General features: G+C 27.0%; 2 protein-coding genes and 1 long non-coding RNA gene across 3 annotated transcripts; 1 reads left to right on the top strand and 2 right to left on the bottom strand.

Moving 5' to 3' along the window:
* The first annotated feature begins 6,347 nt into the window (after positions 1-6,347).
* LOC119679329 (glutathione-specific gamma-glutamylcyclotransferase 1-like) lies at positions 6,348-28,727 on the top strand. Its single transcript, XM_038091617.1, has 5 exons — positions 6,348-6,475; positions 24,251-24,968; positions 25,971-26,006; positions 27,148-27,226; positions 27,363-28,727. The coding sequence occupies exons 2-5, from the start codon at positions 24,699-24,701 to the stop codon at positions 27,797-27,799; spliced, it is 822 nt and encodes a 273-aa protein (XP_037947545.1). The 5' UTR covers positions 6,348-6,475; positions 24,251-24,698; the 3' UTR covers positions 27,800-28,727.
* A 254-nt stretch (positions 28,728-28,981) lies between these two features.
* On the bottom strand, positions 28,982-31,515 carry LOC119683766 (26S proteasome non-ATPase regulatory subunit 13-like). The gene is made up of 7 exons (XM_038097625.1): positions 31,292-31,515; positions 31,112-31,225; positions 30,899-31,034; positions 30,533-30,835; positions 30,378-30,469; positions 29,938-30,202; positions 28,982-29,192 (listed from the first exon to the last, which is right to left on the bottom strand). Exons 1-7 carry the CDS (start codon positions 31,399-31,401, stop codon positions 29,064-29,066), a joined length of 1,149 nt encoding a protein of 382 aa, XP_037953553.1. The 5' UTR covers positions 31,402-31,515; the 3' UTR covers positions 28,982-29,063.
* Positions 31,516-69,042: 37,527 nt separating this feature from the next.
* On the bottom strand, positions 69,043-70,214 carry LOC119685695. Its single transcript, XR_005252820.1, has 3 exons — positions 69,834-70,214; positions 69,412-69,734; positions 69,043-69,352 (listed from the first exon to the last, which is right to left on the bottom strand). It is a non-coding gene; the product is annotated as an uncharacterized LOC119685695 (long non-coding RNA).
* Between the last annotated feature and the right edge of the window lie 738 nt (positions 70,215-70,952).

Here is a 70,952-nt window from a genome sequence, read left to right on the forward strand (position 1 = left end):
AATATTCCGTACCACATGTTACAACGACGGCAGCTCGCGACACTTTCGGTTGACAAAATTTATAAAAACTGTCATATGTCTTCCATTAGACGATCCAACTGTTTCAGTGGTTCTTTTTGAGTGGAGAAGCACTTGAGTATAAGTGTCTTCTTCGAGTGGTATCTATTTTTAAAACGCTTTATTATTAGGCGTTCTAAATGTGGCCACGCCCTCCGTTTAGCATTTTTAATATAAATAATTTTAATATATTGAATAGTTTTGAGTAGAATTTGTGTGGCATGTTTGGCGCAATTTGTGAATGAAATCCGCATCAAATGTGGACTTATCTGGAATAACCGTAATTAAGTCCATTCAAATTATTTGTGTTCATAAATTATGTACACAACATCAGTTGAAAAAATAAATGATTATCCAATTTAGAATTTATTTTCTTATAATATATTTTTTTACTTAAAGGAAAACTTGTTGCTGGTAGCGCACCTCACAACCCCACATTCTGTACGTTTTCCCGGCTTCGGTTTTTCACATATTTATTTCACTATTCAAAAACAATAAATGCGTGTTGCTCTCGTGTGTGACGTGATCGATCTCCTTAGAATTTTCTTCTCGTTTGTTTGTGTAATAATTTTTACTTTGGATAAATTAAGAAAGCAAAAATTTCGATAATGTGACACTTCTAATGGAACCAAGCGAGGTGGCTAAATGCTTGCTTCTTCCAACGTTGCCTGCCACTGCTAACGTCTACCGTCTACCGTGACCCAGCAACTTAGATTCTTAGATTCTTAGATTCTTTTTATAAAATATTTTAGAAAAAATTAACGTAAAAATACAAAAAAAACTGAAAGTGTCTCAAAATAATTTGTTTATTTATTGCTACGTAAACAAAAAATATATCGTCGAAATCGCCTCTAAATCTTTTTGAATTGAAATCTAAATCTTTTGTCTTCTGTGTGATATGAGCTTTCCTTTCCCCATAAATTTTAAATGTCGGTGATAAATGTTTTGTTATGATTCCAACTTCTTTGTGTTTTCCTTATTTTTCGCCTATTTTTTCGCTTATTTCTTATTTCTTATTTCAAGGTGGTTCTCTTACACTTACAAGTGCCTTCCGAATTTGTTGTCATTTAGGTTATAGTCCAGATATAATAATAATAAGATATGCACATAACGATTCTATTTCAAAATAGTTTTTATTGCTTTTTAACGAGCTTTTCTCGAATTTTATTTCATAGAAATTGGATTTAAATAAGAAGAAAGCATTCCTTTGGTTTTTGAAAACTGCTTAATGACATATTTGACTAGAATGGTTTTCAACATAAAACCTCCAATATTAGAAAGAATTTTTTTGAAATTATAGTTTTATTACTATATTACACATAGTTTACTAATTATAAATGGATTCTTAAATCGTTTACAAAGAATTTACGTCATTTAATTTCTACAAAATCTTCCCAATATTAAAGAAGGACAATATTTATTCATAAAATTCGGTTTCTCCAGAACATTTAAATATAACTTTGATATAAATGTATGTAAAAAATTTTCTCTTTCTTTAAAATACGTACATTTATTTATAAATAAAATATATACAATGATGATTTTGTTTATATTAAATAAGATCTTGATGAGTACTGCCGGCTAAGATTCTAATTGCTTTTAATTCTTTAATTGCTTTGTTTCTGTAATTATTTTTGTTTCTAATTCTAATTTTCTTGTAATTGCTTTTCTCGTCTTTAGATATAAATTCATAATAAACAAAAAAATAAATTTTATATTACGAATGGTAGTTTATAAACTGAGTCTATAAGAATATTATAATAGACTTGCGATGATTCAATCTTATATAATAACATTGACAAAGTAAGCCATTCAATGAAGATCGATCGATTGCTCTTAAACTATTTAAAATATAATACCAAAAATGAAAGCAATTGTAATCGATAATCATTATTACAACCTAATAGAAATACAATTCGCATTATCTTCGAGTTGTCAAAAAAGTTTAGAGCTACCATCTATGTAGCCTTTCTAGATTTTAAAAAAGCCTTTGACAGTTCAAGCCGACTATACATTTAAGCACCACTCTCCAAAAGGAGAAGGAAATAACTGTACAATAATACTAGGTATCGTGTGATTCACAAAAACCAGCTCTCTGACTCGACATCAAAATAGATGTGCTACAAGGGTGCATTTTCTCACCATTGCCTTTCTTTCTCGCACTAGATAATATCCTCAGCAGAACTTTAAAATATACCAGGAGTATCCAATGAGCACTTCTTCAAAATCTAGAATTCGCTAACGATGTCCCGCTGTTAAGCCACAAACTTGATGAATTACAGCAGATGATTTCTGCCAGAGGAATAGTGGTAAAGAAATTAAATGTGTAAACTCTTTCACCTACCTGGGAAGCGTTGTAACAAATAAGAGCGGAGCTGATGAAGATATTGATGTTTGAATCAACAAAGTGAAAGCTGCTTAACAATATATGGCGATCCAGTGAACTCAGTAGGCAGACCAAACTGAGAATCTTTAACACAAATGTGAAATCTGTCTTGTACTACAGCTGCAAAACTTAGAAGCTCTTCAGACATATAGAGAGAAAGATGCAAGTGTTTGTCAACAAACTTTATCATTTCTCTGTAACTAGTAAAAATGATTTAAATTCTGATTCTACATTTAAGTCGAGAGATATATCTGCGAATTTAATATGCAAATAAGTCAACCGTCCTTAAAACGGAGAACAGAAGACTGGACAAGTAAAACCAAAACGCATCATAGTAGCTGAAAAGTCGATGTTCATGGCTCAGTACCTATAATAATCAAATTAAAATCAGAAAATCTATCAGGAGCTAACAGTTTTGTAAAAGAATATTTAATTAATTTATAGTCAATAACATAGTTATATCCTAATCCTATATTCTTATATCTTATCCTAATTTCTTTTCCATAACAACTCTAATTGCCGCCCGAGATTGATTCAATTCTGAACGAATTGAAATTTTAAAGCCAAATTTATGAGAGATGTTGATAGTTCTACCGAAGTGCCTAAAAAAATGATTTTGAAAACCAGAAATCACGTTTTTATAGTATGTAGTGCATATCACACTTACAACTGACCTAATTGCACTTACAGAAGCAACCGCTCTAAATTTAATTGTTTACCTTCGGATGCTATACTATAATGTTCCATAAATCATATTTATACAAAAAAAACAACGCCTAATTCTAAATAATATTTTATGCACTAAATATACTTTAATAGTTGATGATATGTCTATATGCCTTTACTCTATTCTGTTTGTGGGCATCGTTATGTCTTACTTACCGGTAATTAAATGCGGAAAATTTATGAACTGCTGGTGTTATTTATGGAATGATGGATCTAATGTCCTTGTATCTTCCAGTGACCACTGATGGATGATCACAAGTGTTCTCGTATATGAATCTATAATTGTAAATTTAAAACTATGCTGACTGAACACAATTATTCTGTTCTTGATCTTCTAACTATTGGGTTAGTAGCAGACAGCAAAGAAAATAGTATATATCACTGTCAGCAGATATGAAGAAGTGTCGTTGTAATTTTTTAATTGTATTATTTTTCAACATATATTCTTACTATTCATTTAATGGAGGAATTACTGTACCTGAAAGACGCATGAAAGCATACATGTATTATGGCATATGATAAATATTGGCCTAAAAATATGCTTTACTGGTAAATAGGTTGAACAGTACTATAAATTATAACAAATTAGAAGATAATTTCACTCTAAAATAGTTTAAAATTTGTATACAATTCAAGTAACAACTATTAAGTATGTTAAGTAAATATAATTATTAAAAATCCTTCAGTTCTATTTATTTATATATATATATTAGGAACGATATGTTTTTGTTGTTAATACAACTAATAAGACATTGTCGGTATATAAGTAAAATATATATAGCTATCATATGTTACTCATAATATATTTTTTTAATTTTTTATTTTAATGATTCGTACATTTTAACTCATGAATCAGAATTTTCTAATAAAAAAATGTCTATCCACTAAGAGAGTAAAATAATTGTGAATTTCTGTGCGCTTTCTTTGTTTTTCTTTTTACAATTCTCTCCCAAACAATTCACGTAGTAAAACTTCATTCATAAAATCTGCAACAACTTGTAATTCAAACAAATATTGCGTCAGACTTTTTTTATGTTATATGTACATCTAGATACATTTCTCTTTATAATGCCAAAATTTGCAGATGCTTCTGTTGCATAAAATGTTAAATACATATTTTTAACATGAAGATGTTTACTCTGCAAAGAAAATTAACATAAGCATTAATAACATGAAAGCTACACTACAATATTATGAGTAAGTTATACAATAGATCATTTTATTATATTATTAAACTATTTTTGTAATTATAAAATTTTATTAATATTTTTTCGGTTATATTAAAAAAAAATAAAATTAAAATTTGAAGATATTTCACATGAAACTTTTTACAAAAAAGTTAAAAGCAAAATATAAAATCAGAATAATATTTTTATTCCTAAATTGATTTAACAAATATATTTAAGAAGTACGATTTCTATTACATTTTTATTCATATTTATTATCTTAAGCTTAAGTTTTTCTATACAATTTAATCTCTAAAAAACAGTTGAGTTTAACAATAGATATTAATCTATTCTAATAATTTTTTTTATAAATAATTTTTTTTTAATTTAATTTTATCTCATTTAAAGATCTATTATATATTTAAGTAATAAAATTAAATTAATAAATACAAAATACAATATAGTTTTTTAATAGTGAAATCTTTATTCGTAAAAATTGATTGATTAAATTGTATTTTTCATGAACTTTATTTTAATTAGTAAAAAACAGTATTAAAACTACTAATACAAGTATTACTTAAAACTTGTATCATCTAAATAAGTTCAAATTATTACATTTGATGTGTTTATAAATAACATATATATATTATACTCATGATAACACCAATATATATTTACTATGCTTTAAAACATTATTTCAAAAATATTGCAATGTAATATAATAAAAAATTTCCACATAAAAACTTATTTTATCAATATGAATGTAATGGAGATTCCCAACAAACTAACACTTCATAATTTCCCATCATTATATTTATTATTCACAATAGGCAACAAAGCGATTCTACAAAACTTAAAATGAAAGCCGGCCTATTTAAATATTCATTACAAAGTTCTAAAAAAAATCATCAACAATACAAACGAAAAGAAATATGACGAAAAGAAACTAAAAATGTTCGAACAGTAATGAAGAAACAACAATAAAAATTTAATTAATTTATTAAAATTTTTTTATATTTTTTTTATAATTGATATAAAATATATTTTTTATAATTGAGTCTCTGATTGTCCAGAACATTAATTATATGTTGCATTTCAAGCATTAGTCTACGTTTGTAATTTGAATGTTTACTTTTTAAACTAACGAAAACCCAATACCATGTCAATACAAAAAATTATTATTAGTTTTTCTAATTTTAAAGAATATTATTGATATTGAAGTTCCAATAATTACTTTAAAAATATATGCCAAAATTAATAATAACATTCATTAGAAAACTTTTATTATGTTATAATTATTTTATACCACAACATGCCTACTTAAAATGTACCATCAACTAACATTTATTCGCTCTATGCATAACTGTAAAATAGAGAAAGCTACTGTTAATAACAGTGAGCTAACATAATCCACATGTAAACAGCAACTTGTTTACTTCGCCAAAAATGTACACAAATTAAGTACAGCTAGAGAAACATATATTTTTTAATCACGAAAAACGTGTGTTAACAGTTTGAATTCATCTGTACAAAGGAGAAGAGCAGCAGAGTGGGAAAAAGCATTTAAAAAAAAAAAGAAAATCTTAATAAATTGTCAAGCAAATTTATTAAACTTTGAATAATTAAAAGATGAGCAACAGTACGGAGAGCTGCCTTAAACAACATTTTTTTAGCACATATTTCATAGTGAATATTTTTTATTATATAGAAAATAAGACAGCCGCAGATACACGCAGTTGCCGTTGAAGCACTGTTGGCTATAAAAGTGCTGCGCGGTGCGCAAAAAATCGTCTTTGGCAGCGTATCTTCGCGCTCTTCTGTTTCTGTTATTGTTTTCGCATGGTCACAAAAAGGGAAAAAGTTCAATAAATAAAATAGTAACAAAAATGCCTTAATATATAATCAAATAATAAAAAATGAAATAAAAAACAAATTCTTTAACGTAAACAAAAATATTGACAAATCGGAAACAAATTTATGTGAAACATCAAAACAATTTTAAGAAAATTACATTGATAACAAAAATCACAAAGTTTTCAAGGAACAAAAAAAGAAAGTGGAATACTTCAAAAAAAAAAATAAATAAAAATTCTGAAAAAATTTATGAAGACAAAAATATTTTTTTTTAAATATCAAGAAGGTAAATATAAAATATTTTTATTTTTTTTTTATTTATACCTAATTAAAAAAAGAAATATTTTATGTGTTAACAGTACGTAAATATCTTGCAAAGATACTTTTTAATTTTTTTAAAATATTTAAGTTTATTTTTTTATTTTATGTTAACATTTGTTATTGTGTTTCTGTCATACAATTGACAGACGATTGAAGTGTTTTACATTATTCAGAATACATATATGTACATCGCATTCATAACATTCCTCTGTAGAGTTGATTGTCTACATTCCGGAATGCTGTTTACTAGCAAATCAACTGCACTCTTATTCAAGAGCATCCACCATAAAAATGGATTACAACCTAATTTTACCTTGCTTTAGTATATAGCGTGCACATTGATAGTGTCAAATTCAAGGTCACCATGTCATACATAAGTCTATTATACAATGTATGTCTGATAAAATATAATTTGATATGGTCTTACTCATTAAAAACATATACATATAAAATATTTTACACAATTTTTTATATGTATATTTGTATGATTTCATCTAAAACTCATTTATTAACATAAAAAAAATCAATAATAAATATATAAAATCTTTTAGAGACACACCAAAAAATATTTGATTGCAAAATACTCTTACATGTAAATATCCTTGAACTTCATACACAACATGAGATACATTATTTTTTTATTGTTTTATAATTATGACATAATTATGACTACGCTTAATAAGACAATTTTTTTTTATTAAAAATTATAAGGTTTTGTACATGTTTCATATAAAAAATTGATACCTTAAATTTACACTCACCTTTAAAAAAAATTAAAATATTTTATCTACTTTAGTCTTTTATAATTTAGTGAACCTAAAATATTTAATTTATAAAAAAAATCTTATTAACATTTGTAAGCAAATTAGTTCATCATAAATGTCGTATAAATTGCCCCCCACTAAATTAAAATCATATCAATTACACTAACTACAAGAGCGGTTAATGCTGGCTTTAAGAACGGCCGAAACTACATACCGGAGCTACTCGTTTGTCGACTCAAGTACGACGACCAAGTGGCGTTCATCACACCCGGCACTACGCAAGCAGATCCTTGCGGGTTACGACAAAAACAGCGATTAATACTCAACTTAGCTTAAATATGTTTTGTAAAGAAGTAAAGTTCAAGCTGCTAACAGCACACCAAATTTTTAACATATTAAAAAGATCAGATAGAATTTATTCTATTAGACATTATTAAGCTCTTTTCTTAGCTAATAACCCAATTTTGAACCAGGCTACAGAACCCGTAGTTATTATTGCTTCAATTGTTAGGCATTTAAATTTAAAAGTACTACAGGTTTTGCTCTTCAAAAAAATTAAAATATTTATAATATTAAATATTTTCGATCATATCAGAAAATCATTGTAAATATTGGTTTTTAATATATATTAAAATTTTTGTTAAGTAATAAAAAATAATGTTAAGTACTTACATATTGCATAAAAAGGTTATTTTCTGATATAAAAAAAACTATTAGTTCGTTAGATATATAATTAGATTAGATATGGTAATAAATCAAAACAAATCAACTGTGATAATTAAACAGGACTAATTAGAAAATAGAGATTGCATGGCCAATTAGTGCAGATAAATTAAAAAAATATATATACATATACCTACATCTGTATATATATTTATATATATATAATATATTGTTCCACTTTTATAAAGCACCATTTGACATTTCATACTTTGAAGCGCATTTAAAAATTGCACCTTCTCGAAGACCTATCTTTAAACATTTGACTATATAAATATTTCCATTAATAAATCAGTTGGCAAAACAAATTTTAAGAAAAATTTTAAAACATAAATATTATTATTATTTTTTTTATTTAATAAAAGAATTTGTAAATATAAATATTAAAATAAATGCCAAACACTTTAAGTAGGTGATAAATATTCAAATAGAAAATTTATTTAAAATAGCAAATGAACTCATAAAAGAGTTTTGAGGCTACCGGTTTGTTTAATGGACTCAGACACTTTCGATTTGTTTTGACTTCATTATTATAGTTTTTTTATTTTATTTATTTATTTCTGTTTTTGTTGGCATTTAAATATTCTATTTTCGACCGGTTATTTATGTTAATATAAGTTAAAAATATGTGTTATATAAATTCTTGTCTAATATATTTGTATTATATTTAGTACATAGGCATACAAACACACCCCTCTTTTAGAACTCGTGTATGAATAAATAACCTAAACTATTTTCATAACATTAAATCTGTAATATTGTTTGGTTTGTTAATCTTTGAAATTAATTAATATTTAGAAATTCTGTTAAATTAAAAATTTTTTTAGTAAATAGAGATCTAATGGAATCAAATTATACTTATATCTAGTTTTGCCACTTTTTACCAGTTCATATGTTAAGACAATTAATTAAATTTTGAAATAAATTATATTATTTTATTAAGTGTTTTTAAAAAATTAATATTATGTAGTAATATTTGTATAATACTCACTTTTAGTTATCAATATATTTATTATTATTATTTTATGGTTATTAGGAGAGATAAATGTACATCACAATCTATTAGGTCGATTGCAATTTGGATATTAGATCTATCTCTGGCTAAAGTCTGAACTTTGTCAAATAAAAGCTAGGTGATAATATTTAGCTTTTATATTATTTAATAAATAAATAATATGTCTTCGATCTATATATCTAATAGGATCTATTGTACTGGTTATCCCTGGCTACTATATACTAGACGCATTAAAACAAATTAAGGCTATTGATAAATTTAATAGTGTTTATTGGTTCGATATTCCGATCCCCAACCGGTTTAATGATAATAAATATATATGACAATGTTTTAAAAATATTATATTAAAAAATTATATTAAATTATCCATGGGTTTTTTCTAAGAAATATATAGTTTGTGTAATAGTATTTATTTAAAATACTATATGATGATCATTATTGAATGTCCTAGTAATTTATAATAAAACTTTTTTAAAATAATATTAAATTATTAAAATATTAATATTATTTAATATTTATATTAAAATATTAATATTATTTAATTTAATACTAAATAATTAAGGTTTTATATATTTGTGAAAATTTTTGGAATGAGTTAAATAATTTATGGAAAATTAAAAATTGGAAATGATTGGTTTATACGCTTATAGTTAAAGACCCTGTAAAAGTTTATGATATAAAACTCTACAGGTTTATACATTTCTTTTTATGCTCCTACTTTTATATCTTGTTTTTTTCTTGTGTCTTTAATGTACAACTTTTTTTAAAAAATATATTTTTAAAACTTTACCACAAAACATTCTTTTAAAATTTAAATAAAATTTTTTTATAATATAAATGTTTAAGCAAACATGTATTTTAGTTAATATATTTTTTTTCAAATAACCATTTTATCACCGCCTTACGTTGGACTTTGGATCTACTTGTACAAAGTGGAAGACCCGGTGAACATTTATTTTTTAAGTTCTTAAACGATTTCAAGGCTTTGCAAATTCTTTAAGTGGGCTTTTTTTATCGAATTTTTTCTTCTACCTTCAATATATCTAGTTTAATAAAAATATCTAAGAACTTTCTTCAAAATGTTTATAGGGAATTATAATAATTTTTTTTTTTTTGTAATTTTTGTTTTTGTTTTGCTCACATTTCATAACATAAAATTTGGTTTGCGTAAATTCGAGCAATATTTTTACTTTTTCTTCTTGTATATAAACAATAAAAATTTCAAAAAAAAAAACAATTAATTTAAAAATATTAACACTCACAGCAAATTATATGCGAAAATATACATACATATATATATTTATTTTATGCATTATTATGTATGCCAAGCAAATCATTTTCGGCTAAATGTTTTTGATAAATATGTTCGAGTATGTCTGGGGCACGTGTCCCAGACGTGTTTGCCAAAAACCAAAATAAAATTACTATATACACACATTTCTAAACAAAATAAAAATAAAATAAAATTCGCACAGAAAGCAAAAATTAAATAAAAATATTGGTTCAAGCAGTTATTTAGAGCACGCTACGTATCTACTCGTAATTGTGCAATAATCTATAATCTAATATAATATATAATCTATACTATAATCTTATGTATGAAATATTTCAGATTAAAATTTTATCAGAAATTTAACCTATAAATTAAACAAAACAAATATAGACACGTACTGGCAGTGCTTCCTCAACAGCTGTTCAAACTATTTTCGAAATTACAATCGTTATCTATCAACGCCTATTATGAGAAATATTACAATATTGACGCACCCAAAAGTTGTTGCCATGGAGTATCTACACACAAGTTCACTAGAAAAATAACTGATGAAATTAGTAATTAATTATTTGAAGCCATTATTTGAAGTCAAAAATTCCCTTCAGCAATTAACTAATGTTTTGAGTCACCTAAAAGAAAACATGTTATGAGTATTTTTCTGGTAAAATATTTCGTGTATAATTATCTCTAACTGTTTTTCGTATATAATTATAATCATTTAAAATCTTTTCGAATACATCAATTCTTTTTAGTTCAAAGTAAAATTTTTTTTATTTTTATTTATATTTTCTATTTTATTTTTTTATCATAAACTGTTTGATAAGTATTACAAATGCTGGGGGAAATAGTTCACTACCTCTATGTAGGTATTAGTTTTTTATTTAAAATTTAGATTTAAATTTAATTTAAATAAACAATAAAAAAGAAAATCTGAAGCATTAAATAAAATATTACAGGGTTTATATCATTTTGATAAAACGTCAATCACTAGAATTTTTATTGATTTGCTTCAAATTATCCATTACTCCTAAAATTTTGTTTAAAATTCTGATTCAATTCACTCCCACAAATATTATAAATAAATATTTTTTATTAATTCTATATTCATAATGCAGTAAATGGCATATCAGTAGTTAAATTCATGGATCAAAATACAGACGGGCCTCAAAATCGCATCATAGATCTATAATACCACATCCATGTAGCTTTGCCAATATTACCATCGTTTCTTTTGGGATTAAATTATTTCATAATAAAATATAATTTTAGGAACTAATAATGAAGCTTTTAAAATTACTATTCATTCTTTAAATTAAACAAATGATTAATGTAATTTGAAAATTTCTTGGCCATTCTCCACAGATAGAGAAGTTTTTAGCTTTATCTTTATTGTGACCGAATGTTTTACACTGAAATTTTATTTCATAGTCTCCAAGTCGTTGTTCGTTTGCTTTTACCGCCTAACTATCTATCTTTTACAACCCTAAATATTGTAAATATTGGTCTAGCAGTTATATTATCTAAATTTTTTCCAGGAAATCCAAATGTGTCTTATTTTCCGCAGAATTGTATATAAGCAGAATTGCATATTTAAGTAAAATTTTTTATATTAAAATTATATAAATATAGTATACAATTATATATAATCTTCAAGTTTTCTATTATATTACTAAGTTAGAGGTCTCTATGTTAATATAAATAGAATAATTACAAATATGCAAATACATTACATTCAGTGGATTTTATTATTTACTAAGCCCAATTTTCAGACCAATAGAATTTTTTCAAACATGTATCTTAAATATATACTATTATACAATAATATACGTTATCATAAAAATATTTATTCAAAACTATTAATTGGTTATAAATTTAATATTTGAAATCAGACATTAATTTCTTATTAGTAATATATAATTAAAACTATAATTTCCTATAAAAATATGTCCTTTACTATTTAAAAAAAACTAAGGAAGTAGTACATATCACTTGTAGGCGTCATAATGTCTGCAATAGATTTGAGAAAACGAAGAACAACGAAAGAAAGAGATAGCACGAGTTTAAAGAATATCAAAATAATAAATATCTTAATATTTTCATTAATCAATTAAATTAAAAATTAAGTACAATTTATAATCAGAATTTATATTCTTACATACATGTTGTAAAATATATTAAAAGCTCTTAAAAATCAGCTAACTTTATATAAATAAAAATAAAATTAATCTAGACAAATATACAAAATAATAACAATGAATAAATTGTTATTACTCGGTACTACAGCCTGAACGTATAATAATATATACATAAGAAGTATATGTAAACAATAAAGAAAATCAAATAAAAGTTTATATAAAAATGTGTAGACTATTTTTTTTGACTCTTATCATGATTATACACCCCGTATTTTTTTTAAAATTACTTAAAGATAATTATAAACAAAAATAAAAAAACAAAACACGTACAGTTTGTACGTTTGAATAAAGAAAAAAGTTTTTCTAGTCTGAGACGGTCAAGTTCCTCCATTCTTATCAGCAAATTAATGCAAATTCTTTTTTATTCAAGTATAAATCCATAAAATAAAAATACAAGTTCTATTGGCACCGGTAATGACGTAGTTGATAGGTAATATATATAAGTAGTTGTAGATGTGAATATACATTGAGTTTAAAAAAAAACAAATAAATTAAAAGTGAAATAAATTTAAAAATAAATTTAAAAATTAGCACAGTTAAATGGTACGCATAAAGAGCAGGTATTAAAGAAACATATATATAATATCTACATCTTTATAATATTATATATATATGTCTATATATGTTAAATAATATAATGGTAGTAGTGTAATTAAGTAACCAATTTTTAGATTTTTGATAATAAAAAATATCTCAAAAAATCAGTATAATTATGCGATTGATATCAACTTTAATAGTGTTTTTTTACATAAAACCTGTGACGGTCAAGTTCCTTTTTTTTTTTAAAAAAATTAATGCAAATTCTTTTTTATTCAAATATAAATCCCTAAAATACGAGTTCTATTGACATCGGTAATGACGTAGTTGATAGATAATATATATAAGTAGTTGTAGATGTGAATATACATTGTGTTTAAAAAAAAAACAAATAAATTAAAAGTGAAATAAATTTAAAAATTAGCACAGTTAATTGGAACACGTAAAGAGGAGGTATTAAGGAAACATATATTGGCTAGAACATAGATTGTTTATATACATAAAAATAATATAATAGTTGTAGTGTAATTAAGTAACTATTTTTAAGATTTTGGATACTCAAAAATATCTCAAAAAAATCAGTATAATTATGCGATTGACATCAACCCAAGTTCCTTCTTTCTTTTAAGAAAAATTAATGCAAATTCTTTTTTATTCAAATATAAATCCCTAAAATACGAGTTCTATTGCCACCAGTAATGACGTAGTTGATAGATAATATATATAAGTAGTTGTAGATGTAAATATACATCATATTTTAAAAAATAAAAACTAATAAATTAAAAGGAAAAAAAATTTAAAAATAAATTTAAAAATCACCACAGTTAATTGGTACACGTGGAGAGCAGGTATTAAGGAAACATATACATAATATATACATCTTTGTAAGATTGTCTATATATACCATATATAAATAACATAATAGTTGTAGTGTAATTAATTATAGTATAATTTTTTATTCAAATATAAATCCATAAAATCAAAATACGAGTTCTATTGGCGCCGGTAATGACGTAGTTGATAGATAATATATATAAGTAGTTGTAGATGTGAATATACATTGTATTTTAAAAAATAAAAACTAAAATAATAAAATTAAAAATAAATTTAAAAATTAGCACAGTTAATTAGTTCGCGTGAAGAGCAGGTATTGAAGAAACATAAATATAAATCTACATATACGTTTCTTTGTAAGATAGTATATATATACCTATATATTAAAATAATATGGTAGTGGTGTAATTAAGTAACTAATTTTAAAATTTTGTATAACTAAAATATCTCAAAGAAATCAACATAATTATGCGATTATCAACTTTAATGGCGTGTTTTACATAAAAACAAATTATTTATTTATTATTTACTATTAAAACTTAATAGTTTTTCAATGAGTTATATTGCAATATTTAATATGAATTAAAGTTAATTTATTCATTAAATTTTTTTTTTAAAAAATTATTAGTTAAAAATTTGTCTTTGAAAACATCTATTAGCTTAGTTGTTCGTATATAATTTTTGGACTGGTAGTGTCAGGAATTAAATCCTTTCTAATCTAAACCATAGACTCGCTTATTACATACAAAGCGAACGTTAAATTAACGTTATTTAAATTAAGAGTATTGACAATTTATATTGCGTAGTCAGTAACAAACCTAACAGTTACTGTGTTATTAATCAGAACTAACGCATAAACCAAAGCTATATAAATTAACTTGATCATTATATATAATATAATTTTCTCTAAGTTTGCTAAGAAGATCATGGATAAGATTAAAGCATTAATTAATCATAGTATAGTGGTGTTTTGAAAACTAATTCATTTGATCTCTAGCTGCCAATAAATATGGATATACTTAATATATTTCTAAAGTTTATTTTCATTTTTATTTAAATCTATGGAAATAAATAATTTATTTTATCGGACAAATAAAAATATACGCTAGAGATAACTCAATAAATATCAGAAACGTAACAGTCAGTAACTGATTTTGAATAAATAAACTTTGCTGATATATATAATCACTGTATATTACGCACTTTCTCACATTGTCACCAAATTGCTTTTATTTTTCTTTTTTATTTAAGATTGTTGATAGTACTTATAGAACAGACAGTAGTATCTATTAGACTTAGTACTGAAAAAAAATAACAGTTAAATGACCTCATTCACTTATCTATAACACTTTGCTTCCGATTTAATATCAGTTAATGTTGTTTACAAAAATATTTTTTCAAATTTAAAATAGCTAAATTTAAATCTATTTTTGCTAAATTAATTTAATAATTTGTTTTAATTCTTTAAAAGTCATTTTAAATACTTGAAACCTATTAAGATATAGAAGTACTCACATGAAAAAATTTATAGGAATATTTACATATAGTTAGAGATAAAAATCAGGGCTACGAAACCAGCAACCTTTAGATTGCATTTGATGTTTGTAAATATAATGTATGGGCTTATGCGATCTTATGATATATATTTAATGTTTTTTAGTTCGCATTGTAAATATCTTTTAAATAAAATAGTCAATATTTCCTTTAAAAAAAAACTGAAGGGTCTCCTTTGAAATTTTAAAAAATTTTTGGAAGATAATTTTACTATAACAACCAGTTTACTTCATAAAGCTTAAGTGAACCTAACTTACTTTAAATGTATTGCTTTAATTATAATGACAACCTTTAATTTATCGTTTTCCTACTCCTTTGCAACCTACTACTTTTCCACTAATGAGAAGGTGACAACTTTAATGTTGAATGCCTTCCTCTGAGGCATTTATTGAAAAATTCCCCACCTCTGCATATTAAATTTGAAATAAATTTATTTTTACGTAAAAATTTGCGATATCGTTTAATTTAGAAAATAAGTGCAAAGGTTAGGGTTTTTCATTAATAAATAAATTCTTCATGAAACTGATATTTTCAATTTTTAAACATATTTAAAACAAAAATTGCCCAACGTGTCTTGAATAAAGTTATAATAAAAAAATTTAAGTAAATTGTTTTAAAATATATAGATTGAATACTACTACATAAGAGGAGCGGATATCCATAGAGTTCTGAGATTCGATTCAGTCGAAAAATACATAAAAGATCGTGCACTGAAACTGTTCAACATAATTGAAAGTCACAATAACCTAATACTCAACAATCTAAAAACAATAAAAATAAAATCTGATAAACACAGGCAGATACAAAAGCATTAGATTCATTATTTCATAAAAGCTCCGTATTCAGTTATTCTTAGTGTGACTTAAAAATGTCCACAGGTAAAATAGAGTCAAGGTGATGAATCACCAACAAAAAATTAATATCTCTACATCACTTATTTTAATACACAACCAACATTAAAATATAAACATTTTTGATAGGTAATAATTGTTTAATCCATGTTGAAACAAATATAGTCTTATCAAATAACATCATATATGATATATATGATGTTATATGATAATTTAAATATTATTAATTAGTAAATTAAATAGAAAACATGAAAAACTATATACGTTATCATTTCAAATATTATTTTAAATAAAAGTGGTAATTCCTCAATTACAAATATGGATCACCAATAGTGATAAGTTCATTCAAGATGACAATGCAATTTCTCTGTTTGACCCGAGTTCATCAATTTTACATCATTTTTTCTATATACAAAAATAATTCTATTCTTATCATATAATCCTCCTTTCAACAAATATACAATAGTTTCATACGATTTATAAAGAATTAATGAATTAATATAGAAGTAATTCAATTAGTGAACATTCCCTATAGAGTACAATTGCACACGCCACTATTAAACTATTTAACTAAAACGAGCAAACAATTTAATATTTATAATAAAAAAAACTACAAGAATATCTACAATATATACTCTACTCACAATGTAGGTGATAATTTGGATCGCGCATGACATAAGAGCGTGACCGTCTGATTTATTGTTAATGTGTGAAGACTATATATTAAAGTGACGTACAGTCAGTCGATATACACTACTGCAAGTAGTGATTATGCTACGGTTCATGTAGGTAGTTACAGATATTTGCACATCTAAATACTTTTTTATCGACAAAGAGTTGGTGATATTAACCACCTTATTAAGTACCTTATTACTTGACTTAATAGACATACATAGTTCACATATAATACTAGAGATCTTTAAAGTACTTAAAAGTGGTTAATTTGATGCGTTTCTTACCATTTATATATGTAGATTCTGTGCATACGATACGGTTCTAATGTGTTTTTGTGAACAACACCAAAACTTTTGAATACAGAGGTCAGTCTTTTGTCTATTGCTCATAGACGAATTTGTCTATTAATTGTATTAATATTGACGCAAGTTTTAAAAAAATGTGTAAACCAAACTGTTTCGAAATTGTACTTTCCGGTACTTGTATTTAGTTATTTAATATGCAGTGAAAGCTTTCTTAAGCAGACATCAATGGAACCAGCAATTCTGTCCAGTTAAGACAACGTACTTTGTATGAAAACTGACAATTAAAGAATAGTATCTACCAGTTAGTATTTACCAGTTAAAAGGTGTACGTTTGTAATAGCGTTTGTGTGACAAAGCTTACACTGTAATAATAAAGCTTCCTTTTATGTTATATATATTTATATATATATATTTATATATAATATAATATAAATATAATATATATTATATATTTATATATATTTTTCTCTCTTACATTACATACAAGTATGTTTTTTATTTTTTATTTTTTTTACATAAAAAAATTTACTAAAACTTCCCCTTACTTTATTCTTTGTTTTAAATAAATTTTTAAATAAACCTTCAGAGTAAACAATTGTTTTTCTACATAAGACAATGTAGCAACACTTTTCTTGAGAACTAATATCTCATGTACTTTTCAGTAGTAATCAATCTCAATTTGGGGCATTTTCAATTTCTGTTGCTTTAAGTATACAAATTGTTATTTTGCAGATTAATTCTCGCCGACAAAATAATCTACAAAAGCGATAGCAAATATTTTTGTTTACATTCTGTCTATGTCTATACCCTAAAGAACTGGAAAATAGAGGTACCGGCTACTTTTACACACACAAAAATTTCATATATTCACATATAAACTAATTTCATTAAGTAATAAAATTTGCTTTCTAAATTATTAAATTTTCTACATTATCAAATACTTACACACAAGCATATCAACTCATACATTATTAGATTTCAGAATGCTTCTTATGAATTGTATGTCATGCAATATTTTATAGAACAATAATCGTTGAAATGAATTATAGTTGGCACTTTTACAACTTCTGTGGAAGATATCAAAGCAAAAAAAAATTTTGCAAAATTTTTCGGTATCTGAACACCTTGAACCTATTCGAAATTTCCGAATAAAAGTTCAGTATCAAGGCTAGTCAAAATATTGTGCAAAACTATTTGCATAATTGCACACACGGGTAAAGTTTTTTTTGGCGTCAATCTCACTTAAATAATTAATTTGTTTAGAGGCTCTTCTGCCTATTTCAGCAGCTGTACTAATATTTTTCACACCTCAAAATGGCTCTCCCCATGCGCCGCTGCTTTCATTAGCAAAAGCGCAATTCAAAATTTTGCGCATGAATCAAGTTTTATTTATTAATTTATTAATTTAAATTTATTCTAAGCAATACTCTCATTTTTTATTTATATAGATCTTTTAATGTCACTTAAGAATTTTTTTTATTTCAATGTAATCAAATTTGTAGTAAATTCCTATCAAAATATGGGTGGGTTACACCCTGAATGAATTCCAAATAATTCAATAGTTTTTCATGATTAACAGACGATAAGACTTCCATGTCAAGAACATCAATTAAGTACATTAATTAATTAACTACACTAGTCTACTTTTATTATTGCTATTATTATATAAAAAGTTTTCACATTCAACTTTCAGTTGGAATTTACGTATCAGAATCATAGAGCGACCTAGTATATGATTTGTTATTGCGTTTTTTTTATTATTACTTTTTCCAGTCAATAAGAAGAATCGACAGCCAATATAAGAGACTAAACCACCCTTTAAAAACAAATAATAACAATTGTTAGTCATTCATTCAAAGGTAAAAGTCCAACTTCTATTAACCCGCTTTTAATAATCAACGGCAAAAGTTGAAGATAATAGGCTTTAATATTTAGAAATTTTAATTCATCTAAACTACACTGTTTATTTATATGGTATATTAATAATTATATTTATTATAATATACTATTAATCTATATACATAAAAGAAAGTGTTGTTAGTTACACCACTCATAACTCAAGAACGGCTGAACCGATTTTAATTATCTTTGATTTGTTGGAATCGTCTCCGCTTCGAATAGCAGAATACATTATAAAATATTGGAAAAATCCACTAATTTTAGCAAAAATAATAAATTTGTAAGTGCTGTTTCAAACTGTTGACAATTCGACAGTTTGAGTGATATTGATTTCTTTTTAAATTTTTTTTTCAAATATTTGAAATATTTGAAATTTCAAATATGATAAATTCAAATATAATAAATAAATATTGTTGTCAATATACCATCGAATCCACGTGACCTGTGGAACAAATATAAGGATAACATGTCAGAAGACATTTTACATAGAATTCGTGTCAGTTCTAGAAATCCCGATCTTGAGGAGAATGATAAAATGCATAATCAGGCTTTGCTCTTGATCGAAGACATATGTTACCATACCTGCGGTAGTTTGTTAGTCAGATTAGGAATGCCAGCTCCTGATCGTGGAATAAATAACGCATTTAATGGAGAATTGGAACGTGAACGTGAATATGATCGACATGAATTAGACCAATCAGTTCAAACTAATGTACCTCTATTGAATCCGCAACAGAAGGAAGTTTAACATTAATGAAAGCGATTGATAGAGAAAATGGTGGCTTTTTTCCTGGACGCCCCCGGTGGAACTGGTAAAACATTCCTCATGTCAATAATTTTGGCCACTGTTCGCGCGATATTCCGACATTGCGGTAGCAGTTGCTTCTTCTGGAATAGCGGCTACATTGTTAGAAGGATGCCGTACGGCTCATTCAGCGTTAAAATTGCCGTTAAACCTTCAAACTACCGAGCAACCGATATGTAATATTGCGAAGCATTCTGCAATGACTAAAGTTTTAGTAGCATCTAAAATCATCATCTGGGACGAATGCACAATGGCGCACAAACGCGCATTAGAAGCACTTGACAAAATATTGAAAGATCTTCGCAATGACTCGAGATGTTTTGGAGGCGCAATGATTTTACTGTCTGGCGATTTTCGCCAAACACTCCCAGTCATTCCAAAATCGACTGCTGCCGACGAAATAAATGCTTGCCTTAAATCATCAAATCTTTGGCGCTATGTGAAGAAACTTCAGCTGGTAACAAACATGAGAGTTGCATTGGTAAACGATACATCTGCTGAAGAGTTCTCCAAGCAATTGCTGTTAATCGGTAATGGCCGAGTTCTTTTAATATTATATTGTTATTTCAATTTCATATAATATATTATGAACTGTAATTAAAAGTTTTTCGAAAAATATTTTTATATCGTTTATTAAATAAAGCAAAAAAAAATATAAATGGATAAATAAATTATAAACAATATAAAATACTAAAAAGAAATTTTTATATATCTTTAAAAGAAAAAATTATATTCCAAAACTTGTTCACTATTTCTTATTAGATCTATTTATATAATTTTATTTACGTTGTTATTAAAAAATAGGTCAAATATATAAACAAATAAAAAAATAATATGCGAATTTTATCCGAAAATTTTCTTCCATTTAAACAAAGGAATTTTCAAATCATATATATTATATATATTATAATATTCAAAATCATGATGTTTTCAGAACAAAACAATGAAGTGACAATTCAAAATAAATTTGGAATTTTATTTATGTCTTAAAATCGGAATTTTAAAAATATTAATAAGACGTCATCTTTTATTATTATGCTTTAATAAAACAAAAATCCCCAAAAACCTAGTTCGTACTGTCATAAGATAATGCATATTTGTTATATTAGTTGTATTCTAGAGGTACAGAAATTATTCTTTTAAAAATACTGAACTAAACACATCTAAAATAATAAACAGTATAATATATATTATATATAAAACAATATGTTAAAAAAATTTTTTATTGATGTTTGACAGTTTCTATCTTAAAAGAACCATTTTCTCAGATTCCGATATGGTCCCTATCTGTTGTACTAAATGGCTCATATGTAATTATATATTAGTATCATTAAAAACTTTCAATTTCTTTCCATTGAAATATAATGGAATCATACTCGTTCTGCTAAAACAAAATTCCTAGTAAAAATCTAGTATGTATTTATATACAGTTCACTCTACAAAGTTCAACACTTTTGAATGAATCTTATTACATAAATGTAGTTGCATTTCCGTCTCGTATATATTTATATACAATTTTCTTTTTAAACTTCTACAATTTTTTATCAATCTACTATATATAGGAACTATATACAGGAAGGTGCAATACCCTACCCTTGATATATTATGCAGTCATACTTGTACTCTTATAACAAGCTCCCTCAGAAATACCTCTTATGTATTTATATACAATTTTCGCTATAAAGTTATACATTTCAATTACTGAACTAAACACGCGTTTCACATTCCCTACAATCAATATATTACATCCATATTATTTAAATCGTACTGTTAAATCAACATAACCATGAAACAGATAACAAAATTTTGAATAAATTTATTCTTCTTCTTCTTCTTCTCTTCTTGAGTTAGTGCTATTACGCACTTTTACTCTATAATGGCTGGGGGGTTTGTCACTACCCCACACTAGGCTTTAACTAGGCTAAAAAATCATATCATTTATTTGTCTTTTAGTTGATGACGGACCTTAAATCAGCATATCTTCCTGAGAGTCCAGATATCGTTATATTATCTGCATACGGAGGCCAGTATCATTATGTATACACTTATGGGCCTAATGTGCTTTTACGGAATGTTAGCATATTGGGTATTTGTGTAAAGTTTCTGCATTATATTATGTATGATGTAGGGGATTTACACATTCACGTTACATAATTTTACATTTGATGTTTTTGTTAGATTATGGTGAGGTAGGTAGAGTACCTGTTATTGAACATTAGATGGAAATGTTTGTATTAACGGGGCAGTAAAAGCTTTATATATACTAAGGCCTAGGATAGTGGTGGAGCCCGCTTATTATTGTATTGAGGATGAACACATCTGATCAAATTTGTCAATAAATTTATTGGCAGATGTGGTATGGTTTGTTTATTCATCAATAGATATGTGCCGTCTATTTTAAGATATTTTTAAGATATAATATAAGTAGTTCGAAATATAAGGCAAGATCACTGCATTAAAAATAGGTATTCATATTAGGGTAATTTAAGAAGGGGTGATGTGGAGCCATCACAACATCTGGGTTTTTTTGACACTTTTGCTATAGTGCAAAATGTATAGGGTATTTAGAACACAATGTTCGTAATATATATGTTATTATAGGAATTAATTTAGGAATCACACCATGAATAAATTTAATAATAATATGTGAGACTTATCGATTTTGGAATAAACTTATATTGTGATCTTATCTGAGTAATGGTGGATCCCATAAAAAGATATATAAAAAAAGATGGCAATGTCTGTGGTTCTAAAATTTATAATGTTGACATCTTAAGGTATAATTGTTTTTAATAATATGCGAAACTTATTAATTTTGGAATATACTTATATTGTAGTCTTATCTGAGTAATGGTGGTTCCCATAAAAAGATATAAAAAAAGATGGCAATGTCTGTGGTTCTGGAATTTATAATGTTTGACGTCTTAAGGTATAATAGTCTGTGTGTATACTAATACCACAGGCTAAGATGCGAGATGTAGGCATAGTAGCTTTTATTTCTTATTTTCGTTTTATTTTATTTCAATAATATGTGATCAATATGTATTTAATTTTTCATTTTATTTTTATTTTAATAATATGTGATTTTACTTTATTTTAATAATATGTGATCAATTATACAATATGTATTAAATTTTACAGTCTATTTATTTAATAATATGTGATCAATTATACAATATGTATTAAATTTTACAGTCTATTTTATATGCACTTTAATTTGTTAGGAATATATAAGCATTCTAATAGGATAACTTATATTAGTTATTTATTAATGAATTTGCTCAATATCTTGCACTTAAAAATGTATTTCTGTTTTGAGTAACATGTGCAAGTTTGAGCATGTTTATTTTGTAAGTTGTTAAGTACATATATATAAAAATGTATTTTATTTATTTTGTTTTTGAGTAACATGTTTTAAGTGTGATATGCATATTCAAGATACAGATATTTGATTCTTCATAAGAATTTGTATGAGATATAAATTACAATTTGGTTTATTTTAATGGTTAGTTTTTCAACTATGTTTCAATGATTTCATTTCATTTTAATTGTTATTTAATTGATAAATTTAATGGTTAGTTTTTTCAATGTCTTTATTTATTTACTTGTCGTGTTTATAATCTATTTCCATAATTTATTTATATTTTATATGTATATTTTACTCTATAACCAGTTAACTTTATGTTAACATATAAGACGTGTACATATGACGAGCACAAGATATATACTTTGTTTTCATGCCACTCTGATGAGTCTGGGTAGTTCCCAGACGAAACGCGTCAGTGGAAACTATAGTGGACGGATGACGGATTCTAACACCAGTTTGGTGTTGTATAGTTTTTTCACATGATAAAAACTTTTGGACAAATCTAACAACTTTGGACCAATCTAACATATTTTACATTTTATTATAACTACATTTTATTATAACTATGTATAGATTTATTCCATCGGTTATTTTGGGAGTGATGTATAGATAAAAAATGCAATCATGCAACTTTTGGGTGTGGATATGAGGGTGCTTCTTCTATGTGTAGATATCGTTATATTATCTGCATACGGAGGCCAGTATCATTATGTATACACTTATGGGCCTAATGTGCTTTTACGGAATGTTAGCATATTGGGTATTTGTGTAAAGTTTCTGCATTATATTATGTATGATGTAGGGGATTTACACATTCACGTTACATAATTTTACATTTATATATATATATATATTATTAAGATCTAAGTATTCACTTTTTTATGTCAAAATCTAAATATTATTATCTACATCAAAATACATTTTTTTTCATATATATATTTTCTAGTTGATTCAATGGCACTAACAATAACTTCAAAGTAGGGAAGATATTGACAAAACAATTCTAATGGACGATAATATATGAAGACACCACCCAAAATGCAATATGTTTTAATGCTTGAGAAAAACATTTTTAACGATTTTGAAATTGTTTTAAAATTCTAATAAAATATCGATGTCTTGCAAAACACAAGTACAACAATTGCGATATTCTCAAAATATTCATCAGGACGTGCATTTGCGAAAACCCGCACAGACGTGGTACTACAAGCATAAACGTAGTAAACATCTAACCATCTGCAATATATCACCTAAGAATATACATCCAAAATTATTGGAAAGCTAACAATAGTTTTGTCAAAATTTTTAGTTCATATGCACAACAATTGCAGTATTTTAAATTAACGTTTTGTTAAATTATTAAATTAAAAAAGGATACAAGTACACTGTGAAAAATGGCGCACAATAATCACAACTTCCAATTGCCCGATCATTTCATAGAACTCTTTAGGAATGGTAATTTCGTAGATCCAGACGAAGATGCAGCAATACAATCAAATCAACTTAATGCTAATGATGATACGACTGTGGCTTGGGTGTTTGGGTATGGATCTCTTTGTTGGTTTCCAGGCTTTGACTTCAGCAAATGTATAACTGGATATATACGCGGATATTCAAGGAGATTTTGGCAAGGGAATACAACACACCGCGGTACTGAAGAAAAGGTTAGTATTTTGAATGTGTAATATTTAATATAACTTTCAGCTAAATTATGTATTATTATTAATTGATTTATTGTTATTAAATTTAATAATATTTTAATTAATTATATATTCGTAATATAATTATTTATCCTATATCTTACAAAATTATATAGTTTTATTTAGAATTAAATAAAACTTAATGTAATACATTGTATAATGTTGTTTAGATATCCACAAGTAAATAAATTGTTATTATCATATTTATTGCAATGTCATGATAAATTATTAATTTATTACTAACGACGTGATTTGTTAATATTACTAGCAACTTAAATCAATTAACAATAATTTACAAATTAAATTTATTTCAAATTAATGCAATAACCTATTCCATACGTAATTAAGACATTTCTTTACGTGTAATATATGTCTGCATTCTGAAATTCTATAATTAATACTATTATTAACATATAAACTTAAACGTGTCTACGGTTGTAAATCTATTTTTATTAATTATAATGAAATAATAAAGCAATTAATAAATAAACAATTTTATTCAATATATATTATTGGGGCCTTCATAACTATAAAACCGCATAGGCCTTGCATAAGTATTACTCTTACATATGAAATAATGGTATGTAAATCCTTTGCTTTATATGTAATTAAATTTTTGGTGAACATTTTTTAAAAATTGTTGTCTAAGTAATTGCGTTAATATATTTATTTTATATAATATATTAATTTATGTGTACATCAAAAAATTGAATAAAATTTTTATTGTTTTGCAAAATAAACGTGAGCCAACAAAGACGACCTTTTTACATGAAGCGAAAGTAATGCGAAGATATCTGTCATTCTTTTTAAGTCAAGGCCGCAATAAGAAAGAAAACAAAAAATTTTGTTTTATTAATTCCATTATTCTTTATATATTATAAATATTTACATACTTACGTATACAAACAATATGTTATTATTATTTATTTTATTAATTTATATATTATTGTTTTTTTTTGCTTACAGCCCGGACGTGTCGCTACACTCATTGAGGACAAAGAAGTAAGTAATATATTTATACACTATTCATGTCGTACATAAATATACATATAGACAATTTCTACAAAAATCATGATCGAAATTTTTTAATATTTCTCCCTACTATTCATTCTCTCGGAATGGTCTCAAAACTATAAAAATTATTTGCTGAAAATATCGCAAACTTGTAATTTAGGTAATGTGGATTTAATTGACAGTATCATTGATAGTTTTCATGTCAATTTTTAGCGCCGATCAATAAATAATTAGTTAGCTAATGAGCTATATCCATGAATTCATAATTTAAACGGCTTATAAATCTTCGAACTACGAAATCAATAACAAAATCCTAAAAAAATAGATGATAGCCTCATTGTAGGAATATAGCAGTGACCACTATCTAAGGGACTATGTCCGTGAATTCACAATGAAAACGGCTTTTAAATCTCCTAACGACAAAATTAAAGAAACCTGAAAGTATCATGTTGTCAGTACCAATATTATGATCGATTGTCGGTATGATTGGTATGTACTAGAACTATGGCACACAGAAGCTGAATTCAAATATCACCAAGTTCTTAAAACATGCTTTTAAAAATATTCGTAAATGTTTAATGGCTCCGTCTTAGGAATATAGTTTTGGTGTGATTGGTATGTACTAGAACTATGGCATACAGAAGCTAGATTTAAATCTCACTAAGGTCTGAAAACACGCTTTCAAAAAATCTTTGAAAAATGTTTGATGGCCTCGTTTTAAGAATATAGCTTTGGCCACTCCTTACCTCATAAAAAATTATGCCCACTACAGAATTTAATAGGTCTATACGTGGCTTAAAATCAGACAGATTAAAATAACCTGACCTAGACTTTAGCTCCGATTCATTGAAGTGCTCAGATTTCTTCACCCAGGCTAGTATCAACTAAGATACACTCGCTCACTTACTTCACCACAAATCATAAACAACACTCTTCTCACTCTTCTTGTTTGTTCCAAACAACGACAACCGAACCTAGAAGTATTATACAAAGAAAAGGAATATTTATTAGATTATCATAAAAGAAATTGTGATCAACTATATAATAATAAAAAGAAACTGTGCTATTTATACCATTTTATTATATCAATTTAGAAATATCTAAATAATTTATCTAATTTAATTTTCAGGGTATTACTTGGGGATGCGCATACAAAATTTCTGGCAATACTGCTTTGGAATATTTAAAACAAAGGGAGTGCACCCTAGGTAAATAATACTAAAATATATATAAAGAAATTATTATATTATATTTGTATATAATTGATTTATATATAAATAAAATAATCAATAACTGTATAAATATTATAAATTCCATAATAACCACAATTATATTTTCTTTCAGGTGGTTACGCTACTATTGAAACAAAGTTCTATCCCCGTGTTGCTTCTTATGACACTCCATTCAGTGGTGAGGCAATTGAAGTGTTAATGTACATCGCAACTCCAACTAATGTGCATTGGCTAGGCGAAGATACACCACAAAATATAGCAACACAAATTGTGGAATGCTCTGGTTCAACTGGACACAATGTGGAATATTTAATACGTCTCGCAATATTCATGCGAGAAGAAATTCCGGATGCTGAAGATGGAAATTTATTTGAGTTAGAATATTTAGTTTTAGAAGAATTGCAAAAACGACAAATACCACTTTGGTCAGTAATGGGCGCAAATCCAGAGCGTATACGCAGAGACTCACATGAGAATATCAGACGTCCACCATCATTCGAATTCACATCACGCATAGTTGAACGTAAACTTCGTTGCTTAAATATTTAATGAAATGATCACACTATGTAGACCTCTTCGGTATCACTTCAGTTGTCCATCAGAATTTCCATCATATTAGGAGCAGCTGAAGTCTTTAAGTTGTTTTAAATATATAAAAAACCATAGTTCGTATTATCATTGAGGCGGCAATTATAGTTAATTGCAAAGAATTGTTGTGAATTCTTTGCAATTAACGTGGAATAATAATTTACGTCTAGAATTATTGAGCTTAAATCTTATTGGAAGTATAAACAATGCCATTGGATTCACGTTTTACTTTTATAAGACCTATGATGGATTGTATCCTGAACCAGGTAGCTAATAACCGAACGCACAATTTTATATTTTTTTAAGAATAGAAGTCCATATGTACCATACGTTAAATATATGCAACAATTCTCCTTAAAGTATCGAACCTCTATCATCATTTGAGTCGACATAATAATCATAGCCAACTAACCATAAGACGTTTTACTGAATAACAATATTTGAGAAAATTGGAATTCTGCAATATTGGCTGTTTTTCAAACGAATTCTGATCTAACTTCAAGTATCCACGAAATTTACAAACGGATTCGCTGAACAAAACCCTCATTGCTTAAATATTAACAAACAATTAACGCAGTTTGAGTTATATAGCTTAATGATAATTTTCCAAGGACTTTTATAAAAATATAAGACAACTATCTTCAGTTCAATCAATGTCCTTTTAACATAACTAATTGCAAACTGCGTTGTTTAAATATTTTTAAGAAACGCAGTTCGTACTAACCACTCAGCGCCTTTTGCAGTCTCTACTAAATATATATACCTATAAGTTATTGTCATCTATTTCTTACGAAAATATTCATACCAAATTTTAGTTTAATATCTCTTTAGATTTAGAATTGTATGTTTCGAATTAGTCAGAAAAACAATGAAACTATTTTTATGAAAATTATAACTTAAATTATTCTAAGAGTACTAATAAATTGAAAGTGATACTATTATTCGATAAGTAACAATTAGAATATATAAGACTATTTTATAGAATTTGATATTCGTTCAAAAAATGCTAACAAAATTATACATAAATACTCCAAATGAATCACAACCAATAAACAAACATATAAAACCAAACTATTCTTGTTTCTTTATACAATATTTGGAATTCACATGGATTATTAAAGATTATTTGTAAAATATGTTTACATAAATATTTGTATTTTTATTAATTTGATGAAACAGTTGTAGCGAAACATTGTAAAAAAAAATAAACTTAAAACTTAGTGAACTATGTGGTGAGAATTTCAGCAGCACGACTTTCCATGAGTTTCTCCATTGAAGTGATGGATGCCATCCAATCGTCAACTGTTTTTGCCATTGAAACGATTTGCTTGCGATCCAGTACACGAGGTTGAACCTGATAAAAAACAAATATAATAAAAAATTTTAATACAATATATCTTTATTGAAATTAAAATTTAGTTCAAAAACATTATATAGAACTTGAAAATAAAGACCTAACAAAATCAGATTTAAAGTAGCAAAGCAGTTTTAAAGTTAGTAACAACAACAAAACAGCTCCGAAAAAACCGCTATCATAAACGTACATCTCTTTTAACTATACAGAACCAGACGACCTCGCCAAGGCAGGCGTTCTTCCCCCTAACATTAACTTCTCAGATATAGGCGTTCCACTTGCTACAATTAAACTGCCCATTAAACAAAAATACCTGAGCATAGCCAAGCAATACTGGGCTGACGAACCTCAATGTCAGATTTCTAGGTTGACTTGGTCTAATTTAGACAAGAAAAGAACTAGTCAGCTACTTCAACTAAGACAAAACCTGCTCAGCACCACGGTATCTGTGCTGACGGGACACTGTGTAATAGGAAGGCATTCTATGAGACTGGCATAGCACTCCAACCTATCTATCTATATATTACTAATATTATATATGTGAGAACTGTTTACTATAAATCGCTAATAATATGTAGATTAATGATATCTACAAAAAACTTTTTCAAAATTTGGAAAGTTGACATCCTTAACAACAGATACAGTCTTGCAAAGGTATCAATGGTATGGCATCAGGGTTGAATAAGAAAATAAAAATACAAAGCTATCAATAATTATAGTAAATATAAATAATTACTATACTCACCCAAGACATATTAACTACACCGGCAACCTGATCAATTTCGCCACGCACTAAATTTTGTGCTAATGCTTTCATAATAAGCAATTCAATATCGCTCAGCTGTAAATTTGTTTCTGCAGCAATATCTTCAAACTTGATTGAACGCTCAGTAGCTTTGCGTTTGAAAGTCATTTCCATTAGGCAAAGCAGGGAGATTTTTTGACGCAATTTAATTTCTTGAGCAGCTAAATCCGGAATTTTAGACCAAATTTTTTTCATGTCATTAAATCTAAAAAATATTTCAATATAAGTTTAACGAGATTAAAACATATGCATGTTAGATAGAAAGTATTGAGTCAAATAGTTAAAATATTTTATGTATAATCACTATTTATTAATCTTCTTTAAGTAAAGAGACAAGACTTTTCATCTAACATTGTGTATTGATATTATTTCATATTTACTTTTTTATGTCGCCGGAATTAAATGCATTCAATAATTCAACTAACCATTCATTTTCAGTACCCTTCAATGAAGTTAATATGGGATGTGCTAGCTAAAATAAAGTATGATTTATAAGAAAATTTATGAAAGCAATTAGTAAAATAAAATATTTTACCAATTCGCCAATATTATAAATGCCATCGCCCAATAGTGCCGCTAAACCAAGGAAAAATGCTTGTTGTGGCCATTGATCTTTTGGGTAGTCATTCATAGAACAACCTAAGAATTGCAGTCCACAACGGTAATAATCACTGTGTTTGCCAACGCGACGATAATACTGCGATGCGAGCATAAAGTATTTGCCATGCACAGGTGTGACATTACCAGCTTCTTCAAGTATATCACGCAGTTCTTCAATTATTTTCTTGGTGGCAGTTAAATCGTTCAAATTGGTAAGGTAAATATTGCCTTGCATAACCTGCAAAATTAACATTTTTATATTATTATATTGTTACTGAGAGAAGATTACTATCACTCAAACCTGTATATAAAGCACAGCTTCATCGCAAATTTTCACTTTCTCCTTTAACTTTTCAAGAAATTCTACTGCCTGAGTCTTATCTGAAATATGATCAACAAATACCTCGAGAATGCGTACCAAACCATAAGGATTTATTCTGCAAAAATAATTTTCAAAACAGTCATAGAAAACATAACCTCGTTTATGTAGCGCCAAGCCAACTCTAATACTTACTTTGTTTCGAAGGTTGATATGAAATTAGTGTACAATTGCATTAACGTGTCTTCATCCTGTAGCGTTGGATTATGTACAAACCCATTTAATTTAATAGTCAACTCATTCCACAATCTAAATTTGAATAACATATATATATTAATATTAATAAATTTAATATGCTTCTTGATATTCTCGTACTTCTCATTGTACAATTCTTCTATTGTAGTCCATTCTGCTGCCAAATCCTTATTTGCCGTTTTCTTTTGTGCTGCTAGGTAAGCAGTTACGTTTGCAGTGCCTGAAGACATTATTTGACGAAATTATTTAATACTTTTTAAAAGAAATTTTCTACTTTATGGAGATGAACCAACCAAACCAAATTTTTGCAAATCACAAATCGCCGACGCAAACGTCAAATATATTCGAATATGATGACAGATATGTTCGAAATAATTTAAAGTGCGAATGGTTTGTTCGTAAATTTTCTAATATCAATATTAATATAACATTTACATAACATTAATATTAAATTTTATATCTCAGTGGATATATAAATTTACAAAATTTTATATTAAGTTTACCCTAAAAACTAACGAAACATAGCACATATTGCTACATATATATTTAGTTAAAGGAAAATACATAAGATATCTTTTTTATGGCATGTGTTAGTTCGAATAAATTGAAATAAAATAAATTTAAATTTTCTAAGGATTTTTTGCACTGTACTTATGTAAATATTTATTTGTCTATTTATTGTACTTATTTATTATTTTTGATTAAAAGTTTTCAAATTTATACATATATATTAAACATCTTATAAAATTTTCACAATGATAATACCTAAATTACCTAATTTTTATCTAAATTACAATACTCGAAATACCAACATTCGCTGCCAAATCGACATAATTTATTATTTGCTTCAATTTACTATCAGTTTACTCGAACTCGCACACGGCCTGAAATAGGTTAGATTGTATAAATCTGTCTAATCGTAAACTACATGGTGGAGAGCAATAACAAATAGAGTTAAATCTCAGAAAAAAGTCTTACTCTGAAGATTGCGGTCAGAAGATTGAATTATTTCAGATATGTCCCATAACGGCATGAAACGTAACCACATCTTTTCGTTCAGTTACATCTTTTGAAAAAACTCAGTTAAAAAAACTCAGTTATTATTAAACAAATTCTGTAAAAACGAATCAAATTTTTACAACACATTAAATGATATGGTTTTAGAGCTATGTTAGTTAAGTCAAATATCTCATTATTGTTCTTTACAAAACTCCCCAGAATTTATTCAGAATCAATATTAATTTTACAGTGTTTAATATATATAGTACTGCGAATATGCCACATATCACGTTGCTGTGATATGCAACATCGCACCAAATTGTAAGTAAAGTGCTATAGTATAGCAACTATATGGAATACAGTCGTCAGCTGCTGTAGTTTAATCGTAATTCAATTAATAATAATTTGTTACTACTCTAGTAGTTGGAGCGGTAACATTATACTCCCATGATTTAATTTTTTTCTTACCGACGTAACAGTGCTATTATCTTGTAAGAGTCCGGACTAAAGATAAGTTCATAGACTTGTCAGATTAGTTCACTTTCACCTGAAAAAAGAAATTGTACATTTTAGCATTATTCTTTTAGCTTGTGTAGAAACAGTGCAAATCTGTAGTATCAGAACACTCTAACCTAACCTAAACTTGGTTTAATTTAAAAATAACTAAACTTAATTTAAAATAGTCAATGGATTAAGCACAAAATTTGACATTTCAAATTGTACCTAAATTCAATTATTTAATTATTAATTAATGCACTTCTCATTAAACTTGATATTTATTTATAATCATATTTGTAAATTTAAATTATGATTTGTATTAACTTTATTTTAACTCTAATTGTATTAATGTGTTAATTATAACATCCATTAAATTTTGTATGTTTTAATATGTCAAATTAGTTTACAGTTGGTTAAAAGTTTTGAACGCCATCTGGCGCATAAAGAATTCATTTTCAAACTAATATTTTCTGTACAATGACCTTAAAGAAGTCACAACAAAACACAGCTGACTGTTTGCTACTCTGCTTTCGTGGATTTTTCAGTCATTGCTTTTCCTACACAGCTCACTCTGTTTCCAGATTTAGTAAAAGTCGGTTGTTTTTCGGTAAAATAATATTTTGAAGTAACCAAAATAACAAAAATATTAATAAATTTCATCTATATCATACAATTAATGAAATAAATAAAGTTGAATACAAATAAATAATTGCAAAAAGAAAGTATTGAGTGAGTTTCGTGCATATTTTGACTTTTTGCCTATTTATCAAAACAGCTGTCTCTGAAGTGGCTTATCGAGAAAATAAATATATACACAAAAACATAATTTGATATATATTTTAATAAAAGGATAACTTTTCGATTTAAATATCCTGCGTTCATAATAACAAAAACAAATAAACAATGTATTAAACGCGGCAAAATAAAACTTAAACTACACATCAGTCAATTAAAGAAGTTTGTTTAACAAAGGAAACGTGACCAAGTAAACATAAAAGGTACCAATTAAGTACAAAAATAGATAGAAAAAAATAAAAACGGCCAAAATATTGCAGTATTCAAACAAGAAGAAAATAAACAAATAAATAAAAATTATTACTTTCATTAATGCAAAGTGTAAAAAGTTAACCACAATATCGAAAATTATATAATATTTTACATATTCACGTTTTGTAATTAAATTTGAATTTTACCAATTAAACCGCAAGAAGCGATACAAACAGTGCACAAATAATAACCGTAGGAAAATATTGTGTGCCAATTGAGCAGGAGGAAGCTGTGAAGAGTTTTGTGTGGAAAACTCTAAGAAGCAATTTTCAACCGAGAAAGAGGTTAGTTTAACTTTTATATTCTTATCATTTATTTTATCATTTGTTTCTTTTTTTTTATTTTCTTTTTTTTTTGTTTTGTTTTTTGTTAAATAACGTGTGCACATATATTATTACGCGCATTGCTGCAGGTATTGAGTCATCTTCTGTTTGTTGTGCGAGGCATGTGAACTTCGCTCATGTGGCAGCGCTCTGGCTTTTCTCGGGCGCTGACTATAAATTTTTAGCTTAAATCCTTTAGATGCTGCTGTTGGTAGTCATTTGATTTATTTTTGGATTTTCCGACATAACAACTATTAACAGTGAAATATGCATTTTTTGTTGTGTTAAAATTTGTTTATTCAGACAGCTTGACAACATATTTTGTCTACTTTAAAATTAAAAATTTCTTATCATTTTTTAATAGCATTTTTCTCAGAAAGTATAATTGGTTTTATATAGAAAAAGTACGTATTAAAATTTTTACAGTATTAAATTATGTTTTTATCGTCAATAAAAAACAGAATTTTCTGGGTCACATATTGCGTTTCGTAGCTCAATATAGTCAACAAGAGATAAAATCTAGAGAAATTAATAAAGACAATGGTCTGGGTCACAATTATATTTTGAAAGACACTGCTAAATAGAGCAGATTTTATAATAAAAAAGATAAAATTTAGAGAAATTAATAGAGACAATGGTCTGGATCACAAACATATTTTTAAGGTTACTGCTAAATAGAGCAGGTTAAAAGAATTCGCATCAAGACGGCACACCAGACATCTAAGACCGTATACATATCAACCATAATGTGGTTTATAAAATTGTAGTCCTATTAAGCCATAAGTATGACCAAATGTGCAAATTTTCAAGTTCCCAAGAAAATCCAATTGCATTAAAGCCTTAAGCGTTGGCTAGGAAAAGCTGGGTAGATGAAAATTCTTGTCAGATCCCAAGTCTCCCATAGTTCAAATTAGAAAAAATTCATACTAGTCAGCGGCCCAATTCAGCCTACGCTAACAGTGCTAATAGGTCACTGCATATAAGGAATACATGCAATAAGACTTAGTGTATTTTCTAATGGTTTATGTTGGGGTTGTGCTCTTGGGATGAGAATCAAAAGTGTAATCCACCTTATTTGTAATCTTGAGGTCCCTTTTTTAACTAATCTGGTACTGCTGCTTTTAAAATTAAGAACATAGCCAAGTCTCGTAGATTCCCTTATACTTGTATGGAAATTTGCGCCGTCTTGAAAGGCGGCCATTCGTGCACTAGTTGTTTAAGATTTCTAACTTTAAGGTAATTATTAAGGTTTGACAGAAGATCATTATTTCTGTTTAAGTGAGCTTTGGTGCACAGTGGTGCCACTTCAATCTAAATATTGCTCCATTACTATTGCAAAGATTTAATTCTCTGTCTATTTAACAGGAAATGTATGACTTCTTTGCGAATTAAGAGATTGTGACGGTTTGTTTGGCTGTTCTCTCTATATTGTAACACTCAATCACGTCAAAATATTCCTTATTTCTATTTCCTGCAGTTGTCGTATTTAGACAAGTCTATTCTGTGGGTTAATGCTGGGCAGAAAATATGCAAACCAATCTCTATTGTTTTGTTGTTATTGTTATTCTACATCATAGGAACTTGGTAAGCAAGTATATATAAGGATGACAAGCCTTATTCAAAAGAAACAGAAAGATATTGTGTAAAGAAATTGGATAAGATAAAGAGGTGAGGGTAGGTGGTAATAAATGATTGAACCTAGCTTTGATCAAGGTAGAAGAAGTTTGCTAAAAATTGGTTAATCTGCAGTTCTTTCAAGAAAAGGAACAAGTACAAAATTAGTGAGTGTTTTGAAAGAGTTGTTACTGTTTTAAGTAACTAATAGATTTGAAGACTTTGGCATCTCTCGATCTAATTGTTAAGTTGTGATTCCGTATTTATCTTGGCGAGTTCGTCAGCTATCTTTCTACTTTCCGCGCTGTTGTGTCTATATGGACCTTACTTCTGTACTTAAAAAATAATTTTGCATGCATTTATAAATATTATAAATATAAATAAATTATATAAAAATATATTTTTCTTTAGTAATATAAACACAGACATCACCGGTCCTTTATAATTACATCAAAGACTAAAATAGACAAATTGAAAGTAAATATATATTGAAAACGTATATTGGATATACGGATGTTGGCCTTCAAAATAAAAATCTAGACATAATTCTAGAAAAATTAGCACTATGCTGAGTATATACCATGACTGTATATAAACAAAACAAGAGATAATGAAATAAATAAATTATAAATTAAAGTAGATTTGTTAAAATTTCTTTGGAAAAATACAATTTAATTGCATCATTTTTTTTAGCATTTTCGTTTCTAATAAATTACTTTTATTTTATTAATCATTAAAAACTTTTGCTTAGAATCTCTGAAAAATTAGAAACTGTTTTCCGTGTCAGTATTGTATTTGATTCTATTCTATTCTATTGCAATGTAAATTATACTTAGAGTTTTTTAACCTGTGATTTTGAAATGATGAAGTTTTCAATGTCTGATTTAATTATTTTAGAGCACACTTAGTTTGCTTTTTTTTAACAATTTTTGCAAATAGCACAGTTAGATGGAGTTAATGCAGTTTAGGAATTTCTGAAGTTCATTAATATTAAATACAGAGATAATTAAAAATTGTTACCCCTAATCTATTTGTTAAACGAGTGTGAGCCACTTTTCAATAAGTCAGAATCCAGTAATTGCCACCATCAGCCTAGATAGATCCCTTTTGTTCCTTTTTATCAGCTTGATATTGTATTCAGGTAATAGTATCGTACTAGTCTTACACATTGCAATACTTTTCTATCATATTTGTCATTAACAGCTCGTTTAAACACATTCAGTGGCGTGAACATCAACTTCACAACTGTTCTTTGCATGATAGATCCATTACTAGCTACTTCATCGACTTTTTTTCTTCCCTCTATATTCCGATGTACCAAGATCTAGATCAGAGAAATATAAGCCTGAAATATAAGTTTTAGCACATTATAATCTGGATTTTTGCTAAACTGGTACGGAACACAATGAAATTGGTTGATAACGTTTCATATTATTAACTGTTTATTTATTTTTTTACCTTTTTGTTTGTGATTATGTTTTTATTTATTGCTTATTTCGTACTCCTACTTCTACCATATTGTATAAAAAAGTGACATTTCTAACATCTTTTTTCATTAACTATGTACTACTTTTATTTTTTACATTTATTTCACATTAAGTTCACAGCATTGTTATTGTTTCCCCTATGCGATCATCATATCATTGCAGCCCTAGAACGTAGTTATAAATTAGTTGTGCCGTAAGTAATTAACGGACACGTTATACCTTATGCATTCGATTATTCATGCCGGAATTCCAATAAAAACTTATTCTAATAATAGAATTTTCCTTTTCCTCATAAACATAAGAAAAATCTTTTGTTTTTGATCTATTTGATTATTGCATTGAACTTGTGTTATTTGTATTTTTGTTATTTTGAGTTGTGCGTACTGTTGTCATATAAAATTTTTTTCTACGGTCTACCGTTTAAATCTACATTCGATACGTTTACGTCAACAAGGACTGTCTTTTAGGTGGTTATGTTCTGTGTGCTTTATTCCATTGAGTAGACGGTTATATATCCGAATCCACTCCGTAATAAATATAAATTAATTTAGCAGGAATAAGAACTTACAAGTTTTCTTCTCTTTTTTCATTTTTTCTTTTACACTTTTTATTTCCGTATTTTGTTTTCTTTCTTTCTTTCTTCTTACGTGGAGAAGTTGACTCTTCTAAGTGGTTATTTTCCCTGTGCTTTATTCCTTTAAGTAGACGGTTATATATAGGTATCTACTCCGTAAGAAATATGAATTAATTTAGTAGGACTAAAAACTTTTCCAACTTTTTTTTATCTTTTTCCATTGTTTCTTTTACACTTTTTATCTCCGTATTTTGTTTTATTTCTTTCTTCTACCGTGGAGAAGTTCACTCTTCTAAGTGGTTATTTTCCCTGTGCTTTATTCCATTAAGTAGACGGTTATATATAGGTATGTTATCTACTCCGTAAGAAATATGAATTAATTTAGTAGGACTAAAAACTTTTCCAACTTTTCTTATCTTTTTCCATTTTTTCTTTTACAATTTTTATTTCCTTATTTTGTTTTGTTTCATTCTTCTTCCATACGTGATTTCTTTACTTCTTATCACTCTGGATTTATTTTTATTACAGCTCTCTCTATTTACCTTTCATGTTTTTTCTAGAACTCAGTCTTAATTACCAATAAAAACAAAATAAAATATTTAATGAAAGTTATAAAAAATCTTATTTTGCTCTACGCAATATCCTAGACTTATAACAGATTTAACACAATATTCCCATTATCCGTTCCATTAAAATTTTCTTGGTCACCAATGGTGGGCATCAAAACGTGTTCAATTCAATTTTCAGTTTAACTATTTTCAATTTAAAATGTTTTAAAATTTTATTGACAAATTTTTAATTCGATTTCGTTTTATATTTCCATTGAGCGATCAAACCATATGCCAACATTCACATTGATTTGAAAAGTGGCTTGACACGCAGTACTTGCTGTGCTGCACTCACACATTTCCGCTAAGTTGTCCAAATTAAATTACCAACAGCTGACGTCTGACGTTGGCACTGCAGTACATGAAATACTTTTGCACAAAAATAATAAAAAAAAAAAAGGTTAAAACAAAACTGAAATTCCAAATAAAAACTAAATTAGTTGGAAAAAATGTAAGTTGAAAATAAAATGAAAAGTTGTTGTCGTTAAAAGCAAAAGTAAAATATATGGCGCTGAAAAGTGTTCCAGTTGGAGCTGGCATCTCTCCTTGTCAACTATGAGAAGTATTGTTTTGCATGTTTTATTTTCTTATAACTGAGCACCACTGCAAATGCGTCCATCCAACTCCATTTCCTCCATTCATTTCGGTCATATTTCTTTCACGACTCATACAGTTTCTTACGCCACATTTTTCAATTGTGTGCGCCTTTTCGTAAAGGGACCAAACCTCCAGACTTCCCTCTTCCATTCAAAGTACATATTAATTTCGTTATTCGTTATTAATTTCATGTTTCAATTACAATTTTTGTTATACAAAACTCACTTATACTTACACTTAACATATACTCCAATGTACCAGATATATTTATGTATTTAATTGTATCCACTTAAATTGTGAAGAAGTATCTCAAGTATTTTTCAAGTGGCAATTCAATTGTTTTTGAAATTAAAAAAATAATGCAAAACACAAATATTTAAGTACTGCCGTTAATTAAAAGTCATACTTGGTAGATAAATATATTTATCACTTCTGAAAGTGTGTTGAAGTTGTAAAATTTATTACTTTCAATGGAGTTTGTTCTATTGTAAAATCATTCATTTCACACTATAGTACAAGGAACTGTTTACTCCACAACTAATCACTTTCAACTTTCACTGAAAACTATACTATTCTATTATAAATTCTTTTATTTAATACTGTACAAGGAACTATTTATTCCAAAACTAATGAAATCTGTATACATATGATTATATTATATGTATATCGAATACATATGATTATGACTTTAAAATAGCATAAAACTTCCACCAACTTAACTGCAAAAAAATAATATAACTATACTATAAAAGGACATTAAAACCCAAAATCTCAGACATAGTTTCTAAGAAAATTGATTGAAACTAATAAGAAAAATAGTGTTGAGAGATATATAGCCCTTACGATAGATTACCTTACATTTTATAAATTATTGGAAACATATAATAAATAACAATACACATTTGATGTTACTAAAGTTGTAAACTTAATTTCGACTGTCGTCGATACACTTAAAACACTTACTGATCTGTAGTGTTACCATTTACAGTGGGATGATTCTCCCAACTTCGACAAAATCTGAAGCTATTACATTAAGCTGATTCTTCATTGATTCTTTATAGACAGTATCTTATTATTATTCTTTCCTTTATAATAACAGAAACCCCACTACTTCTGTAGTTGTAATTGATTTGAACGATATTTATTCGAGTTGTGCCAAATCTTGCTTTGTGTAGACAAGATATACTTAAGTTGTTTTTGGACACTTGTAAAAGAACAGCATTAAGACAAGACAGACAGCATTAATTAAGACAATTAAGAGATATTATGTGTTAAATAATCGCATAAAAGTATTAAAATTTAACTTAAACTCAAGTACTTAAGTTTTGAAAGGAGTAAAAATCAGCATTGATGAGCATTTTCACAAAATTTGAACCTTATCTGAAACCCCAAACGTGACCAAAGACAAATTATCATATATATCCAATCAGTTCATTTCATAACGAACGAAATAATACTATATTCTTGCTATTATATTATATGAATTTCACATCTCTTCATATTATTTTTAATATTTTTATCATTATTATTAATAAAAAGTATGATCATTAAGATATATACACATAAATTTAATGTGTAGTTTATAAACTTAGTCTATCATCAAAAAGTTACCCATTATTTCGGTTTCACGCTGTTGCTCTCAATTCACTGAATAATATTCCTGTTTTTTTATGTTGATTGTTATTATCCATGTGATACTGGGTCCACGGTAACGTCTGACTTGTGGAATCTATTTCAATATACCATTTGTTATTTGCGGAATGTATGAATTAATCAGAAACTTATTTTCTAGAGGATTCAAATAAAGGAACTCGTATTAGTTACAAACCACTTAAAGTAATTGAATTTATATTAGTTATGCAGTAAACGCCTGCACTTTACTAAAGCAAGCAGTTAGTACGCAACGTACATTAAAAAAAAAACGTCAACGTGTAAGCTAAAATAAATGAAAATTGCCAACTAACAACTATAAAAAAAGAAAAAAATAAAAAAAAAACCAAAAAGTTATAAAAAATAATTTCACAAAACCGTCTGTTCAGAACGTATTACGTCATTTTCTAATCTTTAAATTCTTTTAGATAAGCTGATAATTAATTCTTAAAATGTTATAACACAATAAAAATAGAAAGTTCTTATTCTTCATATGTAAACAATGATACTATCTTCTAATTTTTGTTATAAATACCTTTGCAGAAGCTGCATTTTGATTCCTAGTAAGTTATAACCCATTAATCCCAAAAAGTGCTCGTTCTTCTTATGTAAATAGAGCATCATATTTTTCTTTATAGATGCTTTTGCAAGACCTGAGTATCAATTCCTAATCCGTCCATTCCTATTCTTATTCTTATATAAAGAGAACATAATATTTTTCTCTATGAATGCTTTTGCAAAACCTAAATTTCTAATCTGTCCATTCTTATTATTATTCTTATATAAAGAGAACATAATATTTTCTTCTATGAATGCTTTTGCAAGACCTAAATTCCTAATCTGTCCATTTCTATTCCTATTCTTATATAAAGAGAACATAATATTTTTCTCTATGAATGCTTTTGCAAGACCAAAATTCCTAATCTGTCCATTCCTATTAATCTTAAACAGCACTCGCTTTTCTTATGTATAAATAATAATTTATTATTTTAAAATTTCAATTTCTTATCGGTCGATTCCTATTAATCATAAGAAGCACTCATTTAAATAAAAATACTGTCTTTTCCTTTTGCAGAAACTGCATATCAATTTTTAGTCTGTCGATTTTTATTAATCATAACAAGCACTAGTCCTTCTGATGTAAAGAAGAGCAGCATATTTTTATCTATGAATCTTCTTGCAGGACCTACATTTCACATTCTCATCTATCAATTCGTATTAATCGTAAAAAGCGGTCGTTTTTCTAATGTAAAATAATAATAATATAAGCCGTATTTCATCAGGAACATAGACTATTTACATAGAATCCCCAAGTACTTCTGTTTAATGCTAAATGTCTCAATTCGTTAAATGATTTATTAGTTTCCTGCCGGATTGTTGTTCTCCATGTGGTGCGTGGCCTGCCGGGTCGTAAAATAATAACTTCTACAATATATTTTAAACCTACAGAAGTTAATATACAGAAATTGTCTCTCTCAATAACACTTAATAAGTGTTAAAATCTTCTAATCTATAAAATACCAACCAGTCTATTCCTTCCTAATGTATTGTAACCTACTTTCGAAACGATTTTTATACGAGTATATGTACTATATGTTTCGGAAATCGTATCGAGTTTATTGTAAACAACTTCACTTTTAGTTTTGGAACTTGGAAATTATTAATTTAAACAAAATCGAAATTAATTTATTCACTCAGCCTAAAATTTCATAAATGCCAGCTCTAGTGTTTGTATCTGTTAAACTGTTAGTTACGCCCAAAGCAAAGGTGTAAAATATCAATTGCGAATATAGTGCAATTTACATAATCAATAAAAGTAACTTTCTTATTACGTTGGTTTTTTCTTGTATTGTTTATTATTTTTTTTTTTATATTTTTTTATTATTTTTCTCTCTTCATTGTGGTCAGTCAGTTTTTGGTCTCACGATGCGATTTAAATTCCATTTATTTTTCGATTTCGTAACATTGAAGCGAGCAGTTAACCGTCAAACTTTAAGCAAAAAACCGACAAAATTTATGTGTGTTTAGCTTCATGTTTAACGCTGCGATGGTGTATCTCATTTCTTCGCATTTACTTGCATGTATATGTTTCATATGTATTTCATTTCATTTATAGATACAAATATATATTGCACGGGATTTTGTTGTGGTACTGCCTTGCCTGTCTTGTCTGCCTCGCCTGCCTACCTATGCGCTGGTTTCTTATCAATGTATCTGTTTTATAGATATTCACTTTTTATAACCATGAAGTTGCTTTACAAGAAAAATAATCGTAACTAACTTACATTGTCTGCTCTTGTTATTGTTGTTGTTGTTGTTGTTGTTGTTGTCGATATTATTATATCCACTACTGTTGCCATTGTATCGGCATTGTTAACTTTCTCCACCTGTTTTGACTGACATTAACCACAAAACAATTGGTTGCTTGTTTCGGTTAGGTTTGGCTTGACTGGACTTGACTTGTGTTAACTTGGCTTGCTTTTGGAGATCAACTGTTGGTTGCTAGTTGATAGTTGCTAGTTGCGAGTTGCGAGTTGCTGGCACGCTTGCGATTACAAACTTTTTTAATTTGGCAGGAAATTTACGCATGCGTTGCGCGTAGTTGTCGCAAACACTCGCAACATAATTTGATAAGCAATCCAACGCTGTGCTTGCTCGTCCACCACATTGACGAAGTGAGTATCTGACAGTTAGAGTGACAGTCAGACTGTCTAGCTAAACATTCCTCACCTACTGCATGGATGGATAAACACGTCATGTTCGTATTTTCTTTTGAATTGCGTAGCGAGTTACTTTATTTATTTATTTATATTAAAGTGCGATTTGGCATTCGATGAATGATTTTAATGCCACATAAATTACAAATTTAAGTATCGCAATGTTAAGATACGCAGATATTTTTTTAAACAATGCTTGCGTGTCGGTCTGCACGGGTTTATCTGTTGCGGATTTTTATGCCGTTTTGCTTTAAATATACACATTTTTATTATAAATTCATTCATTCATGCAGATTTTTTTTCCTCATTTACTTTTTCCGAAAACATAACACGTTTCCTTACATTACATTTTTCGGAATTTTATTTAAAATGTAATTAAAATGAAATATTTTCAAAGGATTAACTTGCATGTACAACATTAATTTTAAAATAATTATTCTATGTACATACTATAGTAGTACTTTTCAATTGCGTATGTACATATGTGATGAATATGACTAATAATTTAAAAATCAAATTATAGATACTGTTAATAATTATTTTTTTATTGATTGCCTAAAAATCGAACAGATTTATAGTTAAACTTTGTAATTTAGTTGGAAGGTGGGTGTGACTAATGCATAGAGAAGCCCCCAAGCAGATTTTATTAAGTGAAAATTAAGTCGAATGAAATGTAGTGGGGTGAAGTGAATACTATAACGAACAGAATTGTGTTCTAGTACTCTATTTAAATAGAAGGAACATAAAAAAGTAATAAATTATATAGAAAGCATTTTTCACAATAAAAAATTTAATATAATCGATTTAATTAAAATTGAACTGTTGATATAAGTGAAGTTAATTTGATACTTAAAAGCTAAAAAAAAACATCAGCATCATATACTAAAAAAATAAATTAAAAATTATTACAGTCCTCTTTACAAAGACTGCTTACTTGTTAATGTTCTTATAGTACAACGTAATACCTTTTAAAAATTCACAGCCACAGTGCCAGTTAAATACTCTATAAAACGTATAACAATCAAAAAACTGATAGATAACTGCACTAAAAACACAGACTAAAACTGAAAAAAAAAATACTGTCGAGAATTTCTGTATAAATAGTTTTAATATTATATTTTATATGTTATATTTTACAAAAAAAAAATATTTGTATTTTTAATATTAATATACTTTGATCTCATACTTGTATTGCTTGTTGCACAATTGCAACTATTTGATACTACAACTAATATGCTCGTAACAGTGACGTAACTACAGGGAAGCAACTGGAAGCAACGCTTTCGGGCCCCCGAATTTAGGGGGCCTCATTATAAATTTTTGTATTTTTGCAAATATCAGTACTGTATATACCAAATTCCATTTGAATACCTTTATTAAAAACGGAGAAACCTCATATCCGATTGTTAAGTTTATATCACAGCTATAAGAAATAGGCGTCCAATTTCAATCAAATCAAATGGTGAACAAATGGTCCCCTCCCGAAAAGTATATGTGTAAAGTTTCATTCGAAGAGTTCAAAAGCTGAGAGAGTAGCTTGAACTGAAAAAGTATATATATGGTATACTGTACTGATATATACTTAATGGTATTTCCGACGTTTCCTTTAATACGTTACGAAAATCTTGACAAACCTTATATACCCTTTTTAGATTTTTTTGTGTGAAGAGTATAAAAAGATGTTGGTAGGGGCCCCTTAGTTAGAATTTGCTTATAGGCCTAAAAAATGTAGTTACGCCACTGGCTCGTAATAAAATTAATCTGTTATTATAGTACTCGAGATATAAAAATTGACTGAAGTATAAATAATAGAGATGTTTTCATATAATATTATTAGTGCTCTATATATACTAATTGTATATAAACTGATTTATTAGTCGGTTTCAAAAAATTGATTGTTTTATAGATTTTAAGAGGACATTTGTATACAATCAGATTATGTTAAATAACAGTGGGTCAACATATCAAAAAAATAAACATCTTAAAAACATTGTATATAAATTGATTTATAAATCGATTTCAAACCAATGATTATTCAATAAGTTTTTAGGCAACATTGTTAATACAGCATCTTTAAAAACATTACTTTTCTATCATAATCGAAATAATTCGTCATTGTAAGCATTTCCTGTGTCTAAATATGACGATCGCAATATCTATATACTCAGTACATCTGTCTCAACTTAAACATTAATTTCTGATTTTAACAGCAATGTAATAAACTTGTAATAAACTATTTTTATGTATGTAACTTTCAACTCTTCACTATATCTTTTACTGTCGCTAATGTAATAAAGAATTAAGATAGCACCCATTTTAAAAAGTTTCACGTTAATTCAAATTTAACAACAATGAAAATCGAAATTTAACTCTTAATAATTGGTTGAAACCAATTTTAATATAAAGAGTTTACCTATGCCTGATATGGCAGCTTTATCTAAATCTCAGCAAACATTCTGTACCAAACTTTATTTGAATATCCATTATTAAAAACGAAGAAAGCTTATATTAGATTGTGCACTTTAAATAGCTGCTGTGAAATATATTGGCTCAATCCGACAAAGAATCAGAGTGCGCTGCCAAAAAGTATGTATGCAAAACTTTAATTCGAATAACTCCTACAATAACTGAGCAAGTGGTTTAGGATGAAATAAACAAAGAGACAGAACTAAATGTACTTAGATAGGCAAACTAAACAAAAGAATATATACTTTATGAGTCTAAGCCGTTTCCTTCAAAGAATTACAAAAATCATGACAAACCAAATATTCTAGTCCCTTTTGAGATACTAAGTACTAAATGTATATAGATATGCGATCTTATCAAAAGAATATATACTTTATGCAGTCTACGCCGTTTTCTTCAATACATTACAGAAATCTAGACAAACTAAATATTCTACACCCTTTTAGGATTTTTTGGTATGAAGCGTATAAAAATTAAACAAAATATAATTAATATAGCGGAAGTGATCGGTTAAATCACTTTAAATTATGATATATAGATAAAATATATATTCTGCAGTAATTTTCAAATTTATTGCATATGAAATAACATTAATTCGATAATAAAAACTAGAATATGTAAATTTTAATTTATTTAACGACAAAAAACTTAACCTACATTTGCTATTATTTATTGTGCCATTCAATAAATCGTTCTGTGTAACTTTACTGACTGTATTAAAAAGTTTTGCAAAAATTCTTAAATAGAGCACCATATTTTAATGGGAAAATTTTATTTCCTAATAACTAACCAAATTCATTGTCAACACTTCCTACATTTTCCTAGTATTTATGATTTATTTTTCTCACACTGCGAGTATTCCTTTATTTTTTCCAACATCCTTAATATCGTAACACAAGTAATAAACTTACTTATAGAACTCATAGACATGGGCATAAATATGCCAAGTACACCTACGACCTACACGTAGCTGTCGTATACGTCCAGAATTTTAATAGAACACACTTATATTCTATTACCGAATTAAACTTGATATGCGTAATTGCATTATTTTTACGGTAAACAACTCCATTAAACTGAAACTACAAAAAAGTTCATTCTAGTGATAAAAGTTAGGCATTAGTCAGGATTGCAGATTCGATTTATTATTAAGAATTTTTATACTTTTTTTATAGTTTGGCATAAAAGTGTTTATGCGTTTTTCATGCCATGCGTTTTAAAATCTTTAAGTTACTCTTGTCTTCGGAATTACTTTCCATTGCTCTTTCCCATTTAATTTTTATATTCTCATTAAAATAATCGTACGAGTATCTGCAGAAACGCAGTAATTTAATGCAATATACACGAATTCGAGCATAAGACCGATGTTCAAAATGAAGTAAATTTACATAAATATGCACACCCTCAACTACTAATGATAGTTAATTTGATGTCATACTCGAAGTTGGGATTAGGTTTTCCTAAGTTTTGAAGTTTTATTGCATTCGAAAGGTGTCAAGTTACGGAATTAATTATTTATGTACCATATGGTGGTATTAGAAAAATAGAATTTTTAATGTTGACTCTTCAAACGTTAAGTAACTGAAACGTTTATAGTTTATACTAAATATTTCCTCCAATAATTGTTACTGCTTTTTGGGTTAATAGTACGAATATATGACCGAACGTTTTAGAAGTTAAACATCAACGCGTAAAGTGATAATATTAATGTAAAGTCTACAAAAATGTCCAATAATTCCCTATCCGTTATCATAAGTTTCCACATTAATTTTCGAATAATCTACACGATAAATAAGTCTTTGATTTTAACAATAGTAAATATAGTACTTTACTAGAATCTTTGATTTTCAATTCATTCATTTTCATGTTTAGACAAACTAAAACGATTTATATGAAGAAAACTATTACATAAAAAAACAAAAATCACAGAAGATAATTAAATCATCTTAATAGCAGTCTATAACGTTTTCGAATGGGAGATAATACCATCGAAGATTATATAGTCAGTTAGCAACTCGCCACTCACGCAAAATTTTTGAGAGCATCACAATGTGCAATATATGCCTCCGAGTGGCAGTGCTAGAAACTTTTAGCACAGCTAAAACCTAGCTTATATAGTCAGTTCCTCTGTAGTGAAAAGTGTACTGGTTAATAAAGTATGTTAGAACTATTCTAATAGAAAAGGTTCTGTTAGAACGTTTTAAGCAACACAAAACGTTTGCACTCATTAATAACCATATTTGGTTCTATTATTATTTCTTTTTACTTGCAACGTAACATACTGAATTCAGAAGCCAAACGTTTCCTTCCAGTGCAAAGGTCATATTTTATTTAACAACCTTAACGTAATACACTATTTAAACGGATAAACATATATACACATAAAATATGTAACCGATAAAAAAGTTGTAGTATGGTTGATAAAAGTGTATCAAGTTAAGAGAGAATATATAATATATCATATATAAAGTGTATCGAGTTTAGAGAAGTATATGGAGAAGAGAAGTTAAGAGATATTTCTTAATAGTCATTTTTAGAATATATTATATATATTATTATAGTCCGTACAAATTATATACGGACTATAAGCTAATTAAAAAGAAATTCGAATATTTCTAAAGATCACTGATGATGAGCACATGACAATATTCAAAACAGCGTTATATGGTCAGTCAAATTTCAATAAATTAATTAAATGTTTATTCTTGTCTTTTCTTTGCTATTCAAATCCTACCAACTTTTAAATAGTTTCTTATCGTCATAAAGACGCGTCACTATCACCAAAAAAAAATTAACATCTTAATTTTTTGTTTAATTTTAATTATTAGTTTTTATTTTATTTTTATTTTTAGTAATAGTTCTAATATATATTTACTTTTTTATTTTCAGAAATCAATTTATAATTACATATTACGACTTTGGTTGTGTGATGCGACTCTTTTCTGATATATCAACATTATAAAAACTATATTTATTGGTATGTATATCAAACCTCATTAACATTATAATTCCAATTCTTTTCTGTATAAGAAATTTTTTTGACTGCCAAATAATTATCGTAACATTAACAAATTAGCTATGATCATGCTTATACGAGCACTTAACAAGGTGCAGCAGCTCTTAAAGCGCATTATCAATATGTTTTATTGTAACACGTTAAATATTTTTAACACGGTTTAATAATGTGTTTATATGAGCGTATTTAATTAAATGGGTTCAAATTCTGAGGGTACTGTTGTCATGTAAACAGATGTATAAAAATTATCCTTAATGTCGAGCTAAATTATACAACTGTTTAAATTTGATAAAAAAATTAAATTAAATTAAAACACATATTCTTATATGAATATTCTCTTTCAAATATGTTGTTGAGTAAAAATACTGCTATAAAGTGAATAAGCTTTAGGTGGTAGATTTTTTAAGATATTTTAAAAAAAATCAAAACTTGCTTCTTTTATTTTTTTTAATCAGATTAAAGTCATATAATATTGAATTAATTTTTAAAATTTTATATTAAATAATCTGTTAAATAATATAGCCCTTCCTTTATTGTTTATTATTTTTCATTATAATTGCAGTTGTTATTAAAATTACACTTACCATTTTCATGCACAGCAAGTAGTCAATTGCTAGTTGTTGGTAATTTTATTGGAGATGAAGATATCGTATCTTTTTATTGTAATAAAAATAAATTAAATACCTACGACCTACAGCTGGTTAGTGGAGTGCAACTGTCAACTGGGTTATATCTTAATGCCCACCTCATGTGATGCTTTTATTTGCAATTATTGCGACATCAGAAACTTGATGACCACTAAGCGGCTCTAAATATTGGTCCCGAGTAAACTGGCATCTTAGCTCTGAGGCTGAGGCTTATTTATTTGCTTATGTATTCAGTCACATAAATGTATACATAGCTATGTACTATCATTTATTTTGTATTTATTTTTTTTTTTTTTGTTTTTTTTTGTTTTTTGTAGTCACGCAAGTTTTCATCATCAGACTCTACTGGGCTTAATAGCTTCTTCGGAGCTATTCAATATAGCAATAACATTGTGAGTGTGTGTAGGGAGGGTTAGCTTGTTGCACTGGTTTCAACTAAATTTATTGACTTACTTGCCGCTTTTTTCCTATTACTGGGCGATACAATTTGTACGGCTGTTTTGTTAACTACTTTAGCAAGTCCTACTTACTTCATTATCATATCTTACATATATTTTTATTGCCATTAATTTTTATTTTAAGGTTATGCCAAAAACGCGTCTTTGGGCGCGGAATTGCTTAGTTAACATCTTAGCAATTTTGTAAAACAATCTAAATGTTGTTTTATTGTAAACAAACTTAATTTTTATCTATTAGCTGAAAACTATTTTTTAGAGTTTTACATTTATTATACGTGCTGCCAATAAAAAATCAACGACACTTAAAGCACTAAACCCAACTCACAGCAAATATTTTTATTAAATTTTTCAATTCGAATTATGCACGTTATGTGTTGTTGTGGCCGATTGTCGTCAAGGGGGGACTGGGGACTATGATTATGTGATGGTTTTTACATTATTACAGCATTTGTCCATTTTTACTACACTTTCAATATGTGTTTTAGGCTCTTCAGATAAAACAAAATGAATTTATTGCGAATTTAATTATTTATTTGACATAGCACTTTATGTCTACCATAATTAATTCCTTAGGCGTTAAGTTGTGCAAATTTATGTTTATAAGTTAGATCGGGCCTTATTAATTAACATATTGAACACTTACAAATTTTATTTAACATCAAATTAATAATTACAAGAAAATCAAAACAAAACAATCATATGGCATATTTATTTGGTTCAAGGGAAAACTTTAGTTATTTTTACATACTTATACTGAACTTAATTCAATTAATAATATAATTTTGCACAGTAGATCTCCCTATCTCTCTATCGATATCTCACTTTATATTGAATAGTTCATATTTTAATTTTTTATATAGAATTACGATAAAAAAAATATACTGATGGTACCTTGATTATGTATATAGATTCAAATCTCTAGGAATTCCAAATGTAAGCATTTGTTAGAATAGACGATTTCAGCTGTTTGTATCATGTAGTGTCCATAAAAATGAACCATCCAATTTGAATTTATTTCAATATTCGTGGAAAAATTAAATAGAACATGAAGTGTTAAGAGATAAACTTTTAAAAGTTTATCCACGAAAATTCTTAATAATTAGACAATATATTAATAGAATTTTCATTTACAATCCAAAGGTCAATAATAAATTGTATTTATAAAAAATATTTTTCTTTTCTAACATAGAATACCTTTAAAATATAAATAAATGTTACTACCAAGATTCATAGGGTTTTCAAAAGCAAAAATATACTTACTTAATAGTACATAATTGTGAGATATTAATAATTTGCTAACAATGATTAATGTAGTTCACCGTCTCTTGATAATTTTAAGAACAGCACAATGGGCAAATTTGTCTTCGGACGGAAGTGTTGATATTGGTGTTATGAATCTAACCAGGGTTTATATAAAATTTATCTTTAAGAATTGTATTATGCTTTAAAATAATTTTAATTCGAACTTTGTCATTAAGCACAATGCTTTAATTTATGATACCTCAAATTTGACCTGCTTTTTTGATAGACCTACCAATATCCAAGAGCTGTTAAATAATTGTTTTAAGATTCTTTAAGTTTTTACTCCATAGTTGGGTTCGTGTTCTCAACCTAACCTAACCGAGTTTATATATTCTTTAGTATTAACCTTTATATAGACTTTTAAAGTCCATTAAATATAACAATCATTTTCACCAATATTGATTGAGCTTATGTTAAACTATAATCAGTTTTTTAGTTTTTTTTAAATGTAAATAGTTTTTTTAAGTAAAAATATGTTTTTTTAATTAAAATTTTTTTTTATTATTTCGGAAATAATATCCCTCTAAATTGCTATATAGAGTGTATATTAAAACTATAATCCATCTAATTAAGATGCAACACATATTAAATACATTATTATTTCCTATTTTAACCACTTTTTTAATAAAAAGTGTTATGATAGTATTTTTTTAACTATATTATTATATTTAAATAATAAGCTAACTCTTATTAGTTTATTTTATCGTTCGTAATTTAACTTCCTTGATTAGTTACCTAATTCATAACAATAATATAGTTGATGTAACAGAACTGTTATATTACAATTTTAATAATAATTAATTCCAATATAAGGTATTAATTATTTCTAATTAACTAAAGATTTTTTAAGATTATAGAACTGTTATAGGTATAATGATGGGCCATCATCTGTTAGCGGATCATGCAAAAACAGTGACAAATGTTGAGAAAAAGTAAACTGTGGAACAAATTTTAATATTTCTTTCCTCGCTTGTCACTAAAGTGAGCTTCACAATAAAGAGTAGCTTCACAATTTAGTAAATTGGTAAATGTATCTGGAATAAAATTTCAAATACAGTTCAGATTTACAATGCCACATGTGCTTACTTTAAATCATCATCATCATCCGTGACTACACAGTCCATATAGGACCTAAGCCTGTTTAACAACATCCTTCCATTCTTCTCTGTTTTTTGCTTTTGTTTTCTAATTTCTTATGTTGATTTCTTCTAAGTCCTGTTGTACACTATCTTTCTATCGCTTTCTTAGTCGCCCTCTTCTTCTGCTAGTTCCTACTTCGTTCTCATAAATCTTAAGCGGTACTCTCATATCCGGTATTCTAATCACATGTCCCACTCTTCTTAAACGCTGCCTTTTCATTAATTTTTTGATTGTATCACCTTTAGCTAGCCGTTCTAGCTCATGTTTGTATCTTAAATATATGTACGTACTTAAAGGTGTTGCTCTATCGGGTATCGGGTCTATCGGGTATCGGGTATCGGTGACCAATAGATCTATGTACAGCTTATGGCCAATGAGATTAATCTTATTATTAATTCGTCCTAATTATGTTAATATATTTTATTTATAATTACTAGAACTAAAGTATATTAAACATTTGATAAAGTCTTTAGATCCTTTCTATTTCCTGTTAGATCCTGTTTATTTTTTAATTACGTTTTTTTTTGTGTGGTTTTTTTGTTTCTTAAATAAATGATTTATATTTATATGTATATAATTATAGTATTTAAAGGTATGAAAAGTTACACCTGTGCTAACTTAAATACAAACTAAACCCTTTTTATTACTATCTTTGTACTGGTACATCTTATTTTCGCACTCGTACCTTTGCTTGTGCTATTAGAGAGATAATTCTTTACTATGAACTACTATTTTTATATAATTAAATTATATTATATTACATTATCATTATTTTATCTAAAGTATGTTTAAAATTTGTTAAAGTATTTGTCGTAACTTTTACAAGTCAAAATTTAAAAGATACTGAATAGCAGCACGTGTTTGCATATTTCATATAAAAAAAGTTTTTTAATCAATATAAAATACTTCTGTAAATATTAATTTATGCATAAATACACACTGTTAACTTTTAATTTTCTTAATACGAGTAGACTATTTAGTAGATGCTGAACTTGGGTAGAACCAAACCACAAACGAATGGAATGGAATGGTGTGTTGAAGTAGTCAATTTAATTTTTATCTTAAAATTTACACAAGCGCCTCTCTGTCTGCTATCGGCTGTGATTTCCTGCCTGCAAGTGTTTGAGCCATTGACCGACCGACCGGCAATTTGCTTAGCCATTAAGATGAAGTTGCTGTTTGTTGAAGTAGTAACAAATGTTAAATTCATTTGCATAACAGATTATTTTAGCAAGATTTCTTGTTTTTAGCAATCGAAATCCGAAAAGTTCTTACGAATCATGTTAACGTATTTGTGTTTTATTGAGTACTGTTTACACTGCTAATTGAAATCGCTTGTTCCATACCATACCCTGTGTACTTTAAAACAAAAAATATGAATTTTATGGAAACGATTATGGTTATGGTGGGTATGATTTTAATAGAATCCATAAAGCAAAGAACTTTAAATTATATTACCGTATAACTAATTTTTTTTATACTTCAAATGTTAACTTATACAATTTTTATTAGTTAATTTTACCATAAATTGAGTATTTGTTCAGTTGCTGATATGCATTTACAGTTTGTTAATTAAAAGTGCAAAACGTTTTTTAGGAAAATTAATATTTTTCACTTAATGGCACCATTTTATAAAATAAATTGCAATTGCAGCTGAGACTTCTGCATAGAATAAATTTTTGATTTATAGATACATTTTAAAAATAATATAATAATTCTTGTACGCTAAGTGTACTCATTGATTTGGAAAAATGCTTAACTAAGCGTGAAGGATTTATTTATTTTAATTGTGATTTTATGTTTAAGTACATAATTTTTAATGTTTCAAGTTTTTTAATTAAAAATTAAGGCAAAAGTGAATGGTCTCTTAAGCTCAATATCGTATAATGTTTACTTATTTTTTAAATATTTTTTTGTTTTTACATTATTTTAACTAAACAGTCATTACCTTACCCTTTTTTCAACGCATATTAAATTGCATATTAAAATATGCTTTATCTAATGCCGAATGCAACTAACTTATTAACCTTGGCAGCAGTTTTCATTATGTATAGATATTTTTATAATGTCGAAGTCTTAATACTTCATAAGATACTTAAAGAATATTTAAATGCGTTGGGTGAATTGAAATTACACACGCAGTTGGCCTCCAAATCAACACAAATTTGTCAGTTTGTCAATAAATAAATATTTTTATTTGTGTATTTATTTGACTTTATGTTAGCGACATTATTAGTTATAAAAAAATACAAACTTATTTAATAAAACAAATCAAAATAAATAGTTATATGCAGACAAATTTGTCAACAAATAAAAATATATTAATTAATGTTAATTAATTAATTATAAATCCAGTATGAGTATTAGTAATACTTTATGTTGTTGTGGATTTAATGCGTTATATGTATATTTAAACAGACCTATAAGTTATAAATAGTTTTAAACTTGCATATGTGCATTTTATAAAAAACACAACTAAATAAAAGGCACCCAGCAGTCTATATTACAATATGATTTTTTTGGAGTTTATTTAAATATCATATAATTCAAACAAAACTGGTGACATTTTTTTTTTTCATATATACATTTTGATAAAAAATATAATACTTTTGATTAACTTCATGCATTTACTATAGTTTACTTAGCAATAAAATCCCAACATTTTAAATGAGATAAAACATTAAAGCATTTTAAAGTATTTTAATTTGAATATGAAATATCTAACATATAAATTTTTTCCTTTCAAAAAATTAAAATATATTTGTATTTTTTAAAATAATGTTGAAACTTTAAAAAGCTTATATACTATATATGTTATAATATGCACAAATAAACACTATCTAAATAATGTTTTAACTTTAACGATTTAATGTTTTTAACCTTAGAAAGGAAAAATAATAGTCGAAGCTGAATATATTTCTAAAAATGATTTAAGTTAGAGGAAACGAAATATTTTGCTCATTGGTCTCCGGTATCCCTGTGATTTTTAAGCATCTGTGTGATTTATATGTTTACATTACAAATATTATAATATTAAATAAATATAATTTTATTTATATATATATTATTATGTATATTATAAATATAAATATTTATATATGTATATTATAAAAATTCAATTAATTTAAATATAAAAAAATTAAATTTTTGTTGTTGTAGTTCACTACTGTTCGAAAAAACCTCTTTATTTATATTTAAATATATTAAGTATACATATTTATACTACACAATAAAAACAGACTATGTTGAGTTATATTCAACAGGATCTTTAATTTAGATCCTACTTATTTCAATCTATACAGTACAACTTTAATACATCTAAAGCACTTTAATAGATACTCAAAATTATTGCTCAAAATTTTATCAAAATATTTCAGTTAATCTTCTTTCATTGTAAATAAATACAATAAATATTATATATAAAACTGCCTGTAAGGCTTTTACAGCAGATACAGATATATAGTTAGCAACAGCTACTTTTTTCACAACTTTAGAGAAACATGGACCACTACACATGGACCACTACTTATTGAAAGCTTTGTCACATAAAACTTTGAATTTTTTCTCTTTTATTACTGACAAGAATTTATCTTGTAGTATCGAAATCTCTTTTGATGAATAACACCCAATAAAATTGATATTTTATTGCTTCGAATGAAAAATTTCCTAAACTTTAGTGTAAATTTAATATCTATAACAATAACACAATATAATAAATATTTTTGTAAACATAATAAATGTTTATTTTATGAGTGTTCAAGTGTAAAAATATTTTATTTTAAGCCATATAAACGCTACCGTCAAGATGACAAATTAATTAGTTCTTATTAATTAATATTTAAAATAAAAAAAATTAGAAAGGAAAATTTTTCAGAAAAGATTTGATATTACTAGATATGTCAAGTTTTAAATTTAGTATATATAAATAATTTCTTTACATAAATATTTATATTTAAAGCTATGCTATCTAACTTAGCAATTGCCCACTCTTTTTATCCATCAAATCTTGTAGCGAGTTTGATATTATTTATTAGTAAATATGGTTGTCTCATCTATAGATCTCATCTATAATTTGTTGCCTATATTTTAAGGCGCATAAATTCAGCGACTCCATTCCATTAAGGACACTGTGTAATTCCTTTTGGCTTTATTTTCCCAAAATACTTGTATCTTATTTCCTTTAAAATTGGACAGATTGTGATAAAATGTTTAACGTTCTCCGTTTCCTGTTTATTACATAGGCTATAAACAGATAGTGCACAACTTACGTAGGGTAAGTAATTGAGTTTGAGGAGTTCGGTCTTATTCCGATCCTTGTTTATATATCACATTGTTTACAAAAGGCTATATTCTAATATATTCACATATTTACTATCGTCAGAAAATATAAACACCGGAAATACTATAAGTGCACCTACTAACATTTTTTAAGAAGATAAGTTAGCAACAAAATAACCAAATATCCTACCAAATAGATTTTTCATTTCCAAGACTAATGAAGCAACTTTTTTGGTGATTAATAAATTAATTACCGTTATTGTTTTCAACTTTTATAAAGGTCTAGTTTCGTCGTGTTTTGTAAAAACAAGGGTATCTTGATATGGATATGGCTCTTCACCTTTGACAACGATCTTGAGTACAAAAAAGTTATATTGAATAGCATCTAGTTGCACTAAAACTAACCGTAAATGAACCCTCTCTCTTCCTAGAATAATTTAAAATTTTTAAATATGGCAAAAAATCTCGAATATTTTTCACTGACAATTCTTAATTAAAAAAATTATTACTGTTGGTTGATACATGTAAGGATATATACAAATAACCTATCAACAAATTCTGACTTGTTTTATTTAAATAGTATAAAATAGTATCTAAACAAAATAAATAATTTGATTATTATGAATTTAAATACTTGAATTCTTATGCACCTTCAACCACCATTCAAAAATGAAAATCTAAATTCTAAGAACAGTAAGTTGTCATATAACCAAATAATTGGACCGTCACTTCTATTTGGATGTGTAGTGTTCAGCAAGGCCTTAAACACTACAATCCACCAGCTAAAAATTGCACAGAGGCAGGCTCTGAGAAGACTTTTCAAGGTACCATAGTACATTAGGACGAATGACATCCTCAGGGACCTTAAGATTGATCCGATGAAAAAATACATAAAGGATAGAGCCCTGAAATTATTTACGAAAACTAACAGGCTTACCAACACCTTGTTATCGAATCTCAGAAAGGTTATAGGTTGAAATTATTTACGAAAACTAACAGGCTTACCAACACCGTGTTATCAAATCTCAGAAAGGTTATAGGTTCCTCGAGGAGGTACGCAGATCAGAGGTCAAATATCGCTTAATCTGATGAAGTGATAAACAATAATCCAGTGAAGGCGTAGAGAGGAGTTATAAAGAAACCTTGTAGTTAATAGAGACTGAACTAGCCTCAACGTAATATAAAAGCAAACTAAAAAAAAAATATATAAAATTTACAAAACTAGTACCAAAAACATAGAAATATTTCTATGTTTTTGCTAGTACTATTGAAAAATTACATATTTTCCTTAATCAAAATCCTGAAGATACTCAAATGGAAAATTATTATAAATTTCAATTTTGTAATAATTTCCGGAATCGAATCATGTTTGCTTCTCTTAGATTAGATGACTGAGATGGATGAGTTTGTGTTGGCAACAAAATTTTGCTCGCATTAACGCAAGCAAAAAGCCAGCCACTGGCTTTCATTCATGATTTCTGATAAAGATTTTCTACAATTTTGTTTAACCAGCACATTAACATGAAATTAATTTTATTTATTTAATTCAATTAATTTAACTTTCAACAAAACTGAATTTACAAGTTTAACAACCCGCATTAAAGCATTTAATTTCAATTTTTATCTAACGAAATTTTTCTTAAAACTTTTTCTACTTAACAACTTCGACTGTGAAAAGAAAGTAAAAGTTTTTAAGTTTTTATTATCAAGAAAGATGAAAAATAAAAAAAAACTTTCTACCCGAATTGTTTACTAATTTGTATTCAAAACTAAGTTTTTTTAAAAAATTTAAGTTAAAGTAATAAAATTTATTTGGATTCGGATTTGGATTTGGATTTAATTAAAGCAGGTCAAAACTCAAATTTTGGAGCATAAAACTCATTACAAAGTTTTACGTGCGCTACGCTAACGTAATTTGCATAGCTGAGCTCAGATCAGTCAAAGCGAAAATCACGTGTCAGGTTATGTAGCATTTAAGTGCAAAAATTTGTACACAAGAAAAAAAATTGGTCAACAACAGACAACTAACACTGAGGAGAATGCGAATTTTTAGGTTACAAATTGATGCCAAAATTGCTACAAAACAAAGTTACGAAAAACTCAACAAATTACATATGATGTAAGTTTTTTTAAAAGGTGTTTCGGGAACATTAAAACATAAACGTTTAAACGTTTAAATGTCAGCGATACTCGTACATACCTACATACATCATTGTATCTTTTTGAAGTTACTACTAAAACGTTTTTTATCAAATACTAAAACGTTTTTAATATGTCAAATACAGAAGGTAAAACGTCATGAATGTGAAGTCAAATGAATTGTAAGTGACATTTACTGGAACCTGCCGTATATAAAATATGGATTTTATGCATAAAAATTAAATTATAATTCTCATATGCGCATTTTGTAAATTTGGTGCATCAAAAAAATTTCATTCAATTATAAATTATAAACCGGAAAATATGACGGAGCAGCTAATCAAACTGAAATAAAAGAGCAGACAAGAAAAATGGGAGAAATCTCGTAATCATATGCTAATTAATATGAAGATATTTATGTCTGACCTTAACCCAATTGGTTAACTCAAAATCAATAAAATATGAAATAAGATCTTTATTGTTATTCCGAAAACAATTTTACCTATTATGCTGTTATGTGAAAGATAAAATAAAAATAACTATTATGAGAAATTGAATATTTCTCACATATTTTCAACAAAATTAAAAATTATGCAATATTGCAAAATTTTTAAATTAATTAAAGAAATTTTTTAACACTCGAAATACTGCTACATGTGTATAGTACTCGCCCAGGGGACTAGGCGCAGAGGCTGACCAGCAATTACCTGGAGAAGCACAGTTCAGCAGGAGTTTGAGGAGTTCGATTTTGTTCCGATCCTTGTTTATATATCACATTGTTTACAAAAGGATATATTCTAATATATACACTATCGTCAGAAAATGTAAACACCGGAAATTTACAGAGATTTGCAAATTGATATTTAATATTTGCACAGTTCAGCAGGAGAAACCAGAAACCAAAATAGAAACCAGTGGAAAAGTTTTGTAGACTTCTTAAGCTCCTAATAGAGTACGGAAATAATAATAATAAAAAAAATAGTGTTCGTATGTAACAATCGTATCGTTCTTATAAAAACTGTTTTAAAAATATATTAAAAGTTTTGTAACTTAAGAAATTCTTCTTTTTCTTGTTTGGCACAACAGTCCAGTGTGAACCTTGGTCGCCTTCATAACCTGTCTCTATCTGCTTTGATCTTGTGCAGTTGTTTTCCAATTCAGAACTCCGAGCTTTCTGGCGTCCTCGTACACCAGAAAAAAATCCTCGGATTAGCGTTAAATATATTGGCCAAATTTCTTTCAGGCCCCATTATTATAACGTGAGCTGCCCATTGCAGTCTTTGTGCTTTGACAAATCTTACTATATTTTCGTTGTTTGTTCGTCCTTTGAATGTCGCGTCGTCTATTCGAATAGAGCCATATCTTTCATTCAAAAAACTAAAAAACTGCAGCGCTTCTTCGTCCGCCCTTGTCATTGTCCAGCATTTGGAGCCATAAGTTGCTATCGGACTTATTATCGTTTTATATATTCGAAGTTTACTTTCTTCAGATAGTAGACTTAAGAAATTCATTAGATCCAAAACACTTTATGATAAAATTTAGATTGTTTTTGAATAATAAAGACAATAACAACTGCTTTAATATGTTAAGTCAAGTTGGGATAGTTTCATTTCCAGAAGTATTCGATTTTTAATAGTTTATTTTTTGTTCCAAATTAAAGAAGTTTCAGAAAATTTTAATAACTGAATAACAAAGAAAATTACAAATAACTTTATTTAAGAGTTATTTCGCTTATAAAATGAATGTACTTACATACATAATATATTTTAAAACCTATTCAAGATTATATCAATTTTTTTTTTAATATTAATTAAATGCAAATTTCTTATAACCATTTGTGCATTAACTGAATTAAATATATATTTTGCTCTAGTATGCCGATTAGTTGTTTTGATTTATAATTTAAATAAATTAAACATGGAGCAATTTTATATAAACACAAGTAAGTCAAAATTTCCTAAATATTTTTTGGTTAAATTACAAACAAATAATATAAATGCGTCCAACCTAGAATCTTTCTTTCATACTTACCTCAATTATAAATAATTGCAAACCGCAAAACCGTACAGTTTGCACCTTTTTTTTTTTAAATGTGTTAAGCAAATTAAATTTCGGAGAATTATGGCGTTTTTGTTTATGGCCTAACGAATCCAAACAACGCGAAAATTATATAAACAATTTAAATTAAAAATAACAATTTCTTAAGCATTTTAATTCAAATAATATTCCAAGCATTTCAAAGAATATTTAAGAGAAAATAATTTCGACTTTGAAGAATAATTAATTTGAAAAACCACTTTCCTTAAATGTATATATAAGTTAATATATATAGCTTTGCCATAGTTCCGAGTACATTTTTAATAGTAATATTATTAAAGGTTATTGTTTACATAAATATCACTTTTATTTTAAATTTATAAAAATAAAAATGTTTTTATTCAAATTTCCCTTTAATAAGTACGAATATTTATATTTAAATATAAATATTTAATAATATACTATTAAACGTTTATACTGCTCAGTGCTACACAAAAATATGAATATTGTTGAAAATGAATTTATATTAAAAATTGTCTAATTGTAAATTAATATGATATTTCCTAATATCATATCATATAAATTATTATTTAGAAATAAATCAAAAAATTCTAATTAAGTGTTAATAAATTATTAATTATTATTTAAGCAAACAAATATTAATTTTTAAAAACTCATTGATTGTCATTAATTCTTTTAACAAAGTACTTACAACCTACCTACAACAGAACAAAGTTCTGGAAACTAATAGAAGTAGTTTTGGATTATGAAAGGATTTGCTTCAATTTTGAGTTCGATTAAAAAGTTTTCAGCTTTAGATTAGCAGTAAATAAATACAGGTACTAAGTGGCATATATACTAAAACAAAAATATACTTTAATATATGCGAAACCAAATTACTCCTACAAAAGTATAAAATTAACACTAAACTTACTAATTAAAACTAAACTAATTAAAAGTAGATAATTATACTAGATAATACAACACAATACATTAACAAAATTTAAGTTGCATATGTTAGATCTTTAATCCAATTTTTTCCCAATAAATTCTAATTAAAATTAAATTCTAATATTAATATTAATATTAATAACTGTAACTATAATTCATAATTTTAAAATCTAATTAAAACATATATTTGCATGATATTAAAAAAATAATTAAAATAGTCTATTATGCCTCATTTTGCACCCATAGAATAAAATTATCATTATGTAAAAATGCAATTGTTTCAATTAAATATATGCCCAAAGAAAATGTTTATATCTTATATAAAATATGCAAGTATCCGCACTAAAAAATAATTATTTATATATGCTCATAATCAGTTTTTATATACGAGTAATTACACGTTTAAATTAGAAAAAAAATTTAATTAAGCAAGTGAAGTATATAATTATAAAAATCAACACTAATCAAGAGTTAATTATATTTATATAATAATTGTGGCATCCTGTAGTATTTTATTATGTTAATTATATTACATAGGGTTACACGTGTTAATTAGAATATATAAAAAATAAAAATTATATATTTATAGTAGTAATATTTATAGTAAATGTGTTGTGAAAAAATTAATTAAAGATGTTATCGATCTAATATTGGAAATGCAATTTTAATAATAGAATAATTAGATCAAATGTTTATTTCCTGGTAACTCTAGTTCCAAAGTATCAAGAACTTATAATCAATTATAAGTACATTATGTAATTATATATATAAAAATGTAATTTAAAGCGAAAGAAAAACCTAAATCTTTTAGATGTCATTAACAGATTGGTGCGGTTCAAAAAAATAAGTTGTATTGGTTATCGCAATCCTAGGAAAAGATGGTGTTTACTTGAAAGCCATATGACCTGACTCACTTAGATTAGATCATATTATAATATGTATTATAAAAGACAGTACTAACAATTTATTGTAAATAATATAATTGACAAATTTAAAATCAAAAAAAGTAAATATTTTAGCGAGTAAGCGAAAATTTATTAGATATATTCTGCTCATATATATGAAGGCAGTGATCGCATAAGTTTAACAGTCTAACATGAATATGATCCAAAACACCTAAACATTCTTTTAGGTCTACTAAGGATGAACCAAAACTATTAGATCCACTACTGTTTGCGTTATCTCATTCTGTTAGCAAATATGCAAGACCTTGATATATCAAGTTTATATTTATTAGATATATTCTGCTTATATATGAAGGCAGTGATCGCATAAGTCTAACATGAATATGATCCAAAACACCTAAACATTCTTCTAGGTCTACTAAGGATGAACCAAAACATTTAGCTCTAATACTTGCTGTCGTATCTCATTCTGTTAGCAAATATGCATGACCTTAATATATCAAATTTAAACAATCTATCTATTTTTATAATATGTGTTAGTGATTCTAAGTTTATACATTATTTATTTGTAAATTATACATTACGTATACATTATGCTTTTATAAATTTTTTCAGATGTTTTTTTAAAGATTGTTTTAAAAAAATAATTACCGCTATGGGACATATACTTTATCACTATTAAATATTAGTTAAAACGCATATTAAAAGCGATAAAAAAATTAAATTTATATTTAATAAAATGCTAAGCTTCATAGAATATAATACAATATTATAAAGTATTAATGCTTTCTACATAAAAATTTCTCTTTTTACAGCAACCGCAACACTTAACATTGCAAGTGTGTTTTTAATTACTTAAAAAAAAAGCTTTCAAAAGTTATATAATTAATCAAATTGTGTATAATTTTAAATTTAATTCAAGTGGGCATTTTAATTTAGATGTTAAAAAACTTAAATATATGAAATTATATTTAAAAAAAAATAATTATAAATTTATAAGTTCATTTTTTATTTTATCGATTGATCTTATATATGTAATATATTAATTGAACGATATGTAATAATTGTTCAATTATTTTAAATTTAAAACGTATGTTTTAAGTTAAATTACTGAAAGCATATTTTTTATATAATTTTTTGTAATAGTTTCAATTTGAATTATTGTATTATTATAAAGATTATTATTGATATAGCTATAAGGCTATTGTGAATGCAAGAAGGAGTTATGTTTAGCCGTTCTCATCATTAGCAGTGCTAGGCTGCTATAAATCTGACCACTGCTTTAGCCTTATGTTTATTTTAAATAGCTTGCTGTTTAAGTCCTGTTGTTCTGCATTTAACCGCATTGTTGGTTTTCTGATTTTCTTTACAAAGTCTATAAAAATCGAAAATATCCAATATATGCCATCAGTTCACTATTTGTAATGTCGCTTCTTAAAAAATGTAAGGTTATGTTTTTTATAGCTATCTATTTGTATATAACCAAGTTTGGTTTAATGCCAAATATTGTTTGCGTAACTTAACATATTATAATCTGATCGTTCTATATTAAATGATACATTTAATACATTTTTAATAATTACATTTTTAATGATACATTTTTAATAATTTATAATTTCTCTTAAGTTGGAATACAGTGGAAGCTCTATGGTCCACTGGGAGAAGAGGACTGCTGTAAGTAATACAATTTCACACAAAAACAATAGGCTATAGTCTCCAGTAATTTTGAGGACATGTTGACACAATGATTCAGCACATACAGTTTGTAAATGCAACGTCCTCACAAAATATGTATAAATATATTTTGTATTTTAATTATTATAACATCACACAAAATCTATTTTAAAAGATACTCAGTAATTGATTTTTTTTATTTATTTTTTTCATAAAATCGAAACTAATAAAAATTAAATTTCTTTTTAAAAACAAAATTAATCTAAATAAAATCTTATTTCGTGTTAATTTATTCAATAAATATTCTATCAAAAAATTTCATATATTCCCCTTGTTTATTTAATTTTCACATGTATTGGAATAAAATATAGTAGTAGGTTCCTTTCTAGTGGAGCAGAGCACCACAATCATAGTAGCACAATTATAGTTTTGTGCTAATTTTAAAATACATATATAGTAAAATAAAAGTTTTTGGATATCAAAGGCTCTCCATTGTTATGTTTATCTTTATTAAATACTTCCGAACATAAATTTAAGAACAAATCTTTTTTATTCTGTTTTCTAAGTAATTTTAAAAAATTAACGAAATTCTTCTCTTGTTTTTTTTTCTTCATCATGGTCAATTAGCATGAATACTTTATAAAGTAAAAGTGTGATCAATGACCTTCTGGTAGTGCGTACACCTCACAAATTGCACCTTTATTCAATTACATAATATATGTTAAGATTAGTTTAAAGTTTAATTTTCAAATTAACAATTTTATTATGATTACTTTTGTAAACTATAGTGTGGAACTATACACTACTTTTGATGGCTAAGAGTAGTTAAGAATTTGTAAGACATGTGCTCACAGAAATCTTTGATGCTGAAAATAATTTAAAATTGCTAAAAAATTTGTTAAATCTGTGTTAAAAAATGTTGTAGACTTGCTGAAAATAAAAAATATTGAAATAATAATTATTATTACTTAATGATTAATAATTTCATTATTGTCATTAGTATAATTATGTTCTAAGTTTTGGTTCTCTTCTTATCAATATCATAAAACTATAAAGGGTATAAAAGCCAGAAATTTAAAAAAAGGTCAAATTATATATTATATATGCATATAGTAAAAAGATAATGTATCAGTAATTGTTCAAGTTTTTGATTCGAAAATTATATAAGATTAAATTTCAATAATAATAATAAAAACTAAAAATAAAATTGAATTAAAAATGATTTAACAGATTAAAATTATATTAATTATAACTGATTAACTGATTCATAAATACACAATCAGTTTATTAATTTATCATAGAATAATAGCAAAAAAGCTTGATACTTAAATATACTTATTTAAAATATTATTATCTATATAGCTTAATACCAACATTTTTGAATTGAATACTAAGTTGCCTGACAAAATAGAGTTTAAAATGAAGATTTTCGTAATTTCGTATATCCACTTTTCAGACTACTCACTACTTACGAACGTAGAGTGTAAAATGTTTGTGAGGATTTAGTTCTAAAGCAATCCAAAAACCATATTCGGATAAACATATAAGAATACTGACCGATTTCTAGGTCTAAATAAATATTAATCACTGTTTTTTAAACTAGACACATTCTTAAAACCTACTAAGACTATGTTGACATCCACAGATTTCATCAAATGCAGGATGAAACATCCGTTGAACGTAATCAATATATTAATTTGGATTTCGCGAAGTGAATAAGGTCTAGTATCTTAAACCAATAGATGTTATAAATATTATTAATAGCCCAAATTTGTGTTCAAATTACTTTAGGGAACTTTTTCCAATAGTAACATAATAAATCGAATAACTAAATACATCAGTTATTTGTTATATATTGAAAGTTTTGCTAAACGAATAACGACATATTCACCAATTTTGCTCGGTTAGGAAAACTATTCATTTTAAATACCTTCCTTTATTCGAAAAATGAAAACAAAAATTTTAAGCTTTAGCATTTTTGCACAGTCACTTTTAATGAACGTCAGTTTAATAAAGCTTTAACTATAATTTTTACTAAACATCACTGACATCGAATGCCACAATGTGAGACTTGAACCCACTAAAATCACCTCTTTGGAATGAACGGAGAAGATTTCCACAACATTGAGAAAACTTCTTTCCAGTAATCTGGGGAGAAAGATGAGTACAGATAGGCTTAATACCTAGGTTCACGAAAGTCGCTGTTATAAAAGGGAATGGTGTAGATATTACGGTTGCACTCATCGAAGACCGTAATCAAGTATTGGGGGATGGGTTTGCCTATTGAATGATTATATTTTTTTTATTAACACGAAATTGCACTTTTTCAAGGAAATGAGTATCTTCGCTATGTATAGAAAAAAAGCACACAAAATAACTTGTATCTGAGCAAATAATTCTAAACAAAAGAAATACCTCAAATATTAAAATTTTAAATAATTAAGCATTATTTAAGCAAGCAACAAGCACAACATAAACCTCCTCCAAATTAAAAGCAATATTAAAACAACAATAACAACAAACAGACAACAAAAAAAAAAAAAGAAACAATGAGATATCCGCACAATAAACACAAATTGTTATTTGATTGTTGTGATTATAAAACCATTAAAAGTATTTACATGCAGATTAGATACTTTGGTGAAAAATGAATGACATCTCCAGTTGCGATTGCAAACACCATTTTTCATTTGTTTATTTTTGTATTAGCAAATAGAATTTGTAATTTCTATTTCAATAGAATTGCTAAATTTTGGAGGTGGCCACTTAAGAACCACTTGAAAAAAAGCATTTACGGATTTATATAGTATAAATGTTGAAATCTTTAAATTTAGCATTCAGCTTGAATGAACCGAAGGAATCCATAAATATAAATATATTTTTCCTTGGTTATTGTTATTTGCTTATATTTGTACAGTTTCCAGAACCAGAAAAGCGAACACATGCAAATACGATTAAGTAAACAAATCTCATTTAAAATTCATAGCACTTTTGTGTACCAAAAATAATAACAAAACAAAGTACTAATATAATATATACTAATATATACTAATATAATATATTTACACGGATATTTTGTATATTTGTGTATTTTGTATGAAATTTTACATATGAAAGCGCTGAAAAAGTACAGATTTTAATATTTCAAAACATATGTACAATGTATTGGGCGGATGTTGCGGTTGACCTCAACCTTCCAAAGGTTTCGTTCAAAAAGACAAACACCAGGAAAAAAGTGTACACAAAATATTCAAAATACAAATTGTGGTGCACAAATGAAATGGATTGTATTCCGACAATAGGTGAAGTGTCATTTCAAATTTAATAAATTGCGTCTTCCTTTAATATTTTTTTTTATTTTTTCACTTAGTTTTGAAATAAAATTAATACGCATCGATTAGATTAAATAGAGCAGAAAATTTCAGAGATTTTTCACAATTCCAAAAAAAATATATGAATTAAACAAAGAATAACATTTTCATATATACATGCTCTTATATACGAGTACTCAGTATTTATATAATCATTCCAGAACTATTTAACTGTTTTATATAGTATTGAGTAAACGTTATAAATGTGTATTTCTTAAAGATTTAACTAGTCAACTTCTAAGCTATAATTCTGCACTGTTTTATTAATAGGATGTGAGTATGCTGAAAAGAGTTTATCAACTATTTATTCATAATAATCAGACGATTAATACACAGAGAAGAAGTCAGTGGCGGTGCTAGACCAACTCTGGACGTCGGCGACATTAGAATTACGAGGCCCCCTGTTAACCCATTTGTAAAAGAAAATAAGTTACATTTACTAATATGACAAAGCATGATTGAAAGTTTTATTGCTTAATCAAATTAAAATAAACACAAATTAAAATAAATGAATTTTCCTACTTTTAGCTTCACTCAATTTTTTTTTAAATTATATCATAGTTTGCGCCAGCTGCTATTTTCGCTTCAGTTTATAGAAATTCGAATGGAGATAGTCTCTTTTGTATCATCATACTTTTCTAGTACGTCTTAATCAATTTTAAATTTGTAAAGCTTCTTTCCGTCGCAACTATACTGAACTATGAACATGAATCTGGTTACTATATAAACATTTGGAAATATTTCGAATATGGCTAATGCCATTATCAAACCAAATTGTTCAAAATATTTATTAATTGTTTAGAATCCACAGTCGGTAACTTTATGCGAGGCCCCTGCGGGCGCGAGGACGTCGGCGATCGCCGACATCGCTGACGCCTAGCGACGCCACTGGAAGAAGTCTACTGCTAACATATGTATAAGTAATTAATTTTCAATTAAAAATCTTTTATGAAAAATTTTCTATCAAAATATGTATATCTTATAAAAAGATACATTTCGTGTCCCTGATTTGACAGCAGTCTTTCAGTGGCAAATGTGAAATAAAACAGTCCTACAAGGCACCATGTGTTTAATTTACGGCTTTGCATAATACAACATAGATCGTTCAACAACCGTTAAACATGTTTAAATCAGGTAGGTACATTTCCCATATCTTTTCTTCAATGCTAAAGCTCATTAGTCTGAAAGAAAAAAATTACGGCTGTATACGGTGTATTTTATGGAAACATTCTGTAAAGTGTAAAAATGTTGCAGACAGTTAATTATTCTTAAAAACCAAAAATCAGTAGGAATCATCTTCCAACTTCAAAGGATGTTCCCAAAAATAAAATATATATATCTTTAATAATCATGTTTTATTATGTATGTATATATCAGGCTTATCATACGACCCTTGCATTTGATCATTTTGCAATATTCCAACTTCTAAAACTCATAAAATCTTCAAAATGCTTAAACAATGTACATCACTGAGATACATATTTTATTACAAACCGACAGCCCTTAATAAATTTCTTTTCTTTTATATTTTTAAGTGTTTCAGCCGGTTTCTAAGGACTACTTAATTACTTAAAAACATGTGGCAAAACAGGCAGAAAAAATGTTTCCAAAAAAGTATTTTTAACAACTTTCTTTTAATTGCGTAGCAAAAATTTCTCTCTCCTAAAGTGTAACAAGTGTTTCCTAGAAAATTATTAGATAATTTCTGTTTTGTTGAACAACTAAGAATCATGGGTTTTTACCAATTATCCGTGCATAAAATTTAAACAAACACAAAAACGTGCGCATTTCACATCTGATATGATTATTTGAGCTCATCACGGGCTCATTGTCTTCACATTGGTACGCAAAATGTATACACGAGTATCGGTGCCGTTTGCCGTTTGCCATTATTTATTACTTTTCCTTTGAAAATTTGATACTTGTCACTTGTCATAATTTTGTATGTTAACTATATCATTCGAAAGATACATATTCACACATATTTTTTTATAGTCGTCACAACATAACGTCAGACATTACGATTTGCTATATTTGTTGAAGTGGCGTGGCATCCACATTACTTCTTCATAATTAAAAAAAGAAAAAAATCATATAATTATATTTAAAACAAAAACCATTAAAAATAAATAAAACCGTTTCCGTTTAATTGTTGATTACTCACATATCCCAAACGAGAGTTTTTCTCTTTCATTAAGGCAATAATTAAGGCAATTTTTAATAAATTTAAAAATATTTAAAACGGCATTGAATTATTGTTATCATATGAAATTCTTTCGCGTAAATATTGAGATTTCTTCGAAACTGAGCTGTATTTTTAATTAGATTCTTATATCATTTCAATTAATGGTGCTGTGGTGATGCACTGAAAAGTTCTCTACTCGTCGTTCCATTGACACAACACAACAATCCTTCGCTTCTGTCATAGTCATATTACATCACTTGAATGAAAAGCTTCGACATTACCATCGGATTGCCATATTTAAATTGCCATTATTGTTTGCTTATGCTGGGATTTATTGTGTCAAATTAATTTCATGTAAACAATTCTAGGAAAACTGAGAGTGTTAAAATAGATTAATTTTTGATTTTGTTATTAAATGGATTTTTTTTTCAGAATTAATTTTTGTGACAACAAAACGAAAAGTTGCTACTTAATCTTTGATTACAAGAACAAAGACAAATACCCAAATTACTCACAGACATAAGTAGAGTTACCTATTTTCTATGCAATATTTATTACAATATGACAACTTACAAATCATTAATATCTTGATAGTATACATCAGGTCTATCCAAAGCACAGCCCGCGGGCAACATGCGGCCCGTGACGAGTTTTTAATCTACCACAATTACACAAATTTTCTTTTGGTGTACTGATAAAACTACATTATTTTAGTTTTATAGTATACCAAATAAATGAAGTTAAATTAATAAATTAAAAAACTAAATTTAACATTATAAACGAATTTTTATTTTTGTCGAAAACAACTATGAACGTATATATTTGTTTCTGCGACCCTCCAATTTATACAGTGATTTGTATTGACCCGCGATCGCATCTGGTCTGGACCGCCCTGGTATACATAAATGAAACTCCAATATTATTGAATTGGGTATATAAAATATAATACATTTAATAGTGTTTATTAAATTGTTACGAAGAGAAATTTCGTAATGTACAAAAATAGACAGAATGAAAATGTTTATTTAAAAATCAAAACTCTAAAAAAATTTTCATTAAACTGCAAATATTTTGCATGAGGGCTATAAATACATTATG

This window comes from Teleopsis dalmanni, chromosome 2 (genome assembly GCF_002237135.1).
Source record: "Teleopsis dalmanni isolate 2A chromosome 2, ASM223713v2, whole genome shotgun sequence".
Taxonomy (NCBI): domain Eukaryota; kingdom Metazoa; phylum Arthropoda; class Insecta; order Diptera; family Diopsidae; genus Teleopsis; species Teleopsis dalmanni.

Bases quoted from the DNA above. Each gene is read 5' to 3' on its own strand.
- LOC119679329 (XM_038091617.1), top strand. From the start codon at position 24,699: ATGGCGCACAATAATCACAACTTCCAATTGCCCGATCATTTCATAGAA. The intron at 24,969-25,970 runs GTTAGTATTTTG...TTTTGCTTACAG, and splicing joins ACCGCGGTACTGAAGAAAAG to CCCGGACGTGTCGCTACACT. The intron at 27,227-27,362 runs GTAAATAATACT...ATTTTCTTTCAG, and splicing joins ACAAAGGGAGTGCACCCTAG to GTGGTTACGCTACTATTGAA.
- LOC119683766 (XM_038097625.1), bottom strand. From the start codon at position 31,401: ATGTCTTCAGGCACTGCAAACGTAACTGCTTACCTAGCAGCACAAAAG. The intron at 31,226-31,291 runs GTACGAGAATAT...ATTCAAATTTAG, and splicing joins GAAGAATTGTACAATGAGAA to ATTGTGGAATGAGTTGACTA. The intron at 30,836-30,898 runs GTTTGAGTGATA...TTAATTTTGCAG, and splicing joins AAGCTGTGCTTTATATACAG to GTTATGCAAGGCAATATTTA.